General features: G+C 42.4%; 3 protein-coding genes and 1 long non-coding RNA gene across 4 annotated transcripts; 1 reads left to right on the top strand and 3 right to left on the bottom strand.

The window, feature by feature from the left end:
- Positions 1-2,196: 2,196 nt before the first annotated feature.
- Positions 2,197-3,349, top strand: LOC124256281. The gene is made up of 2 exons (XR_006892867.1): positions 2,197-2,307; positions 2,872-3,349. It is a non-coding gene; the product is annotated as an uncharacterized LOC124256281 (long non-coding RNA).
- Positions 3,350-4,832: 1,483 nt separating this feature from the next.
- LOC124256289 (hyaluronidase B-like) lies at positions 4,833-10,088 on the bottom strand. Its single transcript, XM_046690263.1, has 5 exons — positions 9,731-10,088; positions 8,491-8,738; positions 7,986-8,117; positions 6,411-6,612; positions 4,833-5,375 (listed from the first exon to the last, which is right to left on the bottom strand). Exons 1-5 carry the CDS (start codon positions 10,037-10,039, stop codon positions 4,962-4,964), a joined length of 1,305 nt encoding a protein of 434 aa, XP_046546219.1. The 5' UTR covers positions 10,040-10,088; the 3' UTR covers positions 4,833-4,961.
- A 5,322-nt stretch (positions 10,089-15,410) lies between these two features.
- LOC124256273 (hyaluronidase A-like) lies at positions 15,411-22,264 on the bottom strand. Its single transcript, XM_046690243.1, has 5 exons — positions 21,936-22,264; positions 19,517-19,764; positions 18,578-18,721; positions 17,787-17,988; positions 15,411-16,931 (listed from the first exon to the last, which is right to left on the bottom strand). Exons 1-5 carry the CDS (start codon positions 22,164-22,166, stop codon positions 16,575-16,577), a joined length of 1,182 nt encoding a protein of 393 aa, XP_046546199.1. The 5' UTR covers positions 22,167-22,264; the 3' UTR covers positions 15,411-16,574.
- Positions 22,265-43,593: 21,329 nt separating this feature from the next.
- On the bottom strand, positions 43,594-46,148 carry LOC124256283 (G-protein coupled receptor dmsr-1-like). The gene has a single exon (XM_046690255.1). The coding sequence runs from the start codon at positions 46,129-46,131 to the stop codon at positions 45,079-45,081; it is 1,053 nt and encodes a 350-aa protein (XP_046546211.1). The 5' UTR covers positions 46,132-46,148; the 3' UTR covers positions 43,594-45,078.
- Positions 46,149-72,089: the final 25,941 nt, after the last annotated feature.

Raw genomic sequence — 72,089 nt, forward strand, 5'->3', positions numbered from 1 at the left:
ATACTTTTCATACACTGTACCCATGTAGGGTATCGAACCCGGGTCTTCGGCGCGACGAGCGAACACTTCAACCACTAGGCTACCCCACCGCCCCTAAAATATTTGTGAAATCAAAACCGCAATTTAGAATCTTAGCGGGACCAGATCATATCGACATGAAACAAACCTCCAGGTCAACGTGGTGAGTGTGATTTACACGGCTTATAACAATATTCCATCAATAGGACGCTGGGAACACCATATATGGTTACTGCACTCATGTGAGGAATCAAATCCGGCCTTCCCACGACCACTCTACCACCCCGTGGAAATACAACAGTGAATCGTTAAATGATCTGGAAGGTGTCAACAAAGGGTTCAATTCATTTAGCGACGTTTGTTTTTTCTTGTTTCTCACATACCGGTTAATATTATTTATTAATATGCTATATAATAAAAGGCACCATCGTCTTCCTGTCCAACGTGTGAGTGTTCAGCCGGAAAGTCACCATTTTGGGCTGTATGCCACTGCTGTTCCTAAAATGGAGATCACATGACCTGCACGGGTGTTGGTAGCGGGACAGAGGCTGTGGCGTTTGGGGCAGCGTGAGGGGAAACACGTCATTCCCCGTGTACAACGAGGCAATAAATCATTCTGTCTCCACTAATAAGAGGCTATTTATACATTCACTTGTATAATACCGCCAAGAAAACCTATAAATACAAGGCCTGCCAATCCCGTTTTCATTAAAGGGGTGAGACTTTCTGGTTTGAGACCTTGGTTTGACAAGACCATCCTAAATCTGCGTCTGATTTCTGAGTTTCGAAACAGAAAACCGCTTTTCCAAATTTAAAAAGGTACTGAGGATTATCAATTGTTACAAGGATGCAGGAACAACTTCTCATCAAGATTTCAGCTCTTTTACTTGTTGCCCTGGCTGCTCATGCCTTGCCTGGTAAGTCGTTTTCGATTCGATCGAAATGTTATATAATTATTAGCGCATTTCTTGGACAACATTACAGTTAGGACAACATGGATGTCGGCTCTTTATCAATACCTTAATGCAGCGATAACAAATGACAGGTTTAAGATTGCAGTGGTTAGGTACCACGTGACAGGTTTAAAATCTCAATGCAGGGATACCACGTAGCATGTGTAAGATCTCAGTGGTTGGGTACTATGTGACAGGTTAGAGATCCCACTGGAGTAATAACACGTGCCACAGTCTTCATTCATTGCGTTTTAGATGAAATATTAAACTAAAGGTTATCGTGTGTTGTAACTTTTTTTCCAGCAAGTGTTCCCAACACCACTGAATCAGAGCCAGCAAGTACCACCCCTGGTCATATCGAGCAGTACCGTAAGTACCAGTCTTAAGTGCTCCTGTCCTCAGTGCAGTGTTGTGTACCTTACGGTAAGGACCAGCCAGTAATGTCACCTGAGACTCATGTGCTCCTGTCCTCAGTGCTGTGTTGTGTACCTTACGGTAAGGACCAGCCAGTAATGTCATCTGAGACTAATGTGCTTCTATCCTCAGTGCTGTGTTGTGTACCTTACAGTAAGGACCAGCCAGTAATGTCATCCTGAGACTAATGTGCTTCTGTCCTCAGTGCTGTGTTGTGTACCTTACGGTAAGGACCAGCCAGTAATGTCATCTGAGACTAATGTGCTTCTATCCTCAGTGCTGTGTTGTGTACCTTACAGTAAGGACCAGCCAGTAATGTCATCTGAGACTAATGTGCTTCTATCCTCAGTGCAGTGTTGTGTACCTTACAGTAAGGACCAGCCAGTAATGTCATCTGAGACTAATGTGCTTCTATCCTCAGTGCAGTTTTGTGTACCTTACGGTAAGGACCAGCCAGTAATGTTACCTGAGGCTAATGTGCGGTTGTTAACATCTTTTCATTTCATGGATATGTAGAATCGTATTTCGATATTTTGAACGATCACAACCAGTGAGTGTGCTTGTAGGACCTAAAAGTCAGATAGATACCGTCTTGGTATCACAATATGACGAAATTACATTGCAGTAATATCTCTCAAGGGATATCGCTTCTTACTACTAAAACGATATCATCTGTGCAAGAACATTGTTAACTACCCATGTGTTACGGTGCTATTTCCCCCCACCAGATAATCAGAAGAAGGCATGTTCAGACCACAGCCAGTGTAGTTGCATCGGCGGTATCCCCATCTGCCACAACGGCTTCTGCAACTGCATCGTCACCAAACTCCTCTGCCTCAAACACAGCGACTGTGCCCCTCGTTGTCAATACGACATCGGCGTCTGCCTGGGGAACGCCTGCAGGTGTTACAAGCTAGTCGAGGTGAGTTCACACACAAGCACCTGCTGTAAGCAACACAGGGTGATCGCGTATAAAGCGTAGAAGCTGCTGAGGCTTTGTCTTGACAGTCAATGGGTATTGTATTTTACAGTACATCCACAATCAAAGCCCGCAGTAGGTCATATTCCTAATTCTATTATATAGGCTTTACCCCCATATCACGCCGACACGCCATGATATAATGAAGTACTTATCAAATTGTCGTTGATTCCAAGTCTGTAATTTATTTGTGATAAAAAGTTGATTGCTCTTGATTCGCTTGAAACCAATGTCTCACTGATGGATGAATTCTGCTACTGTACGTCTAAAGATCATTCTCTGTGATGGCCTTTCATTTTCCCTATCTTCATTCATGATGTAATGCTCTTCTGTAATACAGCATAGGGGGTAAAGCGTTCGCTCGTCACGTCAAAGATCCGGATTTGATTCCCCACAATGTACAATGTATGAGGCCCATTTCTGGAGTCACCAGCCGTGATATTACTGGAGTATTTCTGAAAGAAAAATGTAAAATCATACCAACTCAATGTATATTACCTTTTTCAGGACAGGCAAATGAGTGAAAGCCTATCCCCTATGTCATATGAGGAGGACTTGAAGTGACCACAACGAGGGGAAGAGACCGTATTGTCTTGAGACCGGAAGTCGTGACCACATGGCAGTTTGTACGAACTTGGTCCACTAGTCTGTGTGCTGCAAGTAAAGGCGTCCCGAAGTCCGTCGTGTTGGCTGCATGTGGTGTTCATGTATCATGATCTGGTATTCATTTCCATGTGTTAGACAAATCCTAATGGAGGACGGCGAGGGGAAATACGTTGTATTTAAAGAAAACGTAAGGCTTACAATGACGTTCTGCACTTTAATATTCCAACATGTAATATGTAACATCATGAATCATGTTCACAACTAGCTGCTGTTTGTCCATTGTCAATAGAAAAAATAGTAAAAGCAAAATGGGTTAGTGTTATAACACTGTACACATCAATGTTTAAACAAAAGTGGTAAATGTAATATATGTCCGTCACAAAAGACATTAAACTGCCACAGCCATATTTCGTAATTTATAAGTACGACATAACTTATGTTTATGAGGTAACATTATATATTGTTCACTAGGGAACATGGTTTGATGTACCCTCTATATTTGTTTATGTTCCCTGAACCCATGTACCCTCTGTGTTTGCTTATGTTCCCTAAGCCCGAAGGGCTAGGGGAACATAAACAAATATAGACTGACTGACTGAGTTTGGTTTTACGCCGCTTTTAGCAATATTCCAGCAACATCACGGCGGGGGACACCAGAAATGGGCTTCACACCTTGTACCCATGTGGGGATTCGAACCCGGGTCTTCGGCGTTGCGAGCCAACGCTTTAACCATTAGGCTACCCCACCGCCCCAACAAATATAGAAGGTACATCAACCCATGGGCACCGAGGGACCAGTGAACAACGTATTTATCTTACCGAACACCTCAATGTTAATTTTGAACTGTTTGAAGCACGGGTATCGGATCATAATAAGGAGTACCAGAGTTAGGCAATTTGCCAATACTGGATTTTCAGATGACAAAGAACCTAGCAGACAACAAGAAAATCAAATTTAGAGTTATCTCCCTTCCATCGTTTGCTTTCGCAAAACATCGTTAATTTCGGTACATCACACGTGACTCAAGTATCGAGATAAAGAATTACTAACACGATGTATAAAATCAATTCCCACAGTTCGGCATTCCCAGCGGGTAACATAGAAAATGTAACCGGGTACACTGAAAATATTAGAAGAGCGCTCACCTTAACAGAAATCGACATTGATGTGTGAGGTAAGATAAATAACTATGACAAAACTTTGGACTGTGGTATAAAGTTGGATGGTTCAGTCTATACCCTTCCAGTACAAGCTATATACAAGAGTGTTAACAAGCACAGAGCCGGACTCCCTGAACGTCAAGCTGGAATGTTGAGACAGTTGGAATATACAAACACCAATATCAAAAATATCGTTCTGCGAAAAAATTCACTATTGATTCAAAACAGAAAGAGTAGACATCACGTTCATGTATGTCTCACGCACAGTGGATCAATAATACTAGACGGTTACATCTGGCGTTGCATCATCATTCGTTTCAATATAATAAAGGGTCAATGGTATTTCTTATCACAAAACAAATCATAATACACTGGCAAATAGACGCTAAATGTTTAAACAGTCAAGGACGAGACAGTCTACCAAATACTGTTCCTATCACACATTATCAGTTAATTTTTGTCTTCTAAACTCGGACGAGTGGACGTGTATGGTGTCCGCGTTAATATATAAATCAGTAAACGGGATTGTTGACGTAAGTAGTACAGGTAGCGACGTCCACAGATATGTATCGATCATGTACAATAAAGTGAATTGGTCGAGAAATGGTGAAAACGCAATGCCCAACTGAAATTGACAACATTTTTGTTAAACAGGCCAATTTGGAAGGACTAAAATAATATCAGAGTAGTAGAGGTGTGCAAACTATTATTAATGATTATACATATTCAGAAAGTATAAACATCATATCAAAGAGTATTATCGGCGTAGTGTATCTCAAAATCTCTAAGTCTTGTGAGTACCCATCTCCATATGGCGAATTACAACCACCCTATGACTTGTTACAATATTCACCTGACCATCCGGGCAGACATCTACACACATAATACTCATACTTCTTCAGTCTGGGGTACCTGTCCCCGAACAACCCCCGCCTCTTGTCCCTCGTGTCCTCATACTCCTCCCTCGGCCTCACACAAGCCTCCTTCTGGTACAGACGGAGGAAGTTCTGTGTGGTGGCCTCGAAGTCCTTCCTGATACACCGGCCGTGGTTGTTGCACAGCTCGTTGGCACATGCTTGTGTGAAGTCGGTGAGGTTCTTGACGAAGGGGCCGAAGACTTTGTTGATGTCGTTCTGCATCTTGTGACATTCATCACTCGTGTGGAAGAACGAGGAGCTTCCCCAGATGACCACTCCAGAAGCCCCCATAGCGGCAGGTTCCTCGATGGCGACCTTGAGATCATCCTGGAAGCAGAGAGGGTGAGCAAGTGAGTGAGAGAGTGAGGGATTTTTAACGCCACAGCCCGCAGAGGAATGTTATCGACACGGAACCAGTAACACAGCAATTGGTATCATTATGGAGTTAACTCCCACCAATCGCTGATACATTTGTCCATGGCACTCTGCAACAGTCTTGTAACAGAGAGCGGACATTTGTGTTTGGATGCTTTGAAACTTATTACTGTTACAAGGTGCGGTGCTATTGGGTTTAACGTCGTGCTTGAGAATATTTCGCTCATATGACGACGTGCATGCGTGTGTATTTGTATGTGTATGTGCGGCTGCTTGTACTAGCCCAGACTTAAGCTGGTTTTATAGTGCTAGCTCACTGAGATACCATGCCGCAGTGAAGCATGAATACCCCACTCAGACACATTATACTGACTCCAAGCCGACCAGTCCTTGATATACCCATTAATGCCGAGCGCCAGGCAGGGACCAACAGGTACCATATTTTAACGTCTTTTGGTATGACGCGGTCGGGTATCGAACCCGCGACCTTCCGCTCTCCGGGCGGACGCTCTAATTACTGCACCACGGAGGCGGTCTACTGTTACAAACAAAGAAGAACCTCAATGTAGGATAAAGGTCCAAAGTGGTGCATCCTACCTGTGGTCGCCATAAACCCTCAGGAACGGCCATAATACAGACACCAAGAACCCTAACCATGGAGAACCGGGATTCGAACCCCCGGTTATAGGGCACACATAAGACCGCAACTCTGTACTGAGAATCTAGCGCCTCAGGAGACAGGACTATTTGTGTGCTTCCTCTCGGATCTGGGTGAGTGAGGGAGCCGGTAACTATGTCGATGACATGTAAATAATCTAGTCTGAATCATTTAATACTGTTGATAATACAATTTGAAACATTGAAAGTGGTGTAAGTACAATATCACCCATTCAACATGTCCACTGAAAACTGTGATAAAACTCCCGACAGTGTATTTTCAATAGATTGGGGCAGATATTATTTACAAAAAAAAAGACATTAACTTACTTTCTGGAAGAAGTCTGTTCCGTTGTCTTGACTCAGAGTGTACGGCATGATGGGAGTGTTGAGCCCCGACCATTTCGCCTGCACTCGGAGCGTCTCGTTCACCGTCTGTCTGACGTACAGGTAGCGGCTGTGCATTGGTGTGTTCCGATTGGTGTAAATCCTGGGAAACAGGCCTGTGTTGGTTGAGAACAGCCACCCCATGCTGCAAGGTAAAGGTATGTATGTACTGTGGGTATATCTCTCATGGTGATTAAAAACAGATGCAGTGTATTCACATTTCCTTGACACACGTGCAGCTCTTAAGAACACGGCAAAACCATTTTCTCACTGTACAGAAGCCCAATAAACATTACATACATATCATAGTACGTATCAAATATTCCTTCAGATGCTAATGCTAATGTTTATAAATTGTCTCCATGGAAACATTCGCCAACATTTTTTCATACTGAGTGAGTGAGTGAGTATGGTTTTACGCCGCTTTTTAGCAATATTCCAGCAATATCACGGCGGGGGACACCAGAAATGGGCTTCACACATTGTACCCATGTGGGGAATCGAACCCGGGTCTTCGGCGTGACGAGCGAACGCTTTAACCACTAGGCTACTCCACCGCCCCTTCATACTGAGTGGTTGGAATGACGCGACTGTGAAACTGACCGTCCAGCCACATGAAAACATTTGAAGAAAACTGGCTCAAACAAATTTTAAAATAGTGCGATGTCGCTTTGTTACGTTATACTCAAATACTTTATCTCATAACCTAACATACCTCCAAGTTTTCTCCTCAGATGAACATGTTTCACCTGAAAATTATTCATGTACAGTCTACTGATTTCATTGAACATCTCGTTGAAGCTAGTCCACCAACCGTATTCAGAGATAGTGAGTTTAGTTTAACGCCGCTTTTAGCAATACTAGCATTCCAGCAATAACACGGCGGGGGACACCAGAAATGGGGTTCACACATAGTACCCATGTGGGGAATCGTACCCGGGTCTTCGGCGTGACGAGCGAACGCTAACCCCTATAGTCCGTTACACCGCCTCCCTCTCTAACTCGAAAACTAATCCACCCATTCAGAAGATGCATTTGATTGGTCGTTTATGTCATGAATAAAAAAGTTGATGAGCGAACTACCATTGTCTTTTGACACAGTTCACTATTTTAGTGAGGGAGGAGTGCAGATAAAAGATGGAGACGGCACGCACAGCTGAATCAATAAGTAGGCTAATGTGTCCAGGATATGGCTGACTCCTCCTCGTAACAAATAGTGAACTGTGAGATATGATAGTTTGTCAACTTTTTAATCTTCAAAACAAACCACAGAGTTGGTCTGGTGATTACTATGGTAATATTACTTTAAGTTTATCATTCGTCGGTCCATGTCCAAACGGACTATAGGTTACACCCTCCCTCCCCTATTCAGAAGATGCATTTGATTGGTCGTGTTGATGTCAAGCTGATGAGCATGCTAGGTTAGTGATAAAGTGATAAAGATGGGTAAAACGACGCTAAAGTAGCCCAGTATGATAGGCTGGCACTGGACTTCAAGGTGTTACTATGGTAACTTACTATTTATCATTCGTAGTCCATGTCCCGGGTATTGGACACTCATTGGTTGTTGAAGGCCCCCAGCATCGCGGGTAACCATAGTAACCCCAGTAGGCTTTCGGACGGAGTTGTTCGCCGTAGAGATCCTTGCATGAAGTTCATATTGACAACTGAAGTCATATTGACATTATCGCAGTTTAGATGTGGTTGCCATTTAATTACGTCGGAGAATGGGATGCCATCGGAACCGATTACTGTACACAGTTTGACGGGTTCGAAAAAGAGGTCAGAGAAACAGTGGACGTCACGATGTGGCTGAAATAATAACGATGTGACATTAAATTTTAATTTACTCACTCGAACAAGAATTAAATTATTTACTTGTGCCTCGGTCTTTGGGTGAATTAAATATATCCCAACATGTTATTATATAGACGGGCAATATTATTCTATTTAAACCACACATTGCCGTCCCCTTGACCAATGCGAAGCTTTCCCCAGTGGGCCAAAGATCACTGACACTTACCTGGCGGCGATGTCGAACTGTCGGGTAGCCTCCTCCATGATCTGTGTTGTGTTTGTCCAGGTGGGATGTTGTTTCTTGACCAGCTCCACTGACTTTGTCTGGTAAATTTTCAAACTATCAAAATTCAGTGGTAGATGTGGTCTCCAGGATTCGAAGTCGATGACCGCCAATCCGGAATAGTTGGGGTCGGGGATGTCCTGGTTCGTCACAGCCTCAGCCTTCCGGAAGTGTTCGGACAGGTTTCCTTCCTGAAACAAACGCCAAGTACCTGCTGGTTGCTTTTCGTTTTAAGGTGTTGCCTTTTATTGTCTAATGTTCCAGCTACGGCATGAATGCCAATAAATGAAAATCAGATCTAGGGTGCAGCAGTTGACACAATCTTGACAACGAACTCTAACTAACTTCCTTTACCATTATAGCGACAAATATTTGTAAAATTCACAAAGGGGTTTTATAGTTAATACTATATATATGACATCTGCATGTGAACTGATCATTCTATATTGATGGGGACGGGGCGATGAGATTCGTCTTACACCCTAATCATATTTTGCCGATACGCCCTCCCCGAGTCATTTTTGAAGGAAGGGTTGGGGGAGAGATCTGTGAGCAAGGCATCCTATTTGTTTCCTGCAACCAACTCTGTTCGTCAGCATGGATAGGGTAGTCAGTCGATTGCATGGTATCGTACAATGACGGCATGGAACGGTGCTCCCAAATTGTTCATTCTATCAATCACTGGTTTGCGTAGTGATTCCATAATTTACAGGCCGCCGGAGGGTTAGTAGCCTTGCTGTTAAAGCATTTGCCTGTCACGGGTTCGATTCTCCACAAATTACATGTCTGTTTGTAGTTCCCCACAATGCTTGACTATTGCCAAAAGTGGCGTAAAACCTTACCCACTTACCACAGGCTCCCGTCACAAGTACAGCGTGGAACAACAGGTTACTCATAGCTGTAACCAAGGAGACTAAACTTAGAAAACAATCTGGTTCGCCTGTTGAGCCGGAGATCCGGGATCGATTCCCCACGCACGTACCATTTCTTCTGCTCCCAGCCTTCACATTGATGGAATATTGCTAAACGCGGCATAAAACAATATTCATTCACTGCGTTCCTCCGTCAAACATACGTCGTGGAACAATACACACGTCATGCAGATGTGAACGAGGAACTCGGATAAGCTCTCATAAAATCTCTCGAGATGCCCATTAAGCAGGCCTATTTAAGTTATACTCACTTGTGGGATGCCTCCATTTGAGGGTGTGTTACCCCTGTACTGTGGCCAATCTCCAAATCCGTAAAATATAACCATATTTTCTCCCATGAATTGATCATTCTTGTTCGTTACGATTCGATAAGTTGTCAAGTTGAGGTTAATCCCGTGTGCTTCGCACCCTCCAGAAGGGACATTCCAAACGACGAAAAAGGGGAGATTAGGTAGTGCGTATGGTGCTGTGCATCCTTTGGCAGCATCCCGCGGATTTCTCGCGAGAGTTGGGGGCGATGTCAGACATACAAGGACAGCTACAAGGCAGAGTAACATCATTATGATTTTCTCGTTAGCGCCTGTTGCGGCTCACAACTTCCTGCTTCCTGCACAGATCATGTGACTGCCTGAGTCACGTGACCGTTGTAAAACACGAACGCGAAGCTCTCCACAGTGTCTGACAAGTGGTGAAGTTATTTATTGTCACTGACTTGAGGAGTGCTATATAATGTGTTTGTTGCACAGTAAATGTATATCCACGTTCATATACGGCTTCATGATGTCTACGTAACACCACGGTGTAGGAAATGGCCAAGTAATTCAATTCAGATAACATTTTCACATTACATATATTAACTCAAATTTTCAAGACATCGAAAAGAAGATTATGCTTTGCCTTTAATGATTTTACTTAAGCTTTTGATAACGTTTGGAGAATAGGTCTTTGGAAAAAAATGTTAACGTTTAATATAGATGGAAATCAGGCGCGTAGCAAGTCCATTTTTTTCGTGTAAGCCCAATAGGTAGCAAAGCTTTATATTTTGACGGTATTGAGGGCTAGCCCCACCTTTTTAGCAACAATCTTGTGTAAGCCCGGGCTTTTATTATAACGGTAGCTACGCCCCTGGAAATTTTTGGAATATAGTTAAACATATTTACAATAACATCAAATCATGTGTTATAGATAATAACCAAAATTCTAATTTATTTTGAGTTATTCTGGGGTTCGACAAGGGGAAAACTTATCACCGTTACTTTTTCATAATTTCTCAATGATCTATATTTATACCTAGGTGCGAGGGGTTGCGAAGGTATAAAAAATTTACGTTAATTGTGCAGATGATGAATATGTGAGTGAGTGAGTGAGTTTAGTTTTACGCCGCACTCAGCAATATTCCAGCTATATGGCGGCAGTCTGTAAATACTCGAGTCTCGACCAGACTATCCAGTGATCAAGAGCATGAGCATCGACCTACGCATCTGGGAGACAACATGTGTCAACCAGGACAGCAGGCCTGACCTGACCACCCGATCCCGTTAATCGCCTCTTACAACAAGCATGGGTTACTGAAGACCAATTCTTGCCCGGATCTTAACGTTTGTGCACTGATCTACCTGTTGATCTTAAAAGGTGTATATTTACGCATATTAACATGACCAGCAGTAATGAAGCTGATGAAAAGCATAGCTCATCTCACACCCAACACTGATTCAGTTATGTTTCAGCAATGCGTAGACTTTGCAACATAGGACTATCTTCAAAACATTCGGCAGGATGGGGTAGCCTAATGGTTAAAGCGTTCGCTCGTGACTCCGAAACCCCGAGATCGATTCCCTACTTGGATACAATGTGCGAGGCCCATATCTGGTGTTCCCCGCCCTGGTATTGCAATATTGCTAAAAGCGGAGTAAAACCTCACTCACTCACCTACTCACCAACCAGCTCGCTCGCTCGCTCGTGAATGCATGCATGAATGAATGATCAAGTAGTTTTAAGATTATTGGTGATACATTGTGTGTGCTATGATTTGAAACTTGCGGTGGGGTAGCCTAGTGGTTAAAGCGTTGGCTCGTCACGCCGAAGGCCCCCCCAAGTGGGTACAATGTGTGAAGCCCATTTCTGGTGTCCCCGCCGTGATGTTGCTTGAATATTGCTAAAAGCGGCGTAAAACCAATCTCAGTCATTTAGTCAGTATGATTTGAAACACGAAATTGATTTCCATTGTGTGGGAATGCGTGCTACTCACGTCCAGCTAGGACGTTGTTGCATAACACAGTCAGATGGGTCTGTAGCTCCATAGGCCCCCACTGCGGGTCAGAAAATCGATGGTAGGCCCCGGTTCATTTCCAATACAGAGTCAAGTTCTTTGGTTACACCAGAACCTGTCATCATGGGTTCGAATCCCACTTCGTCCCAATTATCCTTTCTTTCGGTCTCTATGAGGAGAATGAATATATATATATATATATATATATACAGTTGAGCCATGCTGTTCTGGATGTATTCAAACCAAGCTTCGAAATTCAAAGTAGGAGTCTTGAAAGGATTGCACAGTATCCAAAGCCACCTTCAATGGAGACGTTCAGCAGATCTCTGAACAAATATCACATTGTTGCAAATTGCAACAGCCACATTCACCCATTCACTAAAAATATACTTTATGTAGAAGCGACATCCTAGCGCGGTAGATCGGGTATTTGGGTTCGGTCGCTAACATGGTCGCAGGGTTCTAGACTGACGTGATTCAATGCTGCTGGACGCCGAAAGTATGCGATAAGCACGTAAATACCTTGAGTATTTCCATACAGTTGAGGCAATATGACGGTTGTATACCATTGTTAACACAAACTTGACCAACAGCTTATACGAACACAGGGCAGAGTACACATTTGCGGAGTATTTGTAATTTTTGTTTTTAATAAAGTTTAATGATAATCTTCATCGTTTGGTCAACTTGTCACTAGGTTGCGTCGCAAGTCCCTGTACACACTACACCATGACCGTCGATCTTATGGTCGAATTCCAGATAAGTATCATCGCAAACGTAGCAACAGCATCTCTTCAGAAACGTTAACCTCGTCCTAACAGGGTTAGACTGGTAATACCATTTAGTTTCTTTCCAACAAGTCTGTAAAATTATTCCTCTATCAATAATTGTATTTGTGCCTTTTGAACCACTAAACTTGTTTGGGAAGTCCCTCAAGCCAAATTATTAGTGGTAGGCTTAAGCGTAGATGTCGACTTGTAATAGTCCTTAACGTTGGCATACTGTCCTGATTTCTCTTTAATGTAAAGTGACCAGTACAGGAAGACATGTATTGGTGTTTAGATATGAGTCCCAGCTATCTTCTTGGCTGTAACAGCTGACCCTTAGTTACCTTGGGACCTGCTCTGTCGAGGGGGTAATGACGATCCGGTGATCCTGGTGGGTGCTTGTGACCTCAGTTATCTTCCTGATTTGACCACATCTCTTGCTTATTGAATGAGAAATGGGCAGTCTGATCACATGTTCGTGCATCCATCATATACATGATAAGCATCATCCTGAAGTTTCTTGGTGGTGGGGTAGTCCAGTGGTTAAAATATTCGCTCGTCACGCCGAAGACCTGGGTTCGATTCCACACATGGGTACAATGTGTGAAGCCCATTTCTGATGTCACCCGCCGTAATATTGCTGGAATATTACTAAAAGCGGCCTAAAACTAAACTCACTGTTTAGAGTCTGAGAGCACGCTGCTTTAAAGACTGCTATAATGCGCACTGCTACAATATGCCGGCATTGTCAAGCAGTGTAACCGTACCTTGTGAACTGAGGATGTAACTGACCAATTAATTTGTGACGGCACTTAAGTGTAGGAAATAAATGTGGTTTCACTTCTCTGGGACGCATTTCGTTTAGACGTAAGTCATTAGATTAATATCAATCTGTACAATGACTTTTCTGATGGTATCAAAACTGAAAGTATTGTTATGTTCTTTCCATAAATGTAAGCTGATATATGGTCAATAATCGCCATCACCTATAAACACGTGCCATGCTAGTATGAGTAGATGGAGTAGTCGAGTGGTTGAAGTGATCTTCGTCCGATTCCCTACAACAGTTTAAATCTGTGAAGTCCATTTCTGGTGTCCCCTGCTGTGATATTGGTGAAATATTGCTAAAGCGGCGTAAAACCATACCCACTCACTCTCAATGTCGGTAACGAATTTTGTGACATACTCAGCTTCAGCAATATGGAAGAAATGTGTTGTTAACTTGTTCCTGCCTATGATTCGTATAGCTCAACTTATATATATATATATATATATATATATATATATACAGTAAGGGGCGGACGGGTAGCCTAGTGGTTAAAGCGTTGGCTCGTCACGCCGAAGACCCGGGTTCGAATCCCAACATGGGTACAATGTGTGAAGCCCATTTCTGGTGTACCCCGCCGTGATGTTGCTGGAATATTGCTAAAAGCGGCGTAAACCAAACTCAGTCAGTCAGTATATATATACAGTCACATTCAACTGTTTGCAGATTAATCAAGAAACGCATACAAAATCAAGCAGTTTAGTTACCTGAAAACACGGAAACATTGTGACACGGTGATACCAGTCCCCATTACTGCCGAGCATGACAGATATTTCGTCCATTAAACACAAGGTTTGTCAATGTATTGGAATGGAGCGATGTGTACCAGTTTCAAATTTAAGACTTCATTTTGTCATTTTGACATTTAATTTTGATAACAGAAATATTCCCAATACTTTGAATGTACTTTAAGTAGGGTAATATCCTCGTAACTCTCCATTACTTAAAAATAATGTGCCTCGGCCCCTCCGGGGCCTCGGCTCCATTATTTTTAAAGAATGGAGAGTTACATGAGGTAGAGGGTAATGTCCGAGTATCTCCAGGCAAGCGGTCATGTCAGAACGCTCAGATATTACAGTCTGTATTTGAGCACATAACCTTTCTTTATTGATCATCCTTCTAATAATGGCTATGGAATCCGGGCTTGAATTAGTGCGCCTCAAACCTAGTACATGTTCTAATGCGAGTCTTAATGTTAATGTCAATAATTCACTTGTAATGTTCACTTTTACAATAATAAAATGAATGTTCTATGAATCAGTACACACGTTACAGTAAGTATGCGGTACATTCCCTAAAGTATTTGTGTATCGAGTACAAGTTTCCATATTCCAGATGTACATATATATATATTTCTTATACAACCCACCGTCGGTAGTACAAGACACTTGCAATGACAAAATAAAGAAATACACTATCGCGGTAACTGTTCCAAATGCCTTTTCATTCGACATATGGTTCAAAATGTGTTTTTTTCAGGTTTAAAGGGTAAACATTTCTTTTGTGCGTGTATTGTCGATCGCTGGTGAAATTGCTTTGGTATATCCTGTAGAACGGAGGCGACGTCTACCGGTAAACCCACCCACTACAAGCATATACAGTCGTGCTCATGCAGCAACAGATAAGGGCAGATAAGAAAATAGTTTTATTGTGGTGAGAACGTATACATGTTCATATCGATCTATCCGCGTGTATAAAGGCTGATCGAAAAGAGAAATAACATTCCGATTCCTATAATGTAATACATATCATTATCGCAAGTGACTTAATGTTCATGTACAAAACACTCGTCCTGAATATACTGGCATCAGTACATGATTGTCATCTTTATTTAACAGAGTGAAAACTGAAACTACACCAGAAAACCCTCTTGGATCAAGGCGTTCAATGATATGTATTGTATTATGTAAATGATTTGGTTTTACGCCGCTTTAAGCAATATTCCAGCAACATCACGGCGGGGGACACCAGAAATGGGCTCCACACATTGTACCCATGTTGGGATTCGAACCCGGGTCTTCAGCGTGACGAGCCAACGCTTTAACCACAGGGCTACCCCACCGCCCCTGTATTGTATTAAGTAAATGCATTGTATAAAGCGATTTTACATACATAAATTGCACCCAAAGCACCCAGCAGGGAATATGGAAAGAGATCCGTATGTCAGCCACACAAGGCGTGATCAATGAAATAACTTTAGTATTATAAAACAGATAAACAATATTATGGTTTTGATATTTCATGTAAAATCATATTCACATGTTGTGCAATAAGTATATGCAAAAATCAATCTAAAAATATGCCTGTGTTAAAAGATGTGAATACAATGTGAAGCGTACAACTCCTACGTGTACACTATCCAAACTATATCTGTTTGGTAACAATGTTACAACAAGCGCACTCATTTGATAACTACACTGACGCCTGGACACGTCTGTATGAGGGGCGACCGAGTTGAGTCTGTCAGCTACCGCCGCTCGATTCCGTGAATGTTACGCTGATAATGTGATGGGAATGTATATCACAGATGTTCGTAATAAGTGTCAGATCAATCACAAATGGATCCAGTTTCAAACAGTCGAAAACCTATTGCCATTTACAATTTCAAAACTCTGATAATGGAATGTTACTGCACACTGTACTTCAGCACGTGTCTGTGTTGGTGTGACAATATCACCATCTATCGCAGTAATAATGTTGGCGCTTTGAGCATCAACCTTTTGCACGGAGTCTCTTTTAATAAGAGCATATTTTCCTTGTGAAATATTGAACACATACCCTGAACAGATGTGGTGTTTTCAGAATACTGGAATTCTCCATCTAAAAATGGTGGAGTTTAAAACCATTTTGCATTTCATGCGTTACACACAGATAAGAGGTTGAACGCTGCTTTCAAAATCTTTCACTAAGATCATGGCTTCCACAGATATGCATTGTGTGTCACGGAATTGTACATTAATGAAATGACAGAAAAAAAATAGGAAGAAGGAAATATGCAAAAGACACATGTCCCTCAACTGTACAGGCCAAGAGTATTAGAATATCACATTAGGAGCAATACAAACATCTGCAGTAATTACAATGTTGACCACAATGTTTCCAGCAGACCAAGCTGGCACAGTGCATTTCACAGCCCCCCAAGTGTTGTGCGTACCTATCTCGAATTACAACCACCCTATGACTTGTTACAATATTCACCTGACCATCCGGGCAGACATCTACACACATAATACTCATACTTCTTCAGTCTGGGGTACCTGTCCCCGAACAACCCCCCGCCTCTTGTCCCTCGTGTCCTCATACTCCTCCCTCGGCCTCACACAAGCCTCCTTCTGGTACAGACGGAGGAAGTTCTGTGTGGTGGCCTCAAAGTCCTTCCTGATACAACGGCCGTGGTTGTTGCACAGCTCGTTGGCACATGCTTGTGTGAAGTCGGTGAGGTTCTTGACGAAGGGACCTAGGACGTTGTTGATGTCGTTCTGCATCATACGGCATTCATCCTTCGTCTTGAAGAAACTATGACTACCCCAGACGACGACGCCAGAAGCCCCCATAGCGGCAGGTTCCTCGATGGCGACCTTGAGGTCATCCTAGAAATAGAGAGTGTGTGAATCAGTAGATAAATATCCTGTCGATGTGGCGCTAGGTTACCAGGAGATTCTGACCTCGTATATTAAACATTTTCAACCTCGCACACTTGAAAATTAATGACAGAGAGACAGGCTAATAATCTGTGACTATTTTCATTGCGGTCGTGGAGTCAGCTCATTCAGAGGTGGTTATTATGTTTTGATACCTCTGAATAACCAATCAGAAGCGCGTCTTTGCTTAACTTTGGCCGAAATATGAACGTCAAATGTCTTACCAACTGTTGTTTTAGACGCCTATTACAAGAATAGATTCCTGAGAACCATCTTAGAATCCTGACGGGACGGAATTATCCCTTAGCTAGCAATGACTCATGTGGTTCTGGTCATCTGACTGACGACCGCCTCCGCGGTGTAGTGGTTAGAGCGTCCGCCCGGAGAGCGGAAGGTCGCGGGTTCGATCCCCGACCGCGTCATACCAAAATACGTTAAAATATGGTACTTGTTGGTCCCTGCCTGGCGCTCGGCATTATTGGGTACAACAAGGACTGGTCGGCTCGGAGTCAGTATACTGTGTCTGAGTGGGGTATTCATGCTTCACTGCGGCATGGTATCTCAGTGAGCTAGCACTATAAAACCAGCTTAAGTCTGGGCTAGTACAAGCAGCCGCACATACACATACACACGCATGCATGTCGTCAAATGAGCGAAATATTCTCAAGCACGACGTTAAACCCAATTTCACCTCACCTCACCATCTGACTGACAGGTGATCACACTCTGCCTGATCCCATAAATATGAGTAATACTCCGTGAACGCGGCAGGTTCTCCGGGGAACACACGTCCACGGCACTGACCTTCTGGAAGAAGTCTGTTCCGTTGTCTTGACTCAGAGTGTACGGCATGATGGGAGTGTTGAGCCCCGACCATTTCGCCTGCACTCGGAGCGTCTCGTTCACTGTCTGTCTGACGTACAGGTAACGGCTGTGCATTGGTGTGTTCCGATTGGTGTAAATCCTGGGAAACAGGCCTGTGTTGGTTGAGAACAGCCACCCCATGCTGCAAGGTAAAGGTATGTATGTACTGTGGGTAGATCTCTCATGGTGATTAAAAACAGATGCAGTGTATTCACATTTCCTTGGAACAGACATCATGTTACAAATAGAGCAAGATTATTTTCTTCATCTGTAAATAACATCAGTCACGGCTTCGTCTCCTTCGGAAATATTAAGCTTACACATAACTTCATCACTAAGAACAGTGATACCTTCTAATTAAACTGAGATTAAGTACATCATCATAAATTAACCATGTGTGTGTGTGTTTTTGGCGTTTGTTTGGTTGGTCACTGGATCTGGTGGTATGAATAATAACTTGATCGGCTTATAAGCTCTGTTTTCAACTTCTGAACTTTTCCCTCAGATTTGTATTTTCGGAATTTCAGTCGGTACCGAATAATTTGAATTTCATTTTTCAATGATTATACGACTTCTACTTTCGCCAGCAGATTTCAAAGGTAGACGGGTTCGAAATCCAAGCAAAACAAACAGGCCATATTGAAGTGAGACACAAGGAACATGGTAACATGCATTGCGAGTAGGTGTCGTCTAAATAAAACCATTTAAATGAAGGTAATTTTGCATCTTACTATTTATCATTGGTAGTCTGTGTCCCAGGGGCTGAGCACTCATTGGTTGTTGACGACCCCCAGCATCGCGGGTAACCATAGTAACCCCAGTGGGCGTTCGGACGGAGTTGCTTGCCCAGCTGAAGAGATCCTTGCAGGAAGTTCCTGTAATGCACATCCAATAAATGTATTTAGGTGAACATTATGAAAAAACTAAACAGTCGTGCCAACGTGATAGTTAACGTACTGATCGAGTCTGCAATTACTGCAGCTGTGGTCATTGAGTTCTGTGGCTATCTTGAACACAGTAACCGAAACCCGAAACCTCCACCATGACCTAACCCAGTCAGTGAGTGAGTGAGTTTAGTTTTACGCCACACACAGCAATATTTCAGTTATATGGCGGCGATCTGTAAATAATCGAGTCTGAACCAGACAATCCAGTGATCAACAGCATGAGCATCGATCTGTGCAATTGGGAACAGATGACATGTGTCAACCAAGTCAGCGAGCCTGACCACCCGATCCCGTTAGTCGCCTCTTATGACAAGCATGGGTTACTAAAGGCTCATTCTAACCTGGACCTTCATGGGTTCGAACCCACTCAACACCCCAAGGCCCAACCTGCCAAAACCTCCACCATGACCTGTCTCAGTCAGCACCCAATGGTCCATCCTGCCATGTAACTTCAATACATACAATAGGGACAGTTATATCCAGAAAAGTAAGTTTCAAGCCTGCCTGATCTTCCAGCTCCTTGATGTCTCTCAGAGACCTAAAAAAATATTAAGCGTGAAAGGCTGACGTCGGAACTGCTTACTAGTTTTATAAAACCCACAAGCATGGAGCTGACTGATTCTGAATTGGGATTCGAACCAGTGAAAAGAAGATACCGGTAAGACGCATCAACCTCTGACCAAGCTAAGATGCCCTCCTGTGTATAAACAATGGGACACTTACCTGGCGGCGATGTCGAACTGTCGTGTTGCTTCCTCCATTATCTGTGTCGTGTTTGTCCAGGTGGGATGTTGTTTCTTGACCAGCTCCACTGACTTTGTCTTATACATTCCTAAACTGCCGAAATTCAGCGGTAGATGTGGTCTCCAGGATTCGAAGTCGATGACCGCCAATCCGGAATAGTTTGGGTCGGGGATGATCTGGTTCGTCACAGCTGCCGCCTTCCGGAAGTGTTCGGGTAGGTTTCCTTCCTGAAATAAACAATATACAATCTTGTTATTGTTTGTTTACTTTCGGTCTGCTTTGTGGTGCTGTCAGAATTTTTAGAGCAACATCAACAATGTTTGACAAACGTCGAATTTGGTTCTGGCAAACACGGGGCGGTGGGGTAGCCTAATGGTTAAAGCGTCCGCTCGACATGCTGAAGACCCGGGTTCGATTCCCCACATGGGTGCAATGTGTGAAGCCCGTTTCTGGTGTCCCCGCCGTGATATTGCTGGAATATTGCTAAAAGCGACGAAAAACCATACTCACTCACTCACTCTGGCAAACACGCGGTTGATACTACAGACGCTGGACCGGGTGACGAACCAAGTCCTAGAGCTATACTGAGTGAGTATGGTTTTACGCCGCTTTTAGCAGTATTCCAGCAATATCACGGCGGTGGACACCACAGACGGGCTTCACACATGGTACCCATGTGGGGAGTCGAACCCAGGTCTTCAGCATGACTAGTGGACGCTTTAACCATTAGGCTACCCACCGTCCCCTAGAGCTGCGTATAGTACCGCGTGACATGCTGAACCGGAATCACCACTCATGGCACATCTTTAATTGGTAGCAGACTTAGCTCTTGACTCTTATTTCCGTCTGACCCGAGGAATAATGCATGTACATTTCACAGTCTGTTTGTTGGCGGCGTTAACGAAAAATATACGGTTTAGAATGGCATTGAGTGAGTGAGTTTATTTTTACGCCATACTCAGCAATATTCAAGCTATATAGCGTCGGTCTATAAATAATCGAGTCTGGACCAGACAATCCAGTGATCAACAGCACGATCTACACAATTGGGATACGATGACATGAGCCTTACCACCCGATCCCGTTAGTCACTTCTTACAAGCATGGGTTACTGAAGATCAGTTCTAACCCGGATCTTCACGGGAGGTACAAAATAGCAGAAAGGAACTGGTGGAAGGTGCATCAATGCATGGGTCAGCGTAGGTTTACCAAAACGCTAGCCATGGAGATGATCAGGACATGGCATCTGTATACCACACTGTGCTGTAAAGAGTTGCCTCCCTTACCTACCCTGCTCGTCGTGGGTAGAGAACTCAACTTCACTTTATCATCACCATGTTCATACGCGGAGGTTAAGCCAAAGTCGTAAACGTCGCAACCGCCTTAGCCCCCTTTGACGTTTCTCCCGGAAAACTGTCACGTAGTGATGAAGCTTACAACGCGGCATTATCTCCCCGATTCACTCAGCAGGTTCTAGGAGGATCAGGGATACAGTAGTCAACACTGATGTATGTCTGAGCGAGCGAGTTTAGTTTTACGCCGCACTCAGCAATATTCAAGCTATATGGCGAAGGTCTGTAAATAATCGAGTCTGGACCAGACAATCCAGTGATCAACAACATGAGCATTGATCTGCGCAATTGGGAACCGATGACATGTGTCAACGAAGTCAGCGAGCCTGACCACACGATCCCGTTAGTCGCCTCTTACGACAAGCATGGGTTACTGAAGATCAATATTCTAACCCGGATCTTCACGGGTAAGATGTATGCCTGACGTATGTTATGTGGAAAGTGACAACCAACACACCACACCACCCCGACTAAATAAATAAATGAACGAATGAATGAATGAATGAATGAATGAATGAATGAATGAATGAATGAATGAATGGAATGAATGAATGAATGAATGAATGAATAAATAAATAAATAAATAACAGTGTCAAACTCGGTTTCCTTTGGGAACATGCTTGTCCATCATGTACATATGTAAGCTAGTGGTACGAATGGATTATCGTAACATATGCTAAAAGGTAAAGTTAAGAACCACCTGTTTCTCTAATGTTATTACAGGTAAAAACTGTCATGGCAGGATAATATACTATAATACATGTATGATGAACGTACATTTAACTTCTTTAACTGCTATTGAGGTGACGTGTTTGATACTTATTATCGTACCCTAAGAGTCTGGACTTCTTCATTTAATAAATCACGGGCTTGCTTGGTCTAGACTTATGTTTTACAGATTGTCGCCATATTGCTGGAATATCGCTGACTGTGGCGTCAAACAATAAGCAATGAGTGGACACGGCTCGCCAAAGTAAATTCAGCAAAGCGCTCATAAAATATTTCGATACGCACCATTAAACTGGGCAATTATCGGATAAACTCACCTGTGGGATACCCCCATTTGAGGGCGTCTGAAGGGAAGGCCAGTCTCCAAATCCGTAAAATATAACCATATTTTCTCCCATGAATTGATCATTCTTGTTCGTTACGATTCGATAAGTTGTCAAGTTTAGGTTAATCCCGTGCGCTTCGCACCCTCCAGAAGGGACATTCCAAACGACGAAAAAAGGGGAGATTAGGTAGTGCGTATGGTGCTGTGCATCCTTTGGCAGCATCCCGCGGACTTCTCGCGAGAGTTGGGGGCGATGTCAGACATACAAGGACAGCTGCAAGGCACAGTAACATCATTATTATCTTCTCGTAACCGCCTGTTGCGGCTCACCACTTCCTGCTTCCTGCACAGATCACGTGACTGCCTGGGTCACGTGACCGTTGTAAACAAATAACTCCAAGCACCTCGTAGTTACTGCTATAAGCACTAGCATACCGCTTTACACAGTGGTGAACCCTTACCACTACCAGCACCACTACCCCCACTGCCTCTTCTGTTACTGCTACTATTACGTTCATCACTACACTACAATTATAGTACTGTAACTGATACAACTCAATGTTTATAATCTCTATTTTTTACTACTACTACTACTCCTACTACTGCTAACATTTCTGCTGCTACTGCAGCTACTACCAATCCTATTGCTTTTCAGCAACTGCAAATTATAAGGTGTGGAATTGAAGAATGTAAGCACCAAATAACCCATGTCTTGATGAATTACCAGCAGAAATACTGCATTTAAAGCGCGCGTAAAATATTCTTTTCACTTACACCTGTAAGAATGCAAGATTTAGTGCAATGTTAACGACTGGTCGATGTCTTTCAAATCAGTTAATAGTTCCCAACGCTGAAATGTCGCCATGCGAGAACGCGTGAACGCGAGATTTACTGATCAACTGCGCACGTCTCTGTTCTTTCAAACAGGCTATCCGAAAACGAATTCTCAACTGACGCACTATCATTACGTCAGTTTAACAACTGAAAATTAGTAAGCCGATACTGGATGTATGCCCACGCGGGTAGATTGCCTACTATAGTCCGTTTGGCTCAAAAGCGGACCGATGAATTGCAATCTAACTCGAAAACTAATAAACATATAATACTCAATGACACGCTGATCATAACCAAAACATCAGACCAACTCTGTGATTTTTTTGGTAGAATTAATGTCCTAAAAATTAAAAAAAAGCTGTTTAACAAAGTATAATTAAAATTTTGACACAGTTCACTATTTGTTACGAGGGAGGAGTGCAAAGAGAGGAACAGCCATGTGAACGTGAAGCACGTGCACAAGTGCCCACACAGTTATTAATTCATTTACCTGTGCTGTGCCGTCTCCATACTTTCTCGCACACATGGCTGTTCCTCCCTTTGCACTCTCACTCTCACAGAGTTGGTCTGATGTTTTGATTATGCTCAGCGTTTCACTGAGTATTATATGTTCATTAGTTTTTGAGTTAGATTGCAATTCATCGGTCCGCTTTTGAGCCAAACGGGCTATCCATATGTTGGACTCCAAGTACCTCTCTGATCTTTTCTCTTTGGTAACATTAAATAGGTGGAAGTAAAGCTTTAAATATTCTTTGCTAGTGTCGTGACGGCATGCAATCGCCAGGGAATGCAGCTCGCCACACATGAGGGTCAAAGTGGCCGGGGACTGACGGGACTGCAATGTAGGGCTAGTGTTAGGCAGATAGTGATGCTAAACGTGAAGAGGGGTGGTACGGTTAGGAAGAGACGCTGGGTCAGATGTAGGGTGAGGAGAGGAAGTAAGGTGAGATATATGGTGAGGAGGGGAGATAGGGTGAGATGTAGGGTGAGGAGGGGAGATAGGGTGAGATGTAGGGTGAGGAGGGGAGATAGGGTGAGATATAAGGTTAAGGAGGGGAGATAAGGTGAGATGTAGGGTGAGGAGGGGAGATAGGGTGATATATAAGGTGAGGAGGGGAGATAAGGTGAGATATAAGGTGAGGAGGGGAGATAGGGTGAGATGTAGGGTGAGACGCTGGGCGAGATGTAGGGCGAGATGTAGGGTGAGGAGGGGAAGTAAGGTGAGATATAAGGTGAGGAGGGGAGATAGGGTGAGATATTAGGTGAGGAGGGGAGATAGGGTGAGATGTAGGGTGAGGAGGGGAGATAGGGTGAGATGTAAGGTGAGACCCTGGGCGAGATGTAGGGTGAGTTGTAGAATGAGGAGGAGTGATAGGGTGAGATGAAGGGTCAGGAGGGGATGTAGGGTGAGATGTAGGGTGAGATACTGGGCGAGATGTAGGGTGAGATGTAGTGTGAGGAGGGGATGTAGGGTGAGATGTAGGATTAGTAGGAGAGCTGGGTGAGTCAACGATCCCGCGGACAGGATGCGACTCCACGCCATCAACCACGTCGCTTAGACTGACCACACGAGCCATCATACAATAAGTGCCAGCAAGTCGGGAAGTGTGAAAATTCCATTTAATTGTGAAAGTATAGAAAGGCATCGCCCAACCAGCAATCACTGGAAACAACAATGGTACAACCTCAAGAACAAACGGTATTCCCCGTGCTGCAGCGTTGTATAAAATACATAAATAAAACATGCCCGGGAAATCGAATGGAATACAGGGGTGTGGGAAACAGGTTTAGGAAGAAGTGCAAATTCTGATCTATGGCCTCGAGAAACCATTTGCTGAGATTCCCTGTACAGTTACTGCTTTAACAATGTACATTTGGAAAAATGCCAGGCGTACAAATTGAAATATAAATGTGATGGTTTTTATGTCCTCAGAGGCACATTGTCTTAAGCGGAACTGTCAATTATGGATTCAGTGATGTATGTAAGCTTTCAGGAGCACGACTGTCACCAACATGTGGCTGTACAGTGACACTGCTTTATTTCCTATATGACTTAATCTTTAGTTCAATCAAAGTTTGAGTATACGTGTATATACACATTAATTCAATAACATTCACAATGTGTTTGAACTTTGTGTCTCCAGAGTATTAGGAGGCTCTACTTTGCGAGTTGTCTGATGTTATTGTAATGATTTTATACACTGTCAATGCGTCTTCTCATTCTTCTTCAGAGGGTAAATGCACCTTGTCTCGACTTGAACTAACTGTGTCAAATGATTTGATACACGGGTAGGTTCTCAGACCCATTCAACTAAATTCAGTATCATATTTTCGTAGCAGACGTATGAAACGGGGTCGTCCTGTGAGGCCGACATGTGTACCAAATAGACACGCAGAGAGGTGCGCCAGGCCGACTTGCCGGTGTCCTTTGAAGTAATTAACGCCAATTATCATTGTTTTGACAGTATGGGGTCGTCTCATCATTTCATTGAATTTAGCTCACCACTTACTGAATACATTAAGTTTGAGTTTGAGTTCACCGCTTTAGTTTAAGAAAATGTTCACCATTATTGAATTTACTTTGGAAATGTATGAACTATATGTACAGTGCTTAGAATAATGTATGTAATGTATGAAAATTGTTCAAAATGAATGTAATGTATGAAAAGTGCTGGTAAATTTTTAAAATGTGAGTCATTAATTTATGAATAAATGAACGAACAAGTGTATAAACTGTACATGTTTGTGTGATGACGTAAAGACAATATTATATTCTGAAAATACACGCATCATCTTGCCAGTCGTAAATAACTATTCCCCCAACAAATTTTTGACATGTCCCCAAGATTTAATCCCCCACTGCCATTGTTTGGCTAATCCTTTTTAAATTGGCAAGGGTAAAATGTTGCGCCATGTCGACCTGCTGGAGGGGGCTGAAACATAGATAAAAACTCGATTGTCGGCCTGGCAGTACCTCCCCGTATGAAACATATGTTATATTTGGAATTACACTTTCTTCGTAAAGCACAAATTGTAGCACTTTTGTTGGGTTGAGTCCCATCAGGGATTTGAACCCAAACCCTCAAAGTCAGGCACCTAATCCCAAATATAACATGTGTTACAGATGACCGATTTCTAAATGACATTGCGTATTTCACAGATGTATGCAATATAGAATGCAACAATGAAATAGAGAAACAAAACATGAATGACGGGGTCGGAGAACACATCCAACCTCTAAATGCCTTTGACGATAATAATCCACCTTTTATATGTCTATAACAATATTCATCCAATACTCTAAACTTAGTGCTTGTAGCGAACATTTACCTTTTAAATGCCTTTAAACATTCTAAACATAAATCCAAAATACAACGTGACTGTTATCAACTGTGAATTCGTCATTATGTTAGAATGAGTTTTCCCCCGCAGTGTTTAAGAGATAGAGTCACACCGGTGAGGTTCAGACAGTGTCTATTGGCGCCTTTCTCCGACTACACAGACAGTTTGCTTAAAGGAAACAACGCCTGGCTTCATTTGTACCTAAAACCCATAATATATCCGATATATGATCTATTTCTCATAAACGGAGAAATAAAACTTCAGAAATTATCTGATTAATTTCTGCGTTTCCGTAATCACACTTGAATTCTGTCTTGCAATCACTCTCTAAATGTATTTTCGAACAACGAATAGAATGACAAGGATTTTTGGAGCTAATGGACTATTTTCATTTCAGATGTGGCGTCAGCTTGCATGGCTTCTGTGCTATCATCCGATCACAACGTCCAGCTGTACTGGGGCTGTGATAACCAGCATCTCTCGGCGGACGAATCCCGAGGCATCAGTTCAACAAGTTCTGGATATAGTGCAGCTCTATACAAGCAGCTCTGAAGGCTGTTCATTACAAACTGTTTCATGTATCAGTTAGCCTTGCTCTAAGGCTGTAAGGAATGCTAGGCTAATGGGTGGATAGTAATTTCCCTTTAAAGTGAGTGAGTGAGTTTATTTTTACGCCGCACTCAAGCAATATTCCAGCTATGTGGCAGCGGTCTGTAAATATTCGAGTCTGGACCAGACACTCAAGTGATAAACGGCATGAGCACCGATCTACACAACTGGGACACGATGACATATGTCAACAAGTCTGACCTGACCACCCGATCCCGTTAGTCGCCTCTTATGACAAGCATGGGTTACTGAAGATCAATATTCCATCCCGGATCTTCACGGGTCTCTCCTTTAAAGAGGCATGTTTAGATTAGCGGTCAATACATCAGTCTGTTAGTAGGGACAATGTGTTCTTTATATTCATATCTTTTAGCAATTATTATTTAAACCATTATTTATTACCTTAGGGACATGTGCATGTCTATGTATCTGTTTGTTATGCAGAAAGGTGAAAGGTGAGAGCCATCTCGGCTTGTAGAAGAAAGAAGAAAGTAGTGTTCTTTGACTGACTGACGAATCAGCACGATTATCGGATGGTCATGACTGGTAGTCCTTCACTTCCTACAGTGAGTGAGTGAGTTTAGTTTTACGCCGCACTCAGCAATATTCCAGCTATGTGACGGCGGTCTGTAAATAATATAGTCTGGACTAGAAAATCCAGTGATCAACCGATCTTAGTGATAATTACAATAAGTATTTTCTATAAAGGCAAACCATACCAACTACAAACAAAACATCAGCACAAAGGTCATATGTAATGTTTAATGTGGAAGCTTGCTCCTTTCGTTTGTCGTTTAACGCCGCATTCAACAATATTGAATATATGTGGCGGCGATCTGCACATAAAGAGACTGGACAAGATGATCCAGTGACTGGCATCACGAGCATAGATTTACGCGACTGGGATACGATGGCATGCTACAACCAAGTAGCCGAATCTGACCGACCGATCCCCATAGTCGCCGCTGACAACAAGCATAGGTTGCCGAAGACCCAGAAAGACACGGAGCATCAGCATAGCCAACATCACTGCACCACTTACCCAGAAGAAGGGAAAATATTAAAAATATCATTCTATCCCGGATCTTCAATTTATAATGTGCTTATTATACAAACTTCCAACATTTAATCAGTTTAAATCACGTGAATCCATCTCAGAATAGCCGACAAGCTGACAGTAACTGAAAACAACTTCATAAAAAGTGATGCAATCTTGAAATATTGAACCAAGGGTTCTGTAAATCTTCTTCTAAGCAACAATTGCAGTGTTAGATGGATCTATCCTCCAGGGAATCTGTTTTTGTGTGAACAAATTTCAAGGTGTTTTTCTCTCTATCTATCGCTTTAGTTCCAGTTATAAACGTCGACAGATCGATCGTGTCAAGAAAGGAAAAAATCGCCATAGCGGTTTCCTCGTGGTACATCTTCAGTAGCAAAAAACACATAATATTCTTATGACATGGACCATGTTTCATACAAAACCTAATTGCTATTAATTTCGACAAATCTTTAACACCATGCAACGGATGACATTGTTGAGTTCAGCTGTTTCAAATTTAACGGTAGACTGTTCCAAATGTTGAGCTGAACCGGGTCACATACAACGGTAGACAATTCTTACTGTTGAGCTCAACGGGGTCACATACAACGGTAGACAATTCTTACTGTTGAACTCAACGAGGTCACATACAACGGTAGACAATTCTTACTGTTGAGCTGAACGAGGTCACATACAACGGTAGACAATTCTTACTGTTGAGCTCAACGGGGTCACATACAACGGTAGACAATTCTTACTGTTGAGTGAGTGAGTGAGTTTAGTCTTACGCAGCACTCAGCAATATTCCAGCTATATGGCGGTGGTCTGTAAATAATCGAGTCTGGACCAGACACTCCAATGATCAACAGCATGAGCATCGATCTGCGCAATTGGGAACCGATGACATGTGTCAACAAGTCTGACCTGACCACCCGATCCCGTTAGTCGCCTCTTATGACAAGCATGGGTTACTGATCAAAGGTTCATTATACCCCGGACCTCCACGGGTTTCACTTCCTGCAGAATCACACATCAAGTCCTGAAAGTTCACTTGTCTTCTCTTATGATACGTAATGCCAATCTAATTGTTTGGTCGGCATGACAATCACTAGCCCGTCACACTTCCAACTACGGGGTTTGTCTGATTAAGACAACATTAGTTACTAGCCACGGTGCCATGACATTGATATGTCTGAGTGCGGCACATAACAACATTCCTTCATTTAATCATATTGTCAGGTCCTCGCCCATTCCGTGTTGAACATCTTATGGCTTTTTACTTCAGCATACAAGAATTTTCACGACAGATCATCAGTCCTGCAAAAACGTATGGCGCATGCGCAGTGTGGACATCGTTTGTGTAGGCGTAGCTAAGTTGGTATTATCGTAATGCTATCATAGATAGTTGACTGTGCCTCATCAAAGCCAGGAAAATGAGTAGACTGCGAATGGCAACAAGATTGTTATCATGATCATTAATCGTTCCCTTAAATCTAGATATTTTCGAACTGACCTTCCGACCATGGGTAATTCTCAACATATTTGTATCTCATCACAAACAGTGACTAACGACCCAGAAGTCACGTCGCACGTACTGTTGAAATAACCAACCTGAAAGTAATTTAAACCACTGAAGAGAAATTTCATGACAACTGATTTAATACAAGGTAATGCTTCGCCTAATGACCAGCATTCTCGTGCTTTTCTACTTTTCAATAAGGTCCTCTTCATGACCAGAATTCTCCTTAATCACGACCAGTTAAAGCGACATGCCCATATTGTCGCCCACCCAGGGCACCGTCATTATCATGATTTACGTAATCGCCTGAATGAGATTTGTCAAACTTTATTAATTGCTTGTTTAGGATAACAAATCTGACTGATAATCTGATTTGATACCGGTTCGGTGATTTAAATAATAAGACCCCTGGGTATAAAATAATTACGAGCAATCAGAAGCGCTGTTTATAATGTAAACCGGTTCTGTCAAATACATTTCGGTAATGTCATCACGTCTTTCATCGTTGAAAAAATATGTAAATTAAATTAAAGATTAATCAGCCCGGGCCATTACGACTATGCTTCTATGTAAATTCTGTCTGTGTATATATCGAGTAGCGCCGTTAAGCCGCCCTTGAGGTTTACGCACACCACATGTGAGTTTTAACATTAACGTGATTGGTTAGGATGGTTGTTGGCTATTGTTTTGCAGTCACGTTTAATTTAATATGACCAGCAAGGGCTTAGTCTCTATTCGCCCACATCCCTAATTGCCCACATCCCAATTGGCCCACAAAAAACATCAGAGGTTAATTAGGGTCAGACAATGCACCCCTACTCTCATAATGGGGTGTCCTGACAAGGGGGGGGGATTAGTCTAAAATCACATACATCTCTGAGTTACTTGACAAAGTGCTCTTGTTTCAGTGTTGTGGTAGTTATACAGGATGGAGAAGGAAACTTAGAGAAGATTTAAAGTATATTTCAATTTTGTCTAAATAAAGTAGAGAGTATTATTAATTAATGTATCTACTAATCGGAAATAACTTCTCTCTCCTTTCAATTTAGTAACTCACTGCAACCCTATAAGTATGGTAGTTTGCAAAGTATGGGCAGTCGCAATGGCTAACCTACAGAAAGCAGAGTTCACGTTGTCGCAGAGAGGAGGAAAACAGGTTCTACACGGAGGTCACAAGTATCGACTGCACGTTGACAGACAGGTAGCCACTCACTGGAAGTGTATCATCGACAAGTGCAAGGGTAGATGCAGCACCATTGGGGATCACATCACTTCAGTATCAGAACACAACCATCCTCCACTAGTGAATGAAGAAGAGAGTCGACTTCTCACCAGACTTAGACAACGCGTTCAAGAAGAGATCAAGCCTGTCCAGCAAATCTACAATGAAGAGACCCAGAACCTAGACGAAGAAGCTGCTGCTACTGTTGCTTCCTTCTACAGTATCAAGTCTGGACTCTACCGTCAGCGTGCCAAGGTTCTTCCACCAGTCCCACGTACCCGTGCTGATGTAGACCTCACAGGTACCTTTTTTAAGTATTAACTTATCTACTGATATTTGCATAATGCTCAATTGATTTCTTGACAGTGTACTTCATTCATTCATTCATTCATCAAAAAAACAACGTCTAACACACTTGCTTGTTTTTAAGGTTCCTGGACTGAGACAACAGACGGACAACAGTTCCTCGTTGTAGACAGCGAAGATGAAGACAGGATCCTGATCTTCAGTACCGCAGAGATGCTGGACATCCTCGCCAATGCAGAAACCATCTACATGGACGGAACATTTTTTGTGTGTCCCAGCCTGTGGCAACAAGTCTACATTGTGCACTGCCTTGTGGATGGACAGATGTTCCCAGTCGCCTTCTCCCTGCTGCCAAGCAAGTCTCGTGATACATACATGGCGGTTTGGCGGCAGGTTTCAGAGAAAGGCCTTGTGAAAACCTACAAGGACAACCGTGCCTTCAACACCCACGTGCGACGTGCTGCAGCACTCCCCCCCTCCTCCCAGTGGATCAGATCCAAGATGCCTGGATGGAAGTATTGAACCAGTCTCCCGACGTTGACGGAATCGGCCAGTTCAACGACTACATCACATCTACATGGGTTGACTACGACGCAAGATTCCCACCTCGCATTTGGAATCAACATGGAAACACTGGGCCAAGAACAAACAATCACTTGGAGGGATTCCACCTTGGATTTAAGAAGCTGGTTCAGAAGCACCACCCGAACATTTACGAGTTTGTGATCACAATGAAGAAGCTCGAGACAACAAACAGAGTGGCCAGAAGACAGATTGAGCATGGAGCAGCTGTCCGCCCAAGATCCAGACTCTACAAGAACCTGGACAGCCGCCTGCACAGACTGCAGCAGCAACTGGAAACTGGCAGAAGATCACCGCTACAGTTTCTGGACGCGGCTGGACACCTGATCAAGTTGAACTGAACATTATGAAACTTTGTTACAGAAATAAAAAACAAAATGTAAATTACTTTTGTCTTCATTTGCCCACATCTCAATTCGCCCACATCTTCAAAATAGGAGAGTCCATTCTTCAGTCATAGGTATGACACAAGTTGATCATTATGTAATCCCTAACCAATATGTTGTTTTAAAACTGTGGGCGAGATGGGATGTGGGCGAATAGAGAACATGCCCCAGCAAGTGATCGCTGAATAATTCCTCCTTAGTGCTGTTCGTGACTTTTATTGTGTTGGTGCCACACTGCTCCTGGTAAATAGTATCAGAGACTCACCCCCGGTATTGCCTACTTCCCCAGTCACGTGACATCAAATGGTCGTCACCGAGGGAGACTTGGGTCTGCCATGAATGATGGATGGTTCCTACGAGATCGTGTGCAACCACACGTCACACGATATGTCATGAGTAGAAGGAAAGTAGTAGCTGTGGGGCGGTGGGGTAGCCTAATTGTTAAAGCGTTCGCTCGTCACGCTGAAGAGCCTGGTTCGATTCCCCACATGGGTACAATGTGTGAAGCCCATTTGTGGTGTCCCCCCGTCGTGATATTGCTGGAATATTGCTAAAAGCGGCGTAAAACTAAACTCACTCACTCACTCACTCCTACACGATCGTGTGCAACCACACGTCACACGATATGTGATGAGTAGAAGCAAAGTAGTAGCAGGTGGTTAAGATAAAGAAGCTGTGTCGAGACTGGTTCGCTGTTCTGTGCTCAGGTGGCTGGGTCCACAGAATGCAGGCGTATGTGGGTTTGCAAACCAGTTCAGCAGAATCAACATCCGGGGACATAGCCAGAGAGCATGAAGACTAGAAATGTGGTGTAGGGGTTGTGGCGTGCGTTGTATGTGTTTGTTAGGGTAGGATGTGGGTCAATACCTTCATCCATCAAAAATACCAGAATGGGGAGATTGGTTAATCAGATTCCTGCAATATTACGCCAGGGGCAGCAGAAACTGAATGAAACAAACCTGGATCGCTTGCGTGACAGCGGAACACCTCTGCTACAGGGCCACTCTCCCGGGTTGTTGGCATGTCTGTCTGATTATGCTACATATTATCTATGGTTTGTTTGCACCTTAAACTGTTTATCGCTGTCCGTGATCGTGTTCCGTGTGACCCTGTTTAGCTCACAAGCAGGAGTACTTTCTAGCAATATGTGACCCTGCTTCGCTCAACAGTGTCAATTGTCTATCGTTATCTGCGACCCTGTTTAGCTTAACAGTATGAATTGTCTACCATTATATGTGGCCCCGTTGAGCTCAACAATGGGAACTGTCTATCGTTATCTGCGACCCTGTTTAGCTTAACAGTATGAACTGTCTACCGTTATCTGTGGCCCCGTTAAGCTCAACATTTGGAACTGTCTACCGTTATCTGCGACCCGTTGAGCTCAACATTTGGAACTGTCTACCGTTATCTGTGGCCCCGTTGAGCTCAACCTTTGGAACTGTCTACCGTTATCTGCGACCCGTTGAGCTCAACATTTGGAACTGTCTACCGTTATCTGTGACCCGTTGAGCTCAACATTTGGAACTGTCTACCGTTATCTGCGACCCGTTGAGCTCAACATTTGGAACTGTCTACCGTGATCTGTGGCCCCGTTAAGCTCAACATTTGGAACTGTCTACCGTTATCTGCGACCCGTTGAGCTCAACATTTGGAACTGTCTACCGTTATCTGTGGCCCCGTTAAGCTCAACATTTGGAACTGTCTACCGTTATCTGCGACCCGTTGAGCTCAACATTTGGAACTGTCTACCGTTGTCTGTGACCCCGTTGAGCTCAACATTTGGAACTGTCTACCGTTATCTGTGGCCCCGTTAAGCTCAACATTTGGAACTGTCTACCGTTATCTGCGACCCCGTTGAGCTCAACATTTGGAACTGTCTACCGTTATCTGTGGCCCCGTTGAGCTCAAAATTTGGAACTGTCTACCGTTATCTGCGACCCCGTTGAGCTCAACATTTGGAACTGTCTACCGTTATCTGCGGCCCCGTTGAGCTCAACCTTTGGAACTGTCTACCGTTATCTGCGACCCGTTGAGCTCAACATTTGGAACTGTCTACCGTTATCTGTGACCCGGTTGAGCTCAACCTTTGGAACTGTCTACCGTTAAATTTGAAACAGCTGAACTCAACAATGTCAACCGTTGCATGGTGTTAAAGATGAGTCAAAATTAATAAAAAGTAAGTTTTGTATGAAACATGGTCCATGTCATTCTTTCTTGACACGATCGATCTGTCGACGTTTATAACTGGAACTAAAGCGATAGATAGAGAGAAAAACACCTTGAAATTTGTTCACACAAAAACAGATTCCCTGGAGGATAGATCCATCTAACACTGCAATTGTTGCTTAGAAGAAGATTTACAGAACCCTTGGTTCAATATTTCAAGATTGCATCACTTTTTTATGAAGTTGTTTTCAGTTACTGTCAGCTTGTCGGCTATTCTGAGATGGATTCACGTGATTTAAACTGATTAAATGTTGGAAGTTTGTATAATAAGCACATAATAGATTGAAGATCCGGGATAGAATGATATTTTTAATATTTTCCCTTCTTCTGGGTAAGTGGTGCAGTGATGTTGGCTATGCTGATGCTCCGTGTCTTTCTGGGTCTTCGGCAACCTATGCTTGTTGTCAGCGGCGACTATGGGGATCGGTCGGTCAGATTCGGCTATGCTCGTGATGCCAGTCACTGGATCATCTTGTCCAGTCTCTTTATGTGCAGATCGCCGCCACATATATTCAATATTGTTGAATGCGGCGTTAAACGACAAACGAAAGGAGCAAGCTTCCACATTAAACATTACATATGACCTTTGTGCTGATGTTTTGTTTGTAGTTGGTATGGTTTGTCTTTGCACAAATTACTTATTGTAATTATCACAAATTGAGAAAACATTGTATTTTTGACTAAAATGAGTTGATGATACTTTTTCTGAATGTACAACTTCTTTATTGTGAAAGGGGACGTTTCGACATAGATTCTAATGTCGTTGTCCAGCAAGTATATTGATAATATATCATAACGACTAACGTGAGAGTGTCGACACGATCCCGCCTCTAGCTTTGAGCATCTAGTTTCTACCAACCAGCCACGAACTTCGAATCTCTATCCTCCACAATTTACGCTCGAGTTTCTAATTTTTAACCATCAGCATCTAACCTTGAGTCTACTCTCCACCCCTCACATCAGAACGTCTCGTAGATACCACCAGGTCTTCACGTTAGAATATCTTGTGTATTCCTTCCAGTATCCAGCCTTGAACTCCTATTTTCTACCAGCTATCCTCTACCCTCGAAATACTATAGTCTGTTTGCAATGAAAACGTACCGATGAATTTCACTTTAAGCAAAAAAAAGTAAATCAAATAAAGTGAAATTAAGATTGCGAAACCTCATAATATACTATCCCAAAAAAGAAACGCATTTGCCAGAAATCTATTGCGAAAATGTTGTAGTGTCAAACATGTATAACTCGTCCACAAATAGACTTTAAAGCATGAATGTTTACACCAGTTTAGAAGAAGGTAATGTCTATACAACCAAGTGGATACGGAGACGTTGAAGCACGGTCCCGACGTCGGGTCTCCTGGCTGTCAGACCAATCTCTTTCAACCTGTTCCATACAGTTTGACCGGATATCCTCCGAAGTCCAGGCACCCTGGCTGCTGTGCTCTCACCCATGGCAGCACGATCACGCAAATATAGTACCCGGATGTACCGATCTTGGCCTGCAGTGGTGACTCGAGGTCTGCCTGTACGGGGACGGTCATTTGTTATACCTGTTTGGTTGTAACGAGCTGCAGGCAGTGATATCGTGCTCAGACTAACATACAGACGCCTGGCAACAGAAGATTGGTAATCTTCAGCGTGCATTCCTTCAATGGCGATGTTCCTTGTCGCAGAGTCAAGACGTGGCGTAGTGATTTGACCTTGAAACTCCTTCAAAACGAATGCCAATTTCCGAAAGTAATCTGGATTTTTATAGCCAGACAGTGCATGCTCGTTGCTGCACAATTTCCACTGGATTTCTGTTGCGTTGTGGCGATGCATTTTTGATCCTTGTAAGAAATCTCATCAAAATCAACATTTTCAGGTACAATCGATTTTTTACTTGTGAAATTGTGTAAAATCATGTTATGAACTCTTCTGTTACATATTTTGACGATTGTTTCAACACAATAGGTAATTAATATATTAAAAAACCCAAAACAAATCGCCTATGCGTTTCTTTTTTGGCATAGTATATTACCTTGCCAACTGAACGTTTATATCTCAGAATTTTATTCAACTTAGGATAAAAGTTGTTTAATAAACGATCATAGTTTCAAATCGTCTCCCCGATCCAGCCTCTACTCTCGAACCCTTGTCACCATCATGCATTCTATACTCTCGTACCCCTAATCTACATTATCCAGTCTCTGCCAATGAACTTTAGTCTCTACCATCTAGTCTCTTCCCGCTGCTGTCAGTCTATTTCTTTTCCATCAAGCTTCACCTTCCAGCCTCTACTTCAGAACTCAATCGTTCATGTTCTCTATTATCTAACCCTACTAGACCCTCCACTCGACCCTCTGAGAACCTCCTCAAAATAAAAGCAGAGACGCCTTTGAGGCGTGCTGATCAACTCATAGTAACAAGCATAAAGACAAGTAACCACCCATCAACTGTGCCATTTTGACGCCTCCTCTCACATTTGCCCAACAGGCGGTGAGGTAATTGAAGCCCTGTTACACCACAGTCAATCATTCACACTGCTGAATGCAACAATGTGTCTACACAGAAGCGATGAACATTAATTATTTCATGCTCAATGGGGGTTACATCTTGCTCGTAATAGATGCTGCATGTTAAAGGAGTAAGAGTGAAGCGTCCCCGAGAGGGACAGGCATCCTTACCATCTCCTACATAATGCAGCCCATCACTTCAGCTTTTAACGCCACAATAAGTACTGTGACTTGTACTTGCACCCCCATCCCAGGCACGATTAACAGAACATCCTCATTCTCACCCCTGGGGCAAAGGGCAAGTTTCTATTCCCCACAGGGATTGATAGATCAAATGCATAATTCACAGCCTCTTGCAAGTGTGATTTAAGGTTGAATCGGATTGTCACTTGACATTATGTGATGTCACATGAACGCAACTTTTAGAACAATGAGCAGGAGGTTATTCATTGTTCTTAAGTTCATCAGTGGCATCACATCGGTAAAGTGTCTTTGTAGGTTTGACATTTCATACGTTTTTTCTTGTTCTTTCTGAACATTATGGTAGGCAATATATGGAATGGCTTGCATGGTAGTTAGTAGTGGTGGTCCGATTAATTGAAATAATCGAAGATTGGTCGCAGTGACTAAACGACCAAGCAATCGATTTTCTGATAATCGAACGCAACCAATCTTGGAACACTTGTTTGCATCAACAATATTTTTCACAAGGTTGCTTTTGTCTGTGTCATTAAATTTACATTTCATAAGCACTACAAGCTCGTTCCCAGTCATGATTGAATTTATCTTAAAGAATCCAGGAAATCTGTGTTCCTAACATACTAATAATTCTTTAAATATGCAAAATTTGCAAATGGATTTTGTTTAATTTGCAATAAACCCCAAATTACTACATGTTTTTTCTTTATTTTTTACAAAGACAACAGGAACATTTGATAAAAGACGCTAACTAATTATTTTCGATGATTGATCTGTTGTAATGGACCAATCATCAATTATGAGATTTTAACCAATTCCCAACACTAGTAGTTAGGTGCACTAGCTTTATATAGCTCGTGGAGTAACTTGTGTAACGTTATTATTCGAAGATGTCGTTCCCCTGTAACTCATGAACTCTTGTCTTGATAGGCAGCATCAGACTACCATGCATAAAAGCACACGTGATCATATTATTCATCGATACTTTAAATCAATAATGTAACAATGATGAAGATGTTCTTACTTGTTTGGAATATAGTTATATAAGTGATCAACAGCCACTGTATCCATCTAATGTCCGCTGCAGCCATCTCTTCAAGGATTGTTTCCATCTGAAATACCTAGACAACCCAAACTGTCATCAACAAGGACAGAGATCTACAAATTGGTATGTTATATGTGTCAAGCCTCAATCAGGAGGTGACAGGGACTCATATCTGTGCCAAAGATATGTCTTACTGGAAAGAGACAAGAATTGCTTAGAATCAGAAAAGATTGCAATCACAGACCTTCTAAGTTCTCAGGAAGTGACCTGTGTTAAGGTTACATGCCTCAACACTGTTGCAGGAGTGAGTGAGTGAGTTAATATTTATCGTCACATCGGCAATATCTCAGCCATATCGTGACGAAAACAATTTATACCAATGTTGCAGGATGTGATATCATGCTTGTACTAAGGCTATGTGTCTTAGCAATGTTACAGGATGTGATATCATGCTTGTACCAAGGCTATGTGTCTTAGCAATGTTGCAGGATGTGATATCATGCTTGTACTAAGGCTATGTGTCTTAGCAATGTTGCAGGATGTGATATCATGCTTGTACTTAGGCTATGTGTCTTAGCAATGTTGCAGGATGTGATATCATGCTTGTACTTAGGCTATGTGTCTTAACAATGTTGCAGGATGTGATATCATGCTTGTACCAAGGCTATGTGTCTTAGCAATGTTACAGGATGTGATATCATGCTTGTACTGAGGCTATGTGTCTTAGCAATGTTGCAGGATGTGATATCATGTTTATACTGAGACTATATGTCTTAACAATGTTGCAGGATGTGATATCATGTTTATACGAGGATGTGATATCATGTTTATACCGAGACTATGTGTCTTAACAACGTTGCAGGATGTGATATCATGTTTATACCGAGACTATGTGTCTTAACAATGTTGCTTAACAATGTTGCAACAATGGAGGATGTGATATCATGTTTATACCGAGACTATATGTCTTAACAACGTTGCAGGATGTGATATCATGTTTATACCGAGACTATGTGTCTTAACAATGTTGCAGGATGTGATATCATGTTTATACTGAGACTATATGTCTTAACAACGTTGCAGGATGTGATATCATGTTTATACCGAGACTATGTGTCTTAACAATGTTGCAGGATGTGATATCATGTTTATAGAACAACGTTGCAGGATGTGATATGTGTCTTAACAATGTTGCAGGATGTGATATCATGTTTATACCGAGACTATGTGTCTTAACAATGTTGCAGGATGTGATATCATGTTTATACTGAGACTATATGTCTTAACAATGTTGCAGGATGTGATATCATGTTTATACCGAGACTATGTGTCTTAACAATGTTGCAGGATGTGATATCATGTTTATACCGAGACTATGTGTTTTAACAATGTTGCAGAATGAAACATGTTTGTACCACTGTTAAACGCAAAGTGGGAAGTGATGACGCGTGTCAATAATGCGAAAGATAATGCTTTGAACACTATTTCTGTTGTGTCCTTCGGGGATGCAGTCATGTCAAGGAGCATGGTGAGAGCACCTGTGGATTCCGGTCTGGAGAACTGGTCCCCGGTCACTTGAGGTGTCCAATGGATCGGGTGGTAGGACCCGGTAAATTTGTAAATGTACTTGGTGTTGTACTTGGTGTAAAATTGTTTGTCCATTAAATTGTTTGTCCATTAAATTGTTTGCCTTGCCCTGACAGCATGGATTGTTGTTCAAAGTATTATTCAATAGGTTGTCCGGTCTAGACTTGAGTATGTTGTATATGAGGTAGTACAAACAGGCCGCCACTATAGGTCTAATATTGCAGCTTTAAACAGACAAAGAAACACGATGGAGACTATGATGCGTTAACGTGAAGGATAGCCATACAGACGGTGGGGCGAAAGACCAGTGTGAGTGAAAGCTGGTTCCTGGTTCCAGGTCCTACCTCATTAGATACGATAACGTCTCACACATGGGCAACGTGTCCGACGAAGAGGCTGCTTGTGAAACTCCATATTGTATCAATTTGGGGATTAATTTCTCGCAGGAATCCACTTAAGCAATCGTGGGTTAGTATTCCCGATCCTATATTTAGTGTTCCTGGAACCTCAATGTCGGCTCTGTACCCACAAGTGTCAGCTTCCCAGGCTATGGTCTTTAACAATACAAACTGAGCTGTTGTTACCAGGCTGTTGTAGCTATTCTGTTTGACTATTGCAGATTGAAATTAAATTCAAAAATGAAAACACGCGGGCTTAGTACATCTTAATGCCGGTATTTTATTTACAACGTCCATCTTCTTTTTACATGACGACTATAAACACGACTATTGTATTGCCATTAGTCACGTGACAGCTATGCTCAAAGAAGATATATCGACTGAATTTATTTTCCTCTTAAACATACCTGTCATTCTTTCCTTACAAGGGGTCTTTAACACATGCTGAGAAAAATGTGTAAATTTCTTAGCGAAGTATTTTTGTGAGATTTGAAATATAAACTTCAGGTATGTTTGGAGGAAACACGCTCCACAGATTAATCTCATACATCTACAGACTATATACAGGTCTTGATACGTATACATATTGTATTATTACATCGACTACAATCCATATAAGGAGTTCCAACTTCTCTATGACGTCGTCCAGAGAGGTTTCGGATTGTTATGGTGGAGTATTATGACATTTTACGAGCGCTTCCGTTAGAGCCGATTTTGCACTCTTGAATGTCCGTTCTACCAAGGCCGATTTTCCATCTCGCCAGACAGGAACAGAGGCCTGATATACATGGATATATCTGTGGACCGTAAGTATATCAGCTGTTATATATCTTCCCTGGTGACACGCATACGACAAATATGGTATTATAATCATATTATAACAATAATCACATTTCAACCGACATTCTTTTTTGTAAAACAATTACTTTCGGTAGTGAGCAATATATACAAATAGGACGATATAAGTACATAACATAATTCTTACATCCAGGAATATAAATGACATACATGTATGTGCGACATAGTTGACAGTAGGGATATAGGTTGTGTATAGGCATTGTGGGAAAGACTCACAGTGGAAAACGACATACACTCCGAAAGGGGAAATTTGGCTTTTCCCAAACCTTTAATTTCAACGAGTGTGAAGAAAGCCACAATTAGACACGCATTGTACGGGACATGTTGATCACGTGACCGGCTCCACACAGCGAGACGGTCTATCTGAAACAGGTACTGCTAGGGTACCTAACACATAGTCGTTAGTATAATGCACGTACGATATCGACCTTTCCTCTGCACGAGGTAATCATTCTTCTCGGTTCTAATTAAGACACAAGGCGTTCATTCCTTAGTTACAGAGAATAAATCTCGACAAGGAAAGATTTTGTGCCATTAAGAACATCGTCGACAGGCATGTAATGCGCTCGCACCGAGTCACCGTGACTGTCACCAACTCCTGACAGGACCGTGTGATCATTACGACAGCGATCCCTCCTGGGAGGATTCAGCGTCACTGGAGGGGGTGGCTGAAGCATTACACTAAGTAGGATGCCGGGGGAGGATTAAATAAGGATACATTAATTAAAGATAAAATGCAGTAATAATGTGAGAAAATGTCCGAATTGAATTAGGTATGGCTCCGCGTAGCAATATTAGCTTTAACTGGCAATTATAAAATATCGAATTGCGAAACTGTAGAAATGAACCTGTGTTTGATATATGTCAGATGTATCAGATGTAACATCAAGTGTTCAGTGATCATCACGTGATATTGCTTGAATCCGTAAATTGCTGATAACATTTCAGTAATACCGTAACGCTAACAAAATACAGACTTAAAATTTGAAATCCTATGCAGTATTCATTTATAGTCCTCTTCAAAGTTTCAGACTGACTGACTGACTGAGTTTAGTTTTACGCCGCTTTTAGCAATATTCCAGCAATATCACGGCGGGGGGACACCAGAAATGGGCTTAACACATTGTGCCCATGTGGGGAATCGAACCCGGATCCTCGGCGTGACGAGCCAACGCTTTAACCACTAGGCTACCCCACCGCCCCTCAAAGTTTCAGAACTGGCAAGGTTATAGGAACATGACTATAACGCACACACAGGTTATCGTTGATAGAAATTACATATACGGTGAAGATAAAAAGAGACCAATCCTCTTAGTTGATCTATGTTTGATTTTTAATTGAAAATTTCTTATTTTGGCATTATTTGTAAAAATAATTCAATTGTACCGCTTGTTTGAAGGCTCTCAAAATTCTTCCACTTGTTTTATTTTTTCCAAATATAAGGGATATAAAAGGTTTAAAAAAAATTTACAAAATCTCTTCATATTATACACAGCTGATGATTGCTATTTTAGATATCCTATCACTGAAATATAAAAAAGTTGCTTTTCTAGGCACAAATTTCCATTTCAAACATGGTCATGTGACTGCAAATTCCTTTCTGACTGTAGTCATCATCGAACTATTGCATTCTTACACAAAATTACAAACCACAAACTCAAATTAATTAACAGTTCTTCAATTCTGATAACATAAAAAAGAATATTTTCTTTTGTCGCTCGGTTTGCATAATTCAGCCCATCGTTGATTCAAATTAGGGGGCGGTGGGGTAGCCTAGCGGTTAAAGCGTTGGCTCGTCACGCCGATGACCCGGGTTCGAATCCCCACATGGGTACACTGTGTGAAGCCCATTTCTGGTGTCCCCCGACGTGATGTTGCTGGATTATTGCTAAAAGCGGTGTAAAATCAAACTCAGTCAGTCAGTCAGTGATACAAATTAGACATATTTCCATATGGATAACACCTATAAATATTGATTGAAAGAAAGTAAGGAATATTCGATTATTTCATTGATTATTAATTATTCTCCATGCCAGATTAAAGGATTGTCTGTTCTTCAACTCATGTATAAATTGGTTTTTATTGTGTTTGAAGACTTCATACATGACATTTGTAATTAGACCATCTAAAGATGTATGAAGTACTTTATGAGATGTATCAAGATGCCTGGAAGATAATCAATATCTCTTCAAAGGTGGGATGTACCGAGGGTTATTGATAGATCGTAGTACTTTATGTTGACTTAGAGATTCGATCTTCTTCTTCAAACAAACAGTCAATTAATGTGATTCAGACAGGAAGGATTAGGGCATACTTTTTCAAAAAGGAACTAACAGTGACTATATTGATAACAAAGGAAACATGTATGGCCAAAACGGTAAACTTGTTATCTTAGATTAACGCTTAGTTTCTGAAAGTATATACCTTTGATAGAAACAAGCTCTGCATTTTAATTGAAAAAGAGCCCAGTGAGATTGGATTTTCTCTGTTGAAAATCTAGACTTGCTTCATTTGGGGCGTTTACATGAAAGACAGAGCTTGGCGACAGGTAAAATATGGTTCAGGGACTGTGAGCGATGGGTTTCATGAATTAATTAAGTGAGCTTTAAGCGTATGTGGCAAACGCAAAGTTTGAGACACCATTAATCGGCTCTCAACATCTTTCCTACATATGGAACCTACCCCTGTTATTCCGTGAAACCTGTTAACCTCCTTTCAACACCCCCACACCCCCACCCCCCCCTCCTGAGTTTGCTACCTTCCCCTTCCTCAAACCCTGGGGTGAGGAGCTTTGGTTCTAGTTTTCAGATTAACGAGAACTATGAAACATCCTCATCTTTTGTCGACCACCGAACAACATATTATACGCCCTGGAATACCACCAGAAACATACACTTACCAAGTCACGACAATATTAATGGTCCCTCGTTTTAACAATGCTGAACTGCCACTACGGCCATGACCATAAAACTTCTATTGGAATGTGAGAGACCGCAATAGATCATTTACATAATAAATTCATGGAATTGATACACACATTTATAGTATTCGACACAAACATGGGAATAAGGGTACTGACAGTAAACCACAGTTATAACGAACTCAAAGGAACTACTGTCTTAGTGCGCTATAACAGTAGTTTGTTGTTCGAGTTCGGGTATAATATACAAAAAGTGGGTGTAACCAAAAACAGTTTGTTACATCCGTTATTTCGAAATAACCGTACCTACTGTAGTAGGTCACATGACAGATCATGTGGGTGAAATAGCAAAACCTGGGACACAGCACACACGTGAACTGTGTGTTGAAATCACGTTTGTGTACATATGGGAACTGCCTATATCAGGGGTGTGACATCCAAATGTGGTGTGTGTACCCGATCACGTGCATGTGTAACGGTGTATACATCACATGTGCATCTCATGTGTGGATAGTCATAGATATACATACAGTGAATATAACGTGTGTGACAGATGACACCAATACACAACATGTGCCACAGATGACAACCATACGCCAAGTGTGACTGATGACACCAATACACCACGTGGATGACAGATGACACCAGTAAACCACGTGGATAACAGATGGCGTCAATACACCACGTGTGTGACAGATGACACCAATATACCACGTGGATGACAGGTGATACCAGTGCACCACGCGGATGACAGATGACACCAATACACCACGTGTGTGACAGATGACACCAATATACCACGTGGATGACAGGTGACACCAATGCACCACGCGGATGACAGATGACACCAATATACCGCGTGGATGACGGATGGCATAATACACCACGTGTGTGACAGATGACACTAATATACCACGTGGATGACAGGTGACACCAATACACCACGCGGATGACAGATGACACCAATATACCACGTGGATGACAAATGACACCAAAACACCACGTGTGTAACAGATAACACCAATTTACCACGTGTGATACAAATGACACCGATGCATCACGTGGATGACAGATGACACCATGTGAAAACAGACGTTAATTGCATACACGGAATGGAGGATTATGCAGAACCGGCTTTTCACCCTGTTATAAACATTTGACATATATTGAAAACAGAGCTATGTACTGAAGGGTACGTAATGGGATGTGTGTGTTTGTGTGTGGATGTATCTGTGAGTGTGTTGGGGTATTGTAGGTTCATAGGCACAAATCACACACAGTCTCTAAAACACATAATTACGACGTTTACACGAACCTCGACAATTCACATACTGGTATCTTTGGTTGCTATACGACCAACAACACATGTATATCTATCACAGTGTTAACGACTGTATGTACAAACACCACGAACCATGGTCGTGTCATTGATGATATTTACACTGGACTAGCGCTGTATCTCATATAGGCACATGCAACACTAGGCGAACCCCGGTGGACAAGATTATTCGTGCACACGGACTCGTTATTGATTAAGAGTTTGCCCTAGGTCCTGAGATAGCATGTTTCATACGAACGTTGCCTCCGTTGATTCTTTGTTAGGCCAGGCCACTTTGCTCTTCTCCCGAATCAGCTGTAGCCACTTGTGGATCATTTCCATCAGACAACGCCTGAACTGGGTGCTCATTGTGCAGTACATGACAAAGTTCACGGCACTGTTAATGAGAGCAACAGAATCTATCAGGTCACTAAGGGGTGCGTACACCTGGACGAAGAATCCATCCACGCATGCGCTGAGAATAACGAGAATAGCCTGTGGCACCTCTGACAAAATATACATGACTATGACTGCCAGTAGCATTATCGTTGTACGTCTATGAGCCTTGTGTTGTGAACCGTAATTTCCGCCCTTGAGTCTTCGACCTCTCTTGTCCGTCTCCCGTAGCGTGTGGAGTAAAAGACCGCCAAATATGGATATCAATACTATTGGAATCATCTTCCCAGCAACTGGGTAAAGCCAGAAATTCACCAGAGCCATTACATCCGTATCGTTCTTCCCAATAGCTGGTGGGTTGAGTCTGTACAGAGAGGCGTTGAAGGTTGGGCTGAACGTCTCCTTTATCCCCGTCGTAATACAGTTGGGAACAATGAGAACCGCGGACCCTATATACGAGAATATGATGACAAGGAACGTAGAATGGTTGTCCAGAGTTTTGGATCCTCTTGAAGTTGGTCGGACGAAAATGTACCTTAGAATTGCCATGATGACAGCCAGCCAGATAGACACCGTGTGGGTGGTGAGGGTGAGGTTGATGTGGACGGCCATGAAGATGGTCCAGCCGTAGGAGTAACGCTGAGGCGTGACAGACAGGTCGTTCATCAGGTAGAAGTGGATGGCAAACGGAATATACGACAGCATGGTGACGAGGTCCGAAACTGCTATGCCCGTTAAGATGAGGTTGATCGAGTTTAACATTGATTTCTTGGTAAGGACCATGATGTTGATGATGTTGGTGATGACTCCGTAAATGCAGATGATGAGGCTGAACCAGCCGTGGATGTCCCAGTAGCAGTAGCCGAAGCTCTCCAGCTGGTTGGACGCGTTCCACTTGCACACCATGATGTCCGCTTTATGCTCGGTCTGAAACAGAAGAACACGAATATTGAGTACAAGGTCATATCTGTCTCTCTCCTTTCGTCTGTCACTGTGGTGAGATTTCGTTATCTTATGTAAATATAAACCTATATTATTTAAAGGTAATCAGATAGATTAAATATTAAACGCACAGCACTTCCAACTGAGGGTAGATGTGGGGATTTGTAATCAAACATAGTGATATGAGACAACCTTAAGGACACAGAATACTATATACCGCAAAGGACTTGCAGCCGAGTTGACAGACTTTGCTACTTGTGGCAGGTATGCTCAGGTTTCACCAGAATAATAGGATACCTCGGTATAGAAAGAGGACGAACAAGGTCGTGAACCGTTAATCTAAACTGCACGGAACTAAGAACAGAAGCATGTTCAACAACATTGGCGTTGGTAATGTATGTGTGTCCAACAACGCAGTATTGTTGTCGCATCCTTCCTGTGACCAGTCTAGTATAATTTCCATCGGACACCCACTTGTTACCATTGTGAGATTTAAAACAAATTTCATTCAGTCAGCAGTACCCGGGTGCCATTGTACATTCACAGTCACAAAGCACGTTGGGTCCATAGTCAGTAAACTGTCGTACATAACCATAACGAAGGCTAATAGAGACAATCTACACATCATTACCTGTAGGTCTATAAATGAGAGCTTACATTAGGAATGTAACTATGGAACCATTCCAAATCGTGTACACTATGAATACCATTGACCTGTCTAATGAAAACATTAGACGCAGAACAAAGGCGACCGTGCTGTTTCCCGATGAGTCAGAAGGGAGCTTAGGTGATGAAAGCCTATGGCAATAACAGTGTTAACCCTGTACGATTCAGCGAGTGAATGTACTGTACGTGACCGGGGTAAGTCAACAATGATGTCGGCCTTGCTAGAAGGTTGTTCATTGTCTTCATTAATGCCCACTCACATTTGGTTTACCAGGGCAGGGAACATAACCCGATGTGAAAATGTCCCTCCCTTTGTGCAAGTAGATTTCTATATTCATAAATGTATCATACATCGTCTGACTGTTATGGCAAGCAAGTGAGCCTTGTTTTGCGCCGCAGTCACACATAATATAATAAAGGCCACTTATACAGCGCTGACCTCCACGAATTGAACACTCTGAACAGCAAAGCTGTCATCATTTCAAACCATTCACATATCAAATCACAAGCTGGGGGCTCGCGGTACCGTTCATTCATTAGGCGAGTTCCCTTCTGTGCAGTGTCTACATAGCCCAGTTCTCAAGGCGTTCGCTCATCTGGCTAAAGACCCGCGATCGATTCCCAAAATGTGTACATGTGCATCAGATTTAACATGTTGTAGTGCTAGTCTCAACACTAGTTTCAGACCAGTTCGACCCTCTCATTGTTGATGTGTTAATCGTGTTTTTTTCAGGTGTACAATTGACTTGGCTTTGCGAGTGTTTGTTGCAGCTGGCCCTGTTTGGGCAGGCTACGTTTTAATACTATTTGAAACAATTCAGTATTATGCATATTGACGATAGTAGGAATCGTACAGTCGGCTGTGCATGAAGCAGAGGTGTCCAGTAATTACGGAACTGGTGCTGACGCGTGTAGTTCCTGTTAATGTGGGTTCGAGTTTGAATGCTTGGCAATCACCCTTTGATTTAACACAGACTCATAGAAGGTGCTTATAGTATGGCATGTAATCAGCAGGAAGTATATACACAAGCTGGTGTGATTAATAGTAGCAGGTATTCAGTTAGATCACGGATTGGAAGAAAACAGGAAGGGTTGTACACATTCCAGTACAGAATCCTCAGCATATATTCATTTGCGTGAAATTGTCGTTGCAGGAATTGGCCCTTCAGGAGTCCATTGCTATTGACATACTGTTTCTTTAGTCATATGTAATTGAATATGCTTGATAATAGCTTGTATGGATAGTAAATGTCAATACATTAACCTGTTCATAGATGTCAAAATTCAATATGACTTTTTTCTCAAATGTACGACATCATGGGGCGATTATACATCCCCTAGCTCATCATTTACTTCGAGATGAACGATTGGACTCGGAACGCACCATCAGAGACGTGTTCCTAACACCATATGACCCCCTGGTTGGCAACACCCATTGGCGTGAAACCCATATAAAAGCAGTATCAAACTATCACATGTTCAAACTTGCAATCTATGCACGACCGGAATTTGTGAAAGATAAAATAGATTTAACAGATTGAACCAGACATCCAACAGTGGGAATACTAACCATATATTAGGATGTGCCTGAACGATTGCAATAGCTGTTTTGTCACCGTTTTGCAGCGTTTCAACCGATAGTTATTTGATTATGAGTATTTGAAAACTGAAATAACTAGACGTAGAGAGGGTTTGATGATGCCTTGGGGACAGACAGGATGAGAATAGGAAAACTTTAACGACGCGATCACCGCGGGTGTTCATGCGGCCGACATAAACAACGTTGAAGATGATCACGTCATATCCTGGAGGGAATCAAAAAACCTGCCTGTGGAAGTTGGTAAAGCTCTGGAGAAAACTAGCAGCTGTGAAGAAAGTTTATTTCAGAATTACAAATGAAACATCTCACGGCATATATAGGCTTAAAACACACTTAAGCGAAAATTAAAAACATCTTAGTAATATGCTCAGGTCTTAAAACCCAGGCAGTGATACAGAACTACAACGTTTTTTATATTACCAGTAGGGAATTAGCTTGGTAAAATAAATATTTTAAAATCTAATAATTATGTACACTCCATTATAAAACAGTACACGCTGTTACAGAGCATGAAAAAGCCTATTATGGTGTTTATTTCATTATCGTGGAATTAACTATAAAATGAGCGAATTTGTATCCATTAAAATCATGGCATATATTTGTAATGCTTGTGTGCTTCAAGACCATGTCTTCAGTCTTTTCACGACCATATTTTTCAAAATAGCTAGCTGTGCAGATCTGAATTATGTAAAAGAACATATTGATGGTATTATTGGCATGCCAAGGTATTAGTTACTTTTTTGTATAAAGTTAATATTGATCAATAGAATGTGTACGGTGACATATGGAAGCGTAATCGTCACCAGTCCAAAGTTGGTGTATTCAGTAATTGAATGACATTAGGCTTTTTGGAGGAAACACGGTACTACCAGGGTAAATTATTACAACTTTCCTCTTGTAAGCGTATCGGCAATACATTTACAAACAAGGATTCGCCACATTAACAATGCTCACATTGACAGGAAAAAAGTACTGTTTACAATAACAGAAGAGACACAGAAACAATGGATATTAGATTATTATTTTTGGTAAGGTAGTTACTTTACTATTTCTGTTTAGTATTTTATATAACATATATATAACAGAATCCAGACCGCCTCCGTGGTGTAGTGGTTAGAGCGTCCGCCCGGAGAGCGGAAGGTCGCGGGTTCGACCCCGACCGCGTCATACCAAAAGACGTTAAAATATGGTACTTGTTGGTCCCTGCCTGGCGCTCGGCATTAATGGGTACAACAAGGACTGGTCGGCTCGGAGTCAGTATAATGTGTCTGAGTGGGGTATTCATGCTTCACTGCGGCATGGTATCTCAGTGGGCTAGCACTATAAAACCAGCTTAAGTCTGGGCTAGTACAAGCAGCCGCACATACACATACACACGCATGCACGTCGTCATATGAGCGAAATATTCTCAAGCACGACGTTAAACCCAATTTCACCTCATCTATAACAGAATCCCGACCTCGATTGTACCATCTCTCCCCCGAGTACACAGACAGCACTAATATAACCAAATTTAACTGAATCTAAAGACCAAATCGTTAGATACTTCCACGCCTATTTTTACATCACTTACAAAGAGGGGCAACCGTGAGTAGAAAGGGGAGTTCGATATGTCGATAAGACGTATGTTCAACTGTCATGTGATCGGTGTGTGCAGTTACATCGTCCTTCACAACTTTCATTAAGACTCATCGACCTTCCCGTGTTTAAACATCTGCTCAAACAGGGTATCGAGAATCAATGGCGTTGGGTATCTGTGATGGAATGGCGAACAACACCAACGCAAAACAATGACATTCTGTAAGTATCGTACCGATTCGCGTAACACTCACTCGCGTCCAGTATACGGGCGAAACCGAGCCACGTATCCGTTGTAAGATATGAGTAATCATGCACCCAAAACTGTGTTTTTCTACTGTTTTGTATTTTACATCTGTGAAAATGACAGCTAAATGCTATTAACTGAGAAACAATCTTATCCAGTTGAAAATATCTCAGTGATGTTAGATTGTACTAGCGCTAAGTCACCACAAACGTACGTTTCAAGCATATTGGGGGCTCATGTGGCAGAACCGATCTATTTTTACACACAATTACCAAGCAGCGGATTACATTTTACAAACTGCTACAGGTACGAGTGGTGGGTATATAGACATAATCATATTTAGTAAGAGTTCTTTAATTTTCAGTTACTCTCTTGGTTTGCGATGCATTGAAGACCACGAGAGCTAAGCCTGTGTTACATACATTGCTTTCAACATATATATGTTCACAAGTCTGGCCACTCCTGGTGTTGTAGGACTGTAGACACCGGCGCATGTGGAGTAGAACGTGTGTTTCTTGTCATGCCACACTTGCCACGGAGGTGTTGTACTGATTCAGATTAGAGAGAGACGTGGCAGAGTTGTGACAACCCTTGTGTCAAATTTCCACTTGACATATGAACTCCTAGAACACCTGAGGGGATGGTAAATCCATGTCATAACTGAAATACTGCCGATGTGACGTTAAATATTAACTCACTCACTCACTGATTTAGAGCAGAAACACTATGAATGTTAATATATCAAGAACGCGATGGACCACGTCAACATCTCCAACACACGTGTTGTCTTGCTGGCTATCGACTGGATGTCATCTTGAATTATCGACAAGACTTATGCCTCCGTATTTATAAGTGTTTAATCCATGGGTTGTTGCTGCCTGATAGTCATGTTGTATGTCTGACAAATTGGATGAAGTTCCGCTCCATCACGCTCTTCCATCAACCGGCAAGTATGACCCAGGACAGTGTAACGTGGGAAGGCATCAATGGGAGTCATGGCCCGCCAACAAAATGGCCATCACACCAACACTTCACTGTTTGTAAGTGGAATAACAATACAATTCTACGTGTAATTAAATAGATGTGGTTGAACCAATGCCGACACAGTACACTTCTAGACGTCCTGCTCTCAAGTCGTTCTCTCTCTCCTAAGTGATCACATGTAGGTCAGGTAACATTGTTCAAGGTAGTTCAGATGTCTTCTCAACAATATCGATACAGTACACTCCTAGACGTCCTGCTCTCAAGTCGGTCTGTCTCTCCTAAGTGATCACATGTAGGTTAGGTAATATTGTTCAAGGTAGTCTAGATGTCTTCTCAACAATACCGAAACAGTACACTTCTAGACGTCCTGCTCTCAAGTCGGTCTGTCTCTCCTAAGTGATCACATGTAAGTTAGGTAATATTGTTCAAGGTAGTTCAGATGTCTTCTCAACAATGCCGACACAGTACACTTCTAGACGTCCTGCTCTCAAGTCGTTCTCTCTCTCCTAAGTGATCACATGTAGGTCAGGTAACATTGTTCAAGGTAGTCTAGATGTCTTCTCAACAATACCGAAACAGTACACTTCTAGACGTCCTGCTCTCAAGTCGGTCTGTCTCTCCTAAGTGATCACATGTAAGTTAGGTAATATTGTTCAAGGTAGTTCAGATGTCTTCTCAACAATGCCGACACAGTACACTTCTAGACGTCCTGCTCTCAAGTCGGGCTCTCTCTCCTAAGTGATCACATGTAAGTTAGGTAACATTGTTCAAGGTAGTTCAGATGTCCTCTCAACGATGATGATACAGTACACTTCTAGACGTCCTGCTCTCAAGTCGGTCTCTAACTCCTAAGTGATCAAATGTAGGTTAGGTAACATTGTTCAAGGTAGTCTAGATGTCTTCTCAACAATACCGATACAGTACACTTCTAGACGTCCTGCTCTCAAGTCGGTCTCTCTCTCCTAAGTGATCACATGTAAGTTAGGTAACATTGTTCAAGGTAGTTCAGATGTCCTCTCAACGATGTTGATACAGTACACTTCTAGACGTCCTGCTCTCAAGTCGGTCTCTAACTCCTAAGTGATCAAATGTAGGCTAGGTAACATTGTTCAAGGTAGTCTAGATGTCTTCTCAACAATACCGATACAGTACACTTCTAGACGTCCTGCTCTCAAGTCGGTCTCTCTCTCCTAAGTGATCACATGTAAGTTAGGTAACATTGTTCAAGGTAGTTCAGATGTCCTCTCAACGATGTTGATACAGTACACTTCTAGACGTCCTGCTCTCAAGTCGGTCTCTAACTCCTAAGTGATCAAATGTAGGTTAGGTAACATTGTTCAAGGTAGTCTAGATGTCTTCTCAACAATACCGATACAGTACACTTCTAGACGTCCTGCTCTCAAGTCGGTCTCTCTCTCCTAAGTGATCACATGTAAGTTAGGTAACATTGTTCAAGGTAGTCTAGATGTCTTCTCAACTATACCGATACAGTACACTTCTAGACTTCCTGCTCTCAAGTCGTTCTGTCTCTCCTAAGTGGTCACATGTAAGTTAGGTAACATTGTTCAAGGTAGTCTAGATGTCTTCTCAACAATACCGATACAGTACACTTCTAGACTTCCTGCTCTCAAGTCGTTCTGTCTCTCCTAAGTGATCACATGTAAGTTAGGTAACATTGTTCAAGGTAGTCTAGATGTCTTCTCAACAATGACGATTCTCATGTAGGTGCATTGTGGGAAGGCCATGATGTACCAACATCAGTGGACAGTCTCATAAATTCGTAAGCATAATAATAAGAATCCATGTACACGCATGGCCAATGTATCAATTGCCCGCGGTCAGATGGTGACCCTTGACACATTGCCTACACTGATATGACTTGAGACATCATATCACAACTTCCCGTTTATAAAAGTGTCATGGAGAAACGTTAACGGTACTAATTTCCCTACTGATGTATGTAATAAGCGTGTTAACTGCCAACACAGCTTTGAACAGTAATCCCGTCACATCCTGTCGTGTCAGCTTCGTGTGGGTTGAAATCCCAGCCTGATGCAGTATTTCATTTACACCATGGACTGTCAGATTTATGTGAGAAGAAAAGCCCTAGTGATTCAGCGTAACATGTCTTCACTTTGGTGAAGCCCACAAACGGGAGGATTATGGTGACAGAGTGAAACATGCTGAAGGCGAATCTGGACGCCGAAACCACGATTGAAAGCACGTCAAAGGGAGACAACTCTATAGGGCAAATTGTGGCGGTGAGGACGGCTCGGACTATCGTGGGCTTCGCGGTCCGTGATAAATTGGTGTTTTTATTCCTTTATAACTCGTCCTTTTTTCTACTGACTGATGTTTTACAGGTTTAATAAAGCCGGGTCTGTTTCCTACCAGTTGATTATTCCATAAAGACATTCTCATCACTGCTATCTTGTCCTGACGTTATTAATAAAAATGTCCTCGAAATTACAAAATCAAAATGTTAAGTAGAGGCAAGGAGGTGAATGGAACACGATACTTTTTGAAGATTATGTTCTTTAAACTTCATTAGAATAATAATCTTCCAATGAACTCAGTTTTCTTGAGTTTTAATCGATATTGTAAATGACACTAAACATTTGAAAAGAGGGAATAGCATCGCATGATGAGCAAATAATTCCCCCGGACAAACTATTTGGTGTGGAATTGGCACTCCAGATGCCATCTGTCAATCAAATAGACCGCAAAATACAGACATGTGATTGAAATTTTGAACGAAATCAATTGTATTTCAGGAAATGAAAGTTATATGTGTATTTTGAAAATAGTCGGCGAATGTTCTTGTAACTTTAAAGGCAAGACTCGACTAGCCTTAAAGCTCCCACAACGAGCAGTATTCCACCTATAAGATGCAGGCTGAACATAATCGAGACCCGACCGGACAATCCAGTGATTGACATCATGAGCATCTATCTAGGTAATTGGGATACAATGACATGTCTACAGCAAGTCATCGAGTCTGACCATCGTTAGTCGCCTCTTACGACAAGCATGGGTTTCTGAACACCAATTCAAATCCGAATCTTCACGAGTGTTTGGGTGTGGGGTGTGGGTGTGGGGTGTGGGGTGTGGGGTGTGGGGTGTGGGGTGTGGGGTGTGGGGTGTGGAGTGTGGAGGTGTGGTTTCATGTCATAAGTTTGTGGGTGCATAGTAGGGTAGCAACCTCTTCTCGAGTGCTGTTGGACCAACTGCCCTGGTTCCGACACAGGGACAGTGAGACCACGGATCTCTACCTGTGTAGTGAGTGTGGTGTCTTGTAGTTCAAGTCTTGTGTGTCTGATCATACTACCAACGACCCTTGAATCTATTGCATTATTAAGCGCCGATCGTGATAAAGAATATATGATATACAATCAGCCTGCGATTGAAAACAGCGGGATATATGTATAGCACTGTGTTAGCTGGTCCGCTAACAGAACTGACGTTTATCGGATCGTCTGTACATTAAGCTACCTCCGTGGCTGTGAAACAGAGAAACAGGATCTGTGACAAACGTTGCTGCAGTCGATAACGCAGCTGATGTTTATCTGAAAGATGCAGACGGGGATATAACTTACAGTTAGAGATGATTAACGATCGAAAATAGGACGTGGTGAGTGCATATCGAGGTACCCAGTTTAGACGTTGGCTGTGAGATATCAGATATTTCAATCTCAATCAAGTTATCTTGTTATAAAATGTTCGAGCTGTGAACTGGGTTTAATGTTGCTTCCATTAGTAGATTTGCGTGTCAGCTGGTTAAGATACCCGATGAGTTGCTTATTTCAGACGTTTACGGCCAACTAACGAGTGAGTAAATTGGTTTGGTTTAACGCAGCTTACTGTTATATCACAGCGTGTCAGCTTAATGTGGGAGGGAAGCCCGAAGTGATGCATGTCTCAGCGCTTAGATGAAACAAAGAGTGCTGACAAACGTCAAACAGTAATGGGGGCGATACGAGATTGACTTCCACGATCATCCGTTTCTGGTTCCCAAAGGGGATGCAACTCTGCACAGTATAAGGTTTCCTAGCAGTTTATTTGATTCCAAAAAGCCTTACGAGCAGCAGCGAAGGGTGATGAACTCCAGGTGACGATAGTGGTACTGCATCTAGGGAAAAACTACTGCATAACATTTTCTACAGCGCACGAAACGTCCACGCGTTTTCTTCGGTATTTTGGATCATGTTACTGTTGAAACCTCGAATGTTCCGAATCATTTTGATGTAGATTATATCTCCTTGGTCTCGCGTCCTTCTACTGACTTGAAAGATTGCACGTCAGTCCCAAGCTCGTATTCCAGGTACTCGGACTCCTGTGTTTTAGTAACAAGATGTGGCACAACGTGTTTTCAGAGGTGTTTCCCTTTGTTGAATCAGACCCTATTACTCCAGGAAATCTGTCAAAAACCCGTTAGCCACAAAACCCGACTTCAACTTAGAAATCTCGTCAGTTCCGAGGTCGTTCAAGGTAAAATGTCGTCGACCCGCAGTTACCCCTGAAATCCCGCCCGTCCCGATGTCGCTACCGTTAAAATCTCGTTGGAAAAAAATCTCGTAGACCTGCAGTTACCCCTGAAAACTCGTCCGTCCCGATGTCCCTACCGTTAAAATCTCTTTGGAAAAAAATCTCGTCGGCCTGCACTTACCCCTGAAATCTCGTCCGTTAAGATGTCTCTACCGTTAAAATCTCGTCGACCCGCAGTTACCCCTGAAATCTCGTCCGTCCCGATGTCGCTACCGTTAAAATTTCGTAGACCCGCAGTTACCCCTGATATCTCGTCAGTCCCGATGTCGCTACCGTTAAAATCTGGTTGGAAAGAAAATCTCGTCGATCGGCAGTTACCCCTGAAACCTCGTCCGTTACGATGTCTCTACCGTTAAATTCTCGTCGACCCGCAGTTACCCCTGAAATCTCGTCCGTCCCGATGTCGCTACCGTTAAAATCTCGTCAACTTGCAGTTACCCCTGAAATCTCGTCCGTCCCGATGTCGCTACCGTTAAAATCTCGTCAACCTGCAGTTACCCCTGAAATCTCGACCGTCCCGATGTCGCTACCCTGAAAACCTCGTCAACTTGCAGTTACCCCTGAAATCTCGTCCGTCCAGATGTCCCTACCGTTAAAATCTAGTCAACCTGCAGTTACCCTGAAATCTCGTCAGTTCCCTACCGTTAACATCTCACAGACCTGCAGTTACCCCTATTACTCTGAAGTACCGATTCGGTTATCAATCAAATGATGGTAAGTTCTGAAAATATTCTGAACAATAACCAGATTTATTCTGTTAGTATCCTACTAATTTTATGAGAACATAATCTCGGCGACTTTAAATCGAAGCGTCCATTTTGTGGAGGATAAACTGGAAATGGTGCCTATTACTGTGGATACGATATGTGCGTCTCTCCAACTGAACGTGGATGAAAGTATCGAATTCGTCTCCTAGTCGCATTTCCAATATCCTCTTCTTCAAGAGGAGGGGATGCTAAGGTTACTGGAATGTTTGGCGGAAGGTCCCAGGATAATTCGGAAAAAACAATCCAATATCGCTGGCATGGACGCCATGTTTATTTACTCACAGAGGCCAAATTGCCCCAGGACGAATAAAATATCTGATATCCTGTTGGAGGTAATAGCAAATATGTAAAAACAACAACAAAAACGGGGACCTGGACAAAAACACATCTTATTTTAAAAGAAATGCTAAAGTAATAGGATGCAATTTGATTTTTTCCCCAAATGTTCAAACATTCAAAAGAGCAATATTTGATCACAGCCTTATTTGATTTCAGAAAATAACTCGTATCTTGACCTTTTTTATCAGTTGATTAGGTTTGATTAAAGTACCGTTACATCGCTGTTTGTTATTTGGTAACATCTTGTATAACGATCTGCTTATTCTTCATACAAATGTCTGTTCACAATGTCCCTCACGGTTTATATTGCTGGTCAGTAATGTAAAAACATTGTATAGCTGTGATAAAAGGTTCCATCCTTGTAAAACATTACATAGACCTAATGATTGGTTGTACCATTACAAAACATTGTATTGATGGAATGCGTTGTTGTACCATTGTAAAACATTGTATTGATGGAATGCGTTGTTGTACCATTGTAAAACATTGTATTGATGGAATGCGTTGTTGTACCATTGTAAAACATTGTATTGATGAGATGCTATGTTGTAACATTGTATGAGTGTGATGCTTGGTCATCACGATTTTGTGCCATTTACATTGCAAACGTTGCAAGTCTACGTTTTAACAGTATGCGAACGCGCGACGTTAACGGTGACCGGTGTGTACAGGGAAGCTACAGGACACCAGTGGCTCTGTGTGCGACTCTTACAGCAGAATAGCGGGGAACGGCACCAACATAAAGTAAATGAAGAACTTCCGCAATATCCCGATGATCGTTAATACACTTCCCAGACCGCGTTAAGTCGAGAGCCGGCCATCAGAATTCGGAGTGGAATATTTCCGATCCAGTCTTGCTTATGTAGGGGAACTTCGACATGGCGTGACATTACTCGGGCTATTAGTGCGGTTTACCGTTCACTTATGTTAAAGACATTCCGTTATCAAGGGGAACCATTTCCAAAATCAGTATATCGGCTAGAATTGTCAATAAGTACCACTTTCATTCCATTTTTATCTTAAAACATCTTGAAATGATAGGTTCAGTGGAATCGCCTCACAAACAATTTGGAAGCACGTCTTTACAACAATGTCATGTGGCACTTTGGTTCTCTCGCTGACATCCGCCAACAGGAGACATGACCTACTTCCACAGAGCATGATTGGATCTGGTTAACCTGCATCACGTCACTGAACTAGCACACTGGGCCAGGGGTTAAAACACATCATAAAATGTAGTGCTAAGACTACCACTGACAAGGAGAAGCAGAAATGGACATACTTAAGTACGTTGGTGCTACCAGTGATTAAACTGTCACGACTAGTTAAACAGTCACCAATCATTACCCTTTGTATAGGAGCCCTGTTTTGAGGGCGTCGAAGGAGACACGTCGAGAACATAAGTATAAAGGACATTTTTCATTCGTTTCTGTTACTTGGTATGCTTAAGAGATTTTGTGGCCATCAAAGAGATCGTTTGTGCCTGTGTGCGATGTATCGATTTTATAGAACAACAGCCAAGCCTGTTTGTAGCACGGTCCTTTGATGAAAGTAGCTATCACCAGCTGATGCACGATAGCGTGACACCGGTCTCACCAAACACTATCAACAGGGCCACAGACGTTGAGGAGGGAGTGCAAGTACGAGCATCGATGAAAAGAGTACATTTCTGGAAGAACCTAATCCATTATTTACAGGATCTGTACTGTATATTGTCAAATGTTTGCATGTCGGTGACTACATGTACCCAGGTCAGATGGAGTTAACTTAGGTGGACTGCAGCCATTGCTGGCGGGTGCAGGTGTACTGTTCACAAAGCCATAATGCGATGATGCTCTTCATGTTTAGAAATATCATATTTTATGCATGTTCATATTTCATCTGAGCATCAAATGAAAAAACATGCTTCTCACGTTATGGACATTAAAGTGAGTGAGTGGGTTTAGTTTTACGCCGCACTCAGCAATATTCCAGCTATATGGCGAAGGTCTGTAAATAATCAAGTCTGGACCAGACTATCCAGTGATCAACAGCATGAGCATCGATCTGCGCAATTGGGAAACGATGACATGTGTCAACCAAGTCAGCGAGCCTGACCACCCGATCCCGTTAGTCGCCTCTTACGACAAGCATGGGTTGCTGAAGGTTCACTCTAACCCGGACCTTCACGGGTGTATGGGCATTAAACAATATGCATCTGTGATATTCTAGAGAGTGGTATCTGTTTTTACTCAACGCTACAATGACGAGTGGGATGTTGCTCATCAAATAACAAAATAACCATAGTACACAGTCCCTAACCGTCTGTACTTTTTAGACATATACGATCCATTTATTACCAACCATCCTTGTCCAAGAAAGAAAGGATTTCTCGAGGAGTTGACAATGTTGAAAGCGTTCACGTTGCTGATTATCAACATAACTGTGATATGTTCGTGGGAAGAACGACTACAGGACGCAAAAACTGGGCAGTCCAATCAATGATATCGAGTTGCAGTGTTCCTTCAGGATTTAAGATGATCTGAGACAGGCCTCATCGATTTTCAAACAACCCACTTACTGTACCAGTACACGCTGTTTCAGTATTGTAATCCATGGCTAACAGCAAATGGAAATTTTGACAGAGATTGATTCTCAAACATCTCCGTATTACCCCCTAATTAGGTTAGGATAGGATGTCTATATCTCAGTTATCATCTGGTCAACTGTAAAAGGCCCCACAGTTTTGCATTTCCTTTCATCAAGTTTCATATAACTCGCCGTGCTCGATAATATCTGTAACTACATGACCCGACTGGACGTCGGGTGGATCAAAGACCTGTTGTCAAGGTGACTAGAAAATGTTTGACTGACTAGAATATGTTTTATACGTTTTGGGTAGAATATGCTCCATCTAGATGTTTGTTTGTTTGTTTGTTGTTTAACGCCACACTCTGCAGTATGCCAGCTATATGGCGAAGGTCTGTAAATAATCGAGTCCGGTTCAGACAAATCCAGTGATCAGCAACATGAGCATCGATTTACGCAATTGGGATACGATTACATGTGTCAACCAGGTCAGCGAGCCTGACCAACCGATCCCTCTTATGACAAACATGGGGGTTGCTGTTTCAATTTCCAATCCAGATCTTCACGGACATGCTCCATACAAACAGGCTAGAATATGTTTGATACCATGTGACTGGGAACATGCTTCATGCAATGTCCTGCAACGTGCTTGATACATTGAAACTTGGTACCTTCTCAGAGATTTCATTCCAAAAGAAAGAAGCATTCGTGTATTCTCTCCTATTTGGGCGTTCAAGACTAATTGAGTTTAATTGCGATCTTGCATGATTGTGCAGTTAAAAAGTGTGGAAATTTCAAAAGAACTTCAGTGCTAAATCTAGCTGCAGGTGGTTGACCTTGCGTGAGTGGGGATGGTATCTAGCGGGGATGTGCAGGATATAGCCATATCCCGGAGTGAGTGAGGCAGGTCCCAGGCGTTTACCATTTACCACCAACACTGATTCTGTGCTGGAACAGAATGAGCTCAAACTGCGATTAGAACCCATAACAGAGTAGTTTTGAGCTCCCAATGACCAAGCTGAAGGTCGAAGTTAGGAAGTCTAGACAACAAGGCCGGGCTTTCCTTCACTGCTGAGGCTTACACTTTTATATTGCGGAGACTAGGTAGATGTATTTTCTTCAGGTATGGCTAATATAGCATTACCTTTGGTCTTCGACCTCATGGGTGGCTCTTTTGTCTTCAGGATGGTGTCGAAAGGAGACAATGTACTTCGTATCTGACAATGTTATAATATTTTCTTTTTACATTTTCTCAATGTGAAATGGAGAAAATCGAACAGCTGTAACATCCCAGTACCATCCCAGAACAGGACGAGCGTTCAATGTATACACTTTCACATCAAGGGCTGCAACAGGTCGATTTATGCATTCACCTATTGCACGTCCTGTGATAGCTGGAGGCGATTCTGTCAGGGAATTAGTATCAATATGCAGTAGATCTGGTTTGTTTTGAGGAAGGTATATTTATCGGACGCTGTTAAATGTATTCCATGATGTATGGTGTCTATTTGCCTTGAGACACAGTCGGTGCTACAATAACACGAATTGTTTACCTTGATGTGTTAGCCCACCCTTGTGGCCAGCCATTTATAGTAATGGGGGGCCCGGGATTTGTGACAAAACACATTTTTGTATTCTTTAAAACATTCTAAAGGAGTGAAACCTTTAATGTTTTCACAACACATCTATTTCCAAGATCCAGGAAGTCAACGGTGGTAACGCTTGGTCAGTCATCGACTCCACACCAGAGTGAATCATCTGAAGATCTTTTCTGCTCACTTCTCTTCTGAAATGAAACTCAATTATCCCTTTTTTCAACTGAGGTGAAAATACGCAGACAAGACCTATATAATTGATACTAATGGGACGTTGATCTGGAGCTGGCTTTGGAAACAATTGCTATGGAAACCCAAAGGTGATAGTTCTGTTAGCAATTATTTGATATAATTTAATCTAATCTTTTCGTTAACTGATTTACCGTAAAGGCATAATCCTGGCACGGAAGTTAAGACATGTATACATATGTGTTGCCGCTGACTTATAGGATGTCCTGATAGGTTGGATCTGACAGGTGCGAGTATACTTGGCATCCCCGCTGTCCTTGTGGTTAACGTCAGTGACGTCATCGCCGCACGTCACCTTCAACAACCACAGGGTGGCTCGGGAACAGGTCACACATTAATACGCATCCACCCTGACCACAACCAGTGCTGCTGGATTCACCTTGTGACGGGATCATATGTTCATATATGTATATTAAACATCAGCTTCTGAGAATATAAACCACTGGTGATACTCCGTCGACACAGATTCCATAGAGCAGAATGGCGGCGACAATGACATGAACGATTAACGTTGTGTACGTGAGGTCCTGCCGACAGCGTGCTGCAGTCCCAACGTGTTCAATAAACAGGTAACTGTTGCCGTGGTCTCATAAGATGTAAACGTCTGGAAAGCGTACAACAGTGCACCTGGGCTGAACGCTCATCACAACCAGCCATTCTATTTTGCATAATGCTGACTAAACAAAGAAGAAGTTGTCATCCATAATATACTGAACATCATTAAAAACGCACCAGTCTACAATTGTCCATATTTTCACCAAGATGGATTTCAGCATGACAATGATCAATGAATATAACTAACATGCAGTCGAAGGGCAAGTCAAGGTAAAAAAATGCTTTAGAAACAAATTCCTGTCCACAGTATGACTCTTAATTCCAAAATGCATCAACATGCAGCCACGCCCCCAAAAAAGCGCGAAATTCATTCTGAAATCATACTGACTGTGAGATTAAAAGCAGGTGTATGAGAACCGATTCTCATTGCTTCACTAACGATTGCGGAACGAGGACAGAGATGCCGAGGTTAAAACCTCAGGAAATAGAACGTGCACTAGGCATGATTCAGGTTGGCACCAACAGCAGGGATATTGCTCGACAACTTGCACTTGGCCACTCCACCATCGTAAGGCTTCATAGACGACATCAGTAGACAGGCAGCACCCGTGACCTTCAATGACCTTGGCAACAACGTGTTACGACGCTCCATCAGGATCGCCATATTGACCTTGTCCATATCAGTGACTGAACACTGCCGACTGCCAGGACTGCTGCACTAGTTCAAGGTTGACGTGGGGGTCATCAGCGCTGACTCCATGCGACGCCGTCTATACGCTACAGGGCTCCATGCTCGACGTCTTTACGTTGGACGAATTCTGACTGACAGACACCGTAATGAGCGTATACAATGGGCTAGCAGGCATTTTCAGTAAAGGTTAAAACAACGGCATGGTGAGGGAGTCACTGACGAGTAACGACTTCATCTACTTAATGCAGACGGCCGATTATGTGTTTGGCGTAGACGTGGTGAACGTTATGCTGATGAGTGTGTGGTTCAGACAGACCTTTGGGTGGTGGGAGTGTCACGGTCTGGGGTGGAATAAATTACAATCACAAGACTGCCTTCATGTCTGTCAAGGGAGAGTTAATGCCCTTTATTACCGTGAGCAGATTCTTCAGAATCTCATTGTATCTGTCTTCAATCACCACCATGATGTCCATACTTTTCAACAGGACAACGCACGGGCACACACAACAAGACTTTCCATGCAGTATCTGGCCCAGGAACGCATCCAGGTTATTCACTGGCCAGCACAGCTGCCAGATGTATGCCCCATGGAGCACTTGTGGGACGAAATTGGTCAAAGTCTTTCGCGCCGACAACAGATGCGACACAACCAAGAACTTGAGGCTGCACTACTGCAGAAGTGGAATGCCATCCTCAAGAACTCTATTCGGACGCTTATTCACTCAATGAGGAGACGTTGAACTGCATGTGTCAATGCAAATGGCGGTCACACGCGATATTGACTTTTCGATTTGACCCCACGTGTGTTTGATCCTTTCTGACTGTTGAACATTTCAATGAATGAGCGTCTTTTCTGTGTTGTTGTTTTTGTCAGTCTTCCATCTGTTATTATCCACTCAAAAATATCAATTCCTTAGACGTGCTTTTAATAATCTGAACTTCTATAAGTGGTGCGTTTTCAATGATATTCAGTATATTTGCGTTTTATTTAAACAGGTACTGGTTACTCAATGGCGATATTCATGACAAGGGTACTGGTACGAGTGGAGCTACATTCACTCCATCAATGTACAACATGCACATGGCGTCTCAGGGGACAACGGGTTGTAGTGTCCCAGGGCTCAGTAATGAGCAGAATCTAGTCTAACGTCATAGTGCTACTTTCTTTCGCGTAACAAAACATGGGTTAACGAATATGGATAATCATTTCAACGTGTAAAACGGAAACATAGTGACATAGCTCGAAAAGGATTCCAACACATCTGGGAACCACACAGCAAACATTTCATAACTGCACATGGTGAAGTCAGCTTTAAAAACAAGCTTTAAATGAATCGGGATTAGGTGACTTTGGACTCGATAAGGTTAGACGCTAGGACTACCGAAAAACAAGATAATAGCAATGGCTTTCTTTCCGCCATCAATATAGATGACGTCAGGCCATGTAAACGGATAGGGTGAACACTCAACCTTTGCTTGGAAAACGGAATATCTGAACACAATGTCATGGGCAACTCATTTGGAAGAATTTACGATTGAGTTTACGCCACAGTAGTCTTGTGAACCACGTGATGGCAATAAGAGATATTCTCCGAGCGTCCAGGGCTCCTGAGACCAACATGCCACCGTATGACTGGTCACCAATCACGTTGGTAGTAATTACCGCTGTTATAAGTGTCTGACAATTCCATTTATACAGCATTTTATCTCTGCTAAATGAGGAAGGAGCAGCGGTGTTCCCTTGTTACTCCCATTAACAGAATGCTGTGTTTACATCAGCCTGGATGTTGTAAAGGTGGGCAAATAGACGCACCATAAAGAAAACCAAAATGGCCGTCTTTTTGCGTCTATTTACTCACCTATACAACACTTGGAAGGCAACCAGACCTATTGGACGACCGATGTTACGATACAAACGTCACATTTGTCTGTCTTAAAGAGTTCAGTTCCCACCATAGTGTCACTACAGCCTTGGAACAGTACGACATGCCGAGGTGCCTGTCCGTTTTACTGTCGTAACTATCTGGATTGGACTGCTTAAAAACGCCGGCTAGACAGTATCTTGAAAACATGAACAATATCATGAAACACCAGGACCATAAACGTTATAACTATTACCAAGAAGATATTACATGACTGTTTACATATAATGGATCTTGAAGTTGTTTATATGTCTTTCATTTTAAACACACACACACGATGCATCCTGAACAGTATCCAAATTACGTTACATGATTTTGTCTGCATGTTCAAACGCACCCAAGATGTCATTATTGAACATAAACTGTTTCTTCAAAGCACCCACGATGTCATTGTAAAACCGTTCTGCCTCTTTTATGGGATCTAAGATCCTACCAAAACACCCTTTAGATCATTATCAGCACTGATGTGTCATGGACAAATATTGGCCCTATGACACATGTCCGAGATAACGTGTCCAGTAGCTATGTCAAACTGCGGGTTAACTAGTAATACTTAACTTATATAGCGCCTGATTTCGAACTAAGGAAGCAGCCCAGCGGCGCTTTGAGGGGTCTGGGGCGGTGGGGTAGCCTAGAGGTTAAAGCCGAAGAGCCGGGTTCGATTCCCCACATGGGTACACTGTGTGAAGCACATTTCTGATGTCCCCCGCCGTGATATTGCTTGAATATTGCTAAAAGCGGCGTAAAACTAAACGCACTCACTCACTTTACAGCAGACAGGCTTCTCTGAAGAGATAACATTTAAGAGAAGAGCGGAATATGTGAGAGCTTGTGGCGGTTGTTGTACAGCATGGGCTGCTGGAGAACTGAACGTGATTGAACGGTGAGTACCGAGGACCGTGAATGGCGCTGAAGGTTATGTTGTACAGTTTGAACAGGATCTGTTGTTTAACTGGCAATCAATGGAGTTAACCTGAGGTATCCTGCCACTAATGATCTCATGGACACGTCTTTGTGTAATACCTTGTCCTCACTGCAACCCTGTCATAGCTCATATAGACATCACCCTTCACCCCTGTGTGACACTCATAAACTGCATCCATGCACCTTGTAGCATTAACATTCAGATTGTGATGGTGGAAGTGAGTGGTTCTTCGAAATGGTTGAAAAAATGGTAAACGCAATTAACAGATAAAATATCAGGCAGAAACATTTAACCCACAAAGCACTTGACCTCAAAAACATATCAGTTCTTTACCGGAATCTACTACATAATGGCAACCTCCTGTCCTTAAGTATACTTAAGAAATTCAATGATCACGATTTATCTCTAAATAGTTGACTGAAAAGCTCTTAAAGGACATTGGTGTCAGGAGAAGTGAAAGAGTGAGTGAGTGAGTGAGTGAGTGAGTGGGTTTAGTTTTACGCCGCACTCAGCAATATTCCAGTTATATGGCGAAGGTCTGTAAATAATCGAGTCTGGACAATACAGTCCAGTGATCAACAGCATGAGCATCGATCTGCGCAATTGGGAACCGATGACATGTGTCAACCAAGTCAGCGAGCCTGACCACCCGATCCCGTTAGTCGCCTCTTACGACAAGCATCGGTTACTGAAGATCAATTCCAACCCGGATCTTCACGGGTCTCTCAGGAAACGAAAACGTTTATCAGGCATATTATTAAAGCAATACAGACTGTCACATAGCAGCTAAAACAAGCAAGGTGATGGGGTCGATGGGGAAGGACCCATACGGATATATTGTGTTGATGATCATTACAGGAGTTCAGGGTCATGCCAACTGTTTTGAAGTCACAGCTGGGACATTTCTTACTTCAGGAAAAAATGTCCAAATAAAATTACATTCTGCTCTAGGGGCTTCTTTTTCCAGAACACGATAGTGGAAGTAAATTACAAGGAAAAAAAATGGATCAAACGAGCATAGCCTTGAGGCGGTCGGTCAATATCAAAGGGCAATATGTGTTGCGAGCCTGCAAAGGGGACGCCATATATGGTGGAGTAGAACGGTCTAGATTGTCATCTCAGTGTTCTCGACATAAATGAAGGGGTCGAGATAGCGTAATACTAACTATAAACCAGTCTCATATGGTGTACAATATCACACAGGTAGTCTAGGCAGGGGTCAAAGAGACTCATTTTGGGTGTTGTGGTTATATTAAATATTTTTTTCGTTCATTTTGTCGCAAAATGGCTTTGATTCCCAATATGGACGCAGTGAATGTTCCCGTCACCCATGACACAGCCGTAAGCCAGGTGACGAGAGATCTTGTATACTGAGTTTTTACTGGCTGAGTGTAGTTTTACGCCGCTTTTAGCAATATTCCAGCAATATCGGGGCGGGGGACACCAGAAATGGGCTTCACACATTGTGCCCATGTGGGGAATCGAACCCGGGTCTTCGGCGTGACGAGCCAACGGTTTAACCACCAGGCTACCCCACCGCCCCTCTTGTATACAAATAGCACATAGTTGGTCGTAAAACAGACATGTTGGAAGAACTATCAATGTTCGTAAAGTAAAACACATGTGGTCATGAAAGTGACAGGTTGGTAGAACATACATTACCGTAAAGCAGAGAAGTTAAAAGAGCACACAGTCGTAAAACAATCATGTTATAAGAACACCAATGCACATTACCCTAAAACTGACAACTGTCACGTTGGAAGGACACACATTGTACATCGTGGTAAAAGAGATATATCAGGAGAATACGTGGTTGTAAAATAGACAGGTTGGTGGAACACATCTGGTCGAAACACCGGCATGTTAGGAGAACGCACATGGCCATAACACGGGAAGTCCCTAGGACATATATTGTCGTAATACAGACGTTAGGAGAACACAACTGGTCGTTAAAAAGACATGTTAGTAATACACGACTGGTCGTGAAACATACATGTTGATAGAACAAACGGGCGTCTTCAAAAGACCACCGTCATCTCATCAACTACAGTCAATGCTTCAGAGTAATTTACTTACGTATCATTAATACTCCGCCAACTATCAATATCAATTACTTGGTGCTGTAAAGCGTAAGATTAAATGCAGGACTTTTCCTCTGAGTCTTTTGTTGTAGATCACGATGCATGCAATCGGTTAAGTTGGTCTTGATGTAATATAGAACGCTTGGAATTACATTGTAATCATAAGTCTGTTTAAGTTTCCTCAGAATGGTATTTAAGACATCCAAATGATGCCATTAACGTCAGTTTAACGATGTTGCTTTCAACAAGGGAGGTATATGCATGATATCAAAGGATGCTGTTTGCTTAATGAAAGCGTCGCCGTCGGTCGGAGTCTTTAAACTGATGATGTGGGAACTCTTCCTGACTTAGATGAAAGACATAGTGATGAATCTGTTCCATATCTCTAGACAGGCGGATTACACCTCTCAAATACTGATGAAGTCGGGTGGCAATATCGGCTGAATGTGCTGTTCATAATGGTACCTATCATCAACTACGAACATATATAACTTAATGAGGTGAGGTGAGGTGAGGTGAAATTGGGTTTTACGTCGTACTTGAGAATATTTCGCTCATATGACGACGTGCATGCGTGTGTATGTGTATGTGCGGCTGCTTGTACTAGCCCAGACTTAAGCTGGTTTTATAGTGCTAGCCCACTGAGATACCATGCCGCAGTGAAGCATGAATACCCCGCTCAGACACATTATACTGACTCCGAGCCGACCAGTCCTTGTTGTACACATTAATGCCGAACGCCAGACAGATACCAACAAGTACCACATTTTAACGTCTTTTTGGTGGTATGACGCGGTCGGGGATCGAACCCGCGACCTTCCGCTCTCCGGGCGGACGCTCTAACCACTACACCACGGAGGCGGTCTTATAACTGAATGAGAGATGACCTATGAGGAACGTACAACAGAATACGATATCACATTTCAGGAATACCGTTTATGAACCTTTTGAATGATTGCACTCAAACCTTTAGCCAGTAATATGTACCACTTTGCTGATGGAGCCTGCAGTTACGCTAAACGCAGCCCTGTTAATAAGAGTGACTGAGTGAGTTTAGTTTTACGCAGCACTCAGCAATATTCCAGCTATATGGCGGCGGTCTGTAAATAATTGAGTCTGGACCAGACGATCCAGTGATCAACAACATGAGCTTCGATCTGCGCAATTTGGAACCGATGACATGTGTCAACCATGTCAGCGAGCCTGACCACACGATCCCGTTAGTTGCCTCTTACGACAAGCATCGGTTACTGAATATCAGTTCTAACCCGGATCTTCACAGGTCTGTTAATAACAAGCTAGTGACATCTAGCGGTTGAACCTGCAGGCATCAACATAACAGATCAGTATGACCAAACACTCCAACAACAATCCTGGTTCTGAGTTGTTATGTGAGTATTCGGGTGTCAGTCGTCATTCCCAAAGTAAATTTTCCGCTCATTTCACTCAAAGCACATGTAGAGCACTAAACCAATCTGGCTTCAAACCAAAACCTCCACAGGCCGTAATGATATATGAGACCATTGAAACCTACTAATGACACCAGCTATTTGCAAAAAGGGCAAGCGTGATGTTCTCTATCGGTAATGGACGTGTTTCGTTCACAACGCCGTACCAAACAATACTCCTGCCATACGTCAGCCGCTTGCAGACAATCATTCCTTAACCAGACAATCCAGTCACTAGAGTCACGAGTTTCCGTGTCAAACAAGCCCCAGAATGAAGCAAACCGTAGACCTTTGAGACTTCATCATACATGGTGCAGAGTGGCCAAGAATCAGATCATTGCAACTCTGGAATTTTAAACCAAAAACATGAAGCGAGCTCAAGAGAAGAAGCTATTCCTGCCAGAAAGGTTTACTTTGTAATTTGTCATATGATTCATCATACCAACGTTTGCATGAGAGATTCGCCATTGCAAAATATAATCCGAATTCCAAACTAATATTTTGTTGAGGAATGTAACGACGAGCGAATCATCTGTCAAGGTTTGACAGGAATGACATATCAAATATTGCCTAATAATTATGTGTGGGTTTCAGTCTGTTTGCTCGTTGTTTTAACGACGTGATCGAATGAACAAAAATCGTGATAAAACAGTGATTACCCTTGATACATGAGGCCCGCTGCTTGTAATCCATTTTCCAAAATATAAATCGTCTCTAAGGCTTCAGCATTTTTCCTATAGAAGAATACAAAAAAAACATTTTCAGATTGTCATTACAATGGAGAAATGACGGCATACTCTCCGGCATGATGGAGCTGTTTGGATACAAAAGGTCCTTTTCTAGTTGCATTTATTTCACCTAAATTATCTGTCAGTGTCTTAATTTCAAGAAAAGATAACAGAATATTAAAATAGTTTTCAAGAAGTAATTCCAGGGTAATGAGGCAGCGTCCGCGTGCCATCTGATAGTGATAACGCAAGGAAACAATCGCTCCAAGTTCAGCAAGGACTGAAAACATAGCCGGATTCCCTTCAGAACAGCCAATGTCCAGTGTCATGTGCACCTCAACACTGAGCAGTGGTGACAACAACAACTGTGATTTCTCACGGTTAAACTACGGGGATAAAATGCGCTTGTTTTTATCGCTCCTACACGTTGTACCTACCCACTTCAAGCCTGCAATACACATATCTGTCTACAATACTGGAGAATCATCCTGAACAATCCATAAACACGTGGCTGGATAATTCATTTGCGAACGTATCATCCAAACCATGTTTGAAATGATTAAGATTAATGTTGATTAAAGCAAACTGATTAATTTGCACAGATACCCATACCAAATATAACCGTATATATGCATTGTTTTGGAGCTGACGAGGAACTAGAGCGGTTCGTTTGTTTGAATACAACATCGCATTAACTGAAAATCCGGCACGACAAATCACCAGAGAAGTATAGTTGTCCCTCCCTGTATATTATGCGGACATGCTGCCGGAAAGTCCTTGACACGTTCCCTATGTAATTCAGGGGAATCTCTCATCACAGTCAAATGTTTATCGACTAACCCGTAGTGGTCAAAGAATTTGGACAATCCCTTGACCGCACTAAGAAGACATTACAGTGATTAGTTCCTTGTTATTTGTCAAGGCAAGGTACGTGCCAGAACGTGTTAGTGGGAGGGATGCTTCCCCACGAGGACGGCCATTAAGCTCATAGGATCGGCAAGGAATAGACGCATGGAAACAATTTCATTAACTTTAGGATCTCCAATTGAGGAATATTAGAGACGTTAATCTGGCAATGTTTCTGCAGCAGCTTGGGGTAAAATGAACTGTCAGTTTTTATCATTTCCACAACACGGGTAATTGCGGACGGTGAAGTTTCCAGTGTAGTTACTGATTTGGCCTTGCTGTGGTAGCTGGTGCTGGTGTGTGTCGTGTGTGTTGTGTTGTGTTGTGTTGTGTTGCGTTGTGTTGGTTTGAACCATTTTGAATATTAGTTACACCATGGCGTGTCGACCTAACATATTACATGGGTAGGTCTCATTACACACGTCGTATGTCTATAAAGGTAGGTGAATGGTAGAAGGTGAACGGTAATCTGGACCAGACAAACCTCAAGATCAACGTGCACGCCAGGCAGTTAAGGGGCGATGACACCCAAGGCAGAGACATTGACTACCCGATGCCCATGTACGCTTGCTCTCAACTGATTCTGAAACCAACAGATTCTCCAGAAAGTTGTATGAAAAGAGGAAAGAGACCAGAATTCAAACCTTGCTGTCTTCTCAGTTGCACTGGTGTACTCATTCCACGGGGGTGTCGTCATACGAATCTCTGGTTAGGAAGGGAGCGTCATAGGGTCCCATGTCAACGTTATTTGAGCCCCAAGTTCCAACATCCAAAGCCTCAGTAAAGCATTCGAAGGTTGTATACTAGACACGTGGACGACATTTCCAAACTTGACAAACACGGACAAAACTGATCTCCATTTACACCATACGGTTCCGTGCCCTTGCAGGTAAAAACTGACTGTGTTTGTATGTGTCTGTCAGCGGTATCCTGGAGGAGCAGGATACGCTCACACTTACACCCGGTGTCATTGCTATTGCATAGTGATTCTTAAACACGTATTCATGATTTAATGGGAATCGTACAACTAACCTCAGAGCTACAGATAACGTTTTGGGCAATTGAGTTACGTACTCGCTTGTGTTCATCTTCATTGGGTATTCTAATTTTCCTTTGAGTAACAAAATAAATTGTACTCCACTCACTCAAACTCAAATGGGTATTTTTCCAGTTTCCATTAATTTTAAAAATACAATAAAGTTTAAATGTAAGTGTTTGTTATATATAATTGATCTGTAATATGAGAAATGATAAGAAAGACAGCAAGTTGATAAGTTCATGTCCTGAAATACAACCTCTCAATATACCTCAGTTATACCTCTATCTATTAGTACGCTAGCTCAGATTTGACAGTTTTGTGTGTACGCATGTAAGATCACATTTATTGATGTATTTACATTCAAGCGTACATGTACACAATAGACTTAACATGAATTGAGTTTTCACATAAATATTTGCGTAATTTACGCAGATACGCAGCTTATCTGTACCACCAATGAAACATCCATGCTAAGTAACACAACCTCAT

The sequence above is a fragment of the Haliotis rubra genome, unplaced genomic scaffold (genome assembly GCF_003918875.1).
Source record: "Haliotis rubra isolate DU_JTF1 unplaced genomic scaffold, ASM391887v1 Scf622, whole genome shotgun sequence".
Taxonomy (NCBI): Eukaryota; Metazoa; Mollusca; class Gastropoda; order Lepetellida; family Haliotidae; genus Haliotis; species Haliotis rubra.

What these genes read in the sequence shown, in the direction of transcription:
- LOC124256289 (XM_046690263.1), bottom strand. Translation starts at nt 10,039, where the DNA reads ATGATGTTACTCTGCCTTGTAGCTGTCCTTGTATGTCTGACATCGCCC. An exon ending in CAGTTCGACATCGCCGCCAG is followed by an intron (nt 8,118 to 8,490) that starts GTAAGTGTCAGT and finishes AATATGAACTTC; the next exon opens with ATGCAAGGATCTCTACGGCG. An exon ending in GAACAGACTTCTTCCAGAAA is followed by an intron (nt 5,376 to 6,410) that starts GTAAGTTAATGT and finishes CTCTGCTTCCAG; the next exon opens with GATGATCTCAAGGTCGCCAT.
- LOC124256273 (XM_046690243.1), bottom strand. Translation starts at nt 22,166, where the DNA reads ATGCTGCCAAAGGATGCACAGCACCATACGCACTACCTAATCTCCCCT. An exon ending in CAAATGGGGGTATCCCACAG is followed by an intron (nt 19,765 to 21,935) that starts GTGAGTTTATCC and finishes TGTTTATTTCAG; the next exon opens with GAAGGAAACCTACCCGAACA. An exon ending in CAGTTCGACATCGCCGCCAG is followed by an intron (nt 18,722 to 19,516) that starts GTAAGTGTCCCA and finishes TGTGCATTACAG; the next exon opens with GAACTTCCTGCAAGGATCTC.
- LOC124256283 (XM_046690255.1), bottom strand. Translation starts at nt 46,131, where the DNA reads ATGGTGTGCAAGTGGAACGCGTCCAACCAGCTGGAGAGCTTCGGCTAC.